This window comes from Taudactylus pleione, unplaced genomic scaffold (assembly GCF_031769625.1).
Source record: "Taudactylus pleione unplaced genomic scaffold, aTauple2 ptg000250l, whole genome shotgun sequence".
Lineage (NCBI taxonomy): Eukaryota > Metazoa > Chordata > Amphibia > Anura > Myobatrachidae > Taudactylus > Taudactylus pleione.
The window spans coordinates 2,408,494-2,480,582 of NW_028284652.1; the positions used below are offsets into that span (position 1 = coordinate 2,408,494).

Sequence of the window (72,089 nt, forward strand, 5' to 3'; positions counted from 1 at the left end):
CTCACTTACAACACTATGATCACACTAGCAGTAACCATAGTTCAGGTCCATGCCCACCTTTATAGCGCTGTTACTAGCATAACCATTTTATTCCCACCAATCTATACCATCCACATACAACCTTGTGCCCTATTGACAGTTCCATACACACTACAGCCCAACGTGCATCAGACTCCTAACCACCACAGGCTACCATCCACCATGTACAGGTCTGTGCCCAGAATTTCAGCCTCATGCCGAAACACAGCCCTTTGCTAGGACTTTGCCTACAGTCCTGTGGCAACCTACTTTACTTGTGTGTCCTAATTTCTCAATTCACTGTACTAGTTAGCATTCTTACTACATTAACAGAGCTGAGTGAGAATGCTCTGTAAATGAGAGGCAATGGAGAGGAACCACCGCAATTTCATCCAATCACATTTGTGAAGCTTGTGTCCAGTGGATCAAAAGGTGGCTTTAGCCAATGAACCACTGTGATCTTGTGTGGTGAAAGCGAAGCTGTTTTATACCAAAACATTTTGGAATCTATATGAATTTAACATCAATTAAAGCAAGAATGGAGACAGAACAGTCAGTGCAATGATGGAATGTAGGGACAGCGTGGTCTGCAGGCCACCAGTTGGACAGTGCTTAAAGCTGGACTACATGTTTTGGACATCAAGAGACCTTGTATCAATGCCCTTGGTTGTCAGTCCCTGAGGCTTAAAATGAGCAAAGTGACATGATGAACCACCTACTAATATTATATACACATTTATATTGAATTCCACTAATTGTATAGTGCATGGTTCCAGCAATTTATACTTCATCTGTATGCTCATTCATGACTTATTCAACTGAAACATGCCTCTCGAAAACTGAAATAAAAGATGGACAAATGCTCTGGGTGCATACATGAAATCACGGTGATCCTCAAAATACATTCAACTCTTAATTTTTTTCCAGGTAATTTTCATTTAAGTCAGTAAAATATCAATAAAAATGTTCAGATAAAACAAGGTTTACAATTAAAATTAAATTTCATAAAACTAAAATAGAGCGGTCCAATGTTTAATTTTACTGTAACAAGTCCAACACAATTAATGAGGTCACCAATTTTCCCTCATTTAACAAGTATTTGCATGAAGAGCTCATATTGTGTCCTTAAAAAATATATATATATTTAAGAAGTCCAGCTTAACTTTTGCCTGGCTTTTAATAGTCCAATAGAAGCTCATTTTCCTTCCCATACACATTTATTTCTGTGCAAGTCTGGCCAGGAATGAAGCCTCAGTGAGCTTCGGGGGATCCAGTTTCAAGTTTTTGTAGTCTACGTCTTCGCAGCTCTGCGGCGTTTGGTTCTTCTGACAGAGCGCCACCTTCAGCGCCATTTACAATCTCTTCATTTGTAGATATGGGGGAAACTGTTGGGGACCAAAACACAAATCAATATATGTCCTGTTTAAATTGTAATTTTGGATTGTGTCAAAATCAGATAAAATACAAATCAGTTTAACATGAGGGATGTACCTGACTGGAGTGAAGACCCAGCATCAGCATCAGTCTGAGCTTCTTCTGGTTGATCAGGGGAAGGGTCATCTGTGGTAACTAATGGGGACTGTGTGGTGGGTACGGAAGGGCGGGGGGGTCTGTTGAATGGAAGAAAAACAAATATTATAAAATAAAAAGGGAATGCAAAGATACAGTATGACTTGTTTTTATTTTTATATATATCTGTAATCAATACCTTACTCTTTCAAAGTATATGAAGTAATAATAGTGCTGGAAAGTTAAGCAGGAGCCTGCAACTGATGCCCTTTGTACCATTTTTTTTTGAGAATTACTGGCATTCTGGGAATTCTCCCGATACCCCCAGTCTGTTATTTCATTTGTTGGCATTTTACCGGTCACAAAAAGGGTTAAAAGGAACTTCATATGTGATAGCCAGGGACTGGATGGCATTGGCTGAAATCTAATCTATAACATTTATCAAGAGTTATTATGTTCAAATAGAGAACTTGCAGAGGGCAAGGAGACCAGACTATTTCTGGAAGACAGAAAAGTGACAGAGCGACTGCTCTATAATTATGACCATATTTGGTCTGAAAGTTACATAAAAATGATGGACATATCCTATACAAAAAGACTCTGCTACTAGTGTATTCTGTATCTCCTCTGTATGTGCTTCAGGGGAAGAGTCACACTAATGAAAGCCATCTTCAGTGGTGGGGGACAGTCCTGAAGTCACTGCAGCAGGCTAGACATACTGTAGTTGCATATGAAAGGATCATATGCTCATTCTTTCCGATCCCTTGGATGGCAGAAAGGAGAGCAATCCTCTATAGGAATGGTGCATTTACAGGAATAGTGCTAAATTAGCCAAATTCACTCAGGGGTAATAATATAGTATATGCATTAGCTTGTTCTACTGGTACCAAGTAAATATTATGACTTCTAATCTGCAACTCCACAAATCTATCAACCTTGGAAGCTAAGCATGGGTCACTGATAGGGTAAGGGAAGAGTTTAGAAGTATTTAGCATGTCCATCAGTGCTTTTAACATATCAGGAAAAGTAGTAGGGACGTATAGAGTATCAGCAGGATGTGCAGGGAAAAAAATTGACACAAAAGTCAATATATTTGAAATGTTGGAACAGAAGACTGACATCTTCAATTAGCGAGGAGATAAACACCCACATTTGTGATGGTCTAACCTTGCATGACGTTCATGAGAACAGGGACCTTGACTACGGCGTAGACCCACAAGCCCATGATTGCGAAAGTTTTTTGCAACAAAATTTCACCATCAGGCCAGACATAACTCTGTACACTGATGGCAGTTCCTTGAGGTGGCCAGATACAGGTGAACTATGCTCAGGGTACGCTGTGGTCTCAGATACGGAAGTTTTGGAGGCTAAACCACTGGGTCCTCCACATTCAGCTCAAGTAGTGGAGCTAGTAGCATATGTTTTTACGCGCTACAGGCAGTGAGCGACCTAGTTTTCAAAAAATTACCAGTTTCTGCAGGACGAGCTGTGTGTGTGCCACAGCAGCCAATAACATTCTCAGCGTCTCCCCAACCAACCAGCGCCGGCAGAGCCTCCCCAACCAACCGCCGCCGGCAGCGTCTCCTCATCCAATCGCTGCCCGAGGCGCAAGTTCTTCCCTCCCTGCCCGCGAGCGTGCCACTCTGCAATTTAAATTTAGCCAGCACACTCTCGCCTTTGCATCGGGCTGCAGCAGCAGTGTTGGTGGTGGCCCCTCCAGCAGCCTGCGCTTCATCCTCAACTCCTTCAGCCAGCTCTCTGTATGCAGGAGGCAGGGGATGTGGACACTGCCCGAGACAGAAAGGAGCTAGAGGTCTATATCTGGCTGCTGATGGACAAGCTGGTGATGCAGCTCAAGCTAGACGTGGACAACAGTGACCTTGCAGGAATGAGGTAACCACTGCCCCAACTGCTATCTACCCTTACCCCCTCCCTACCTCCAGTACTGCCCCAGCTGCTATCCTGACCCTAACAGTTTCCTTTCCCCTAGTACTATCCCAGCTGCTATCTAGCTTTAGCCCCACACCTAGTACTGCCTTCCCCCACCCCGCTCCTCATCCCCTGTACTGCTATCTACCCTTACCGCCGCCCTACCCCTAGTACTGCCTGCCCCTAACCCCCTCCTTGCTCCCCAGTACTGCCCCAGCTGCCATCTACCCTTACCTCCAACCTACCCCAGTGCAGCCTGCCCTAGCTCCCTCCTTGCCCCCCAGCTCTGTCTCAACTGCTCTCTGCACTTACCCTCTTCCTAACCTCAGCACTGCATGCCCTTACCCCCCTCTACTCCAACTTCTCCCTACCTCAACCTCTACCCCAACTGTTGCCCGTTTTCAGCACTGCCCTAGCTGCCACCTGCCCCCACCACTGTCCCAACTGCTGCCTGCCCTTAGCCCCATCTCTGCCCCCAGCACTGCACCTGTTGGCTATGTGAGATCAAGGCAATATATTTATATGCATTACCTGGAGTTAAAACATCACTGACTTTCCATAGTTCTCAAACTCAGTCCTCAGGACCCCACACAGGTCATGTTTTCCAGGTCACCCAGCAGGTGCACAGGTGTATTCATTACTCACTGACACATTTTAAAAGATCCACAGGTGGAGCTAAGTATTTTGCTTGTGATTCTGTGAGGAGATCTGGAAAACATGCACTGTTTGCTGTCCTGAGGACAGAGTTTGAGAACCTGTGGTGTAGAGGATGTGTAGGTGGGGTGTGATCTGATGGCATTTGGGGAGCTGCAAAACATAAATTGTGATGGGACCCAGAAACTATAGAGTAGGAATCCAATTTTGTAAAGTGAGGGGTCCATGGGACCCACATTTGTTTTTTGCTCAGCGTGATCACTGGAGACAGTTAAGCTAGGATAACACAACAAGCACTACTCACATATTGTAAATGGTCATAGTAGTGCATTCACACTAACAAATTGCTAGTAGTGAAGTGATTGCTTGCTGCTAATCTATGATACATATAGGGCACAGATACTTCCTTAAAATTGTAGCTAGCCACAGGACAGTAGCTACTGCAGCTAAGGTAACAGCTGAAAAGAATGAAGGGGTTGATTTTTGGAAGCTACAAGAAAACACAGGAAGATGCAGCCTCCACATTGATAAATACTTTGTGAAGAATGGACAAATATTCAAAGCCACTGCCCCCCCTCCATATGCTGTCTAATGATCCTCGCATGCCAAATCACAAGAGGAACTGCTGGGACGATGACAGACTCACACTGGAGGCAATGAAAAATGCCAGCAATATTCTCAGGCAAGGAGAGGGGTTGTAGGTCCATATACGAGAACAGGGATTGGGAGAATACATCAAAACTCTGAGGCAACCCAGAGAGAGTGAAAGCAGCTCTTCAACAAAGCAAACCTCAAAACCCCCAGAGTGGGAAGAGTCTGTATACATATACACACACACACAGGCCATCAAAAGAAATAGATTTAAAATGTTAATACACAATGGTAAGTAAAGTAAATCTCTCTTTAGTAACAATTTCATGATGTTGCCACCCATGTATACCATAATCACTTTCACACAAGTGAACCTGCATCATACTTCAGGCAAAGTGTACAATGGAGCACAGTGGAAAAGGCTTTAAAGGAACTCTCACCCAATGTTCGCCAACACGGTCAGGTACTGGTTAATCTGTAACATGGCAGCGTCTAAAAGAGTATGGATATTTTGAAGACATTGTAGCCTGGCTTCCAGATTCTGTCTCTCATGACCTTCCATTGCTCTTAGCTCCTCATCTGTTAAACCGGCAAAGCCGGCAGGAGGCATCGGCATCGGTGGCAAGCCTAAGGACAAATATAATGTAAGACAAAAGCCATCAATGTTCGTGAATATTTGCAACTGCTCCGTTACCAAGAAGGAAGCCTAGGAGGTTGGTATCACAGGCTGTTCAGGCCATTATAACTTACCAAATGGTGGGAAAATTGGCATTCCCAAAAATGGAGGTGGAAAAGGAAAGCCTGGTAGAGATGTTCCGGCAGATGAATCTGTACCACCAGCACTGGAACCATCGCCAGGTCTTGGTGCAGATGCTGGAAAAATCGTATTATGATAATAGACGTTATCAATTACCATGGAATGTAATTAAAGGGAATGTAGATGTTTATGAATGAATGCAATTGTTACTTATCACACATAATACAAGCTTTCACGTGTTTCCAGAAAGAAACTATGTTGTAGTCAGCAGCTTCCACTATGTTAAGTATCCAGTCGCATTTTAAATAAAGTATAAATTCATATTCTGTTCATTCAATATAAACCAAACCACTACGTTTAATAACTAGAGAAACATTATTAAATACTTCTAAATAAATATATGTTTATTTAAATACACTTCCTGCCTATGTCCACATTGGAAAGGAGGATATACAAGGAAGATTCTTACCAGTGGAGGGTCCTGCATTGGCTTCTTCAGGAGCATTGGCTCCAGGAGCCCCAGGAACAGGAGGAAAAGGACCCAAGGGAGGCCAAAGTGGAAACATCCCAGGAGGAAAAGGAGGAAGAATCCCAGGAGGAACTAAATGGGAGCGAACAGGGAATCAGAGTGAAAATCACTGATATAGCTACAGTATTTCATTAATATGTAGTCTATTCGTAGCAAGACCTAAAATAAATGCCGAATATACATAGTATACGAACACATGGTGGTTTAACTTACAGTTGGGCTGTGGAGGAATAATTGGAGTCTGTTGTGCGGGAGCCACATGTGGCTGCTGGGCAGGATCAGGCTGATCTGCATGCACCTGTGTCTGGGTGGGGAGAGAGGCTCTGAGTACATCCATACGGCAAGTGGGACATGTCTGTTGTCTTTGAAACCAGGAACGCAGGCAGCTTGGAAGAGGAATAATTGTATTGGAATCAGTATTATGTAAAGAGACCAGAAACCAGCCATATAACAAGTCAGCCTGTTCGAGATGGCCCACCCAGACCCTCAAATTAATCCACCACCACAACACAACCCCCCCCCCCCCAAAAAAAAAGAAACACACAGTATCTTTCTAAAGGCATGTAATAGAGACTTACATAGATATCAGTGCAGATATCCCGCATTTGGTTTTCCTCACATAGGGGCTCACGATGAGTAGTTTGCTCTAAAAAGCTGCACTTAAAAATAGCTCATACTGTATACGGAGACAGAGGTATCTAAAGATACATCTAGCTTTGCCCCAGTAGACTATGCGCCAGGTTTACATCAGTCATACATCAGATACACTTACCCATCCACATCAAAGAAAATCAAAGTTATTTTCTTTAGTTTGATAGCAATAAACGTATTGGCCTTTAGGTTATATTTAAATAAAAACCCTTTATAATATAGCAGGTTTAGTCTTTCTTCTCGTGTACAAATAAAAGTAGCAAAAATTAATTCTAAAATACGCCCAGATTTATATAAAGGCATGTATGAGCAATAATGAAAGGTTCTGGAGGTAACTCCGCAATCAGCAGCAACTAGCTAGTGCTGGTGACAGTTGTCATTGTCATTATTATCATCACCACCACCACTAGTGCGTATTCCCACAAGCGGATACCGCTACTGACACTAGCATATGCAGCGCTGTGCTTGTTTGCCTCAGTTCGTAACTATGCAGATACAGCCTTAGTGTGTTATCTATGTGTTTTCATGCCCATTCCCTCCCCAGCTCTCTCTCTGCAAGCATCAGATCTGCAAACAGACATAAGGGTGCACTGTGCATGTGCAGGACAAATTTAATACATTTGGTATCCCAACTACAGACAGTTAAAAGATCAACAGCGTCTAGATAGACTCCAGATGTTAAACAGGCAATAGGTCGACAGGTGCAAAAGGTTGAAACATGATTGTTAAGTTTTTTTGAGGGTCAGGCACTTACCCGACGGCTAGGGTTAGGCACTTACTGGAGGGTTAGGCACTAGAAGGGACGGTTAGGGTCAGGCACCTACCTTGACGATTAGGGTTAGGCACCAAGGGGAGGTTAAGGGTGAAGATTAGGGTTAGAAAACAAACAAACAAAAAAAAAAGTGTCAACCACTTGTGTGTTGACTATTTTCAGGTCAACCATTGCCCATGTCGACCTAGTCTTCATCGACCTATTGCCTATCTAACATCTGGTGTCTATCTAGACATTGTCAACCTTTTAACTGTCTATGGGTCCTATTTACTAAGCAGTGTTAGGAGACAGAGTGAAAAGTGGTAAGAAAGTGATAAGGTGCCAGCCAATCAGCTCCCAACTGTCATTTCTCAAACACAGCCTGTGAGGTGACAGTTGGGAGCCGATTGACTGCCACCTTATCACTTTTCACTCTGTCTCCTAACACTGCTTAGTAAATAGACCCCTATGTTTTATACCACACCCAAAGAATTTTACAGTAAGCCCAGCACAGCATGAGCCCCATAGGACCCTGCACTTCACTGGTGTAATGTCAGGAGACAATTACATGTTTTTCAATCACAGGAAGGAAAATTATTGCTGCTTGAGATAGTTGGTTCTTTTACAATTAGAGAAGCTGCCAATGTGTACTGACAGCATGTTTTCCATAATGATTATTGACTTTAAATGCTAAGTTATACATAATACAATGCTGAATGGGATGGAACTTCAACCAAAATGACTGCAGGGAGCAACAGATTCATAAACCATGTACATAATACGTAGTGCACACCATATAGCAGGGCTGCCATCAGAAATTGTGGGGCCCGGGACTGACAAAATAGGCAGTGTCCTCCTGGGCATGGAGCTGTGGATAACGTTGGTGGAGCTACAATGGGGATGGGGCATCAATTGGTACGTAAACTAGTTTTTTTAAAAAGAAAAAAATTGTCAAAGTATGGGCTGTGGGAGTGGGTGTTAGAACATATCAATCTATTATATAAACTATATTATACCCTAACCTTGCCTCAGCTACCTCACTATGATCCACCTCACACACACATATACCCCAACCACCTCCCTCTCACACACATATTCCCAGCCCTGCCCCAACCACCTCCCTCTCATACGCATATACCAGCCTTGCCCCAGCCACCTCCCTCTCACACACATATACCCAGCCCTGCCCCAACCACCTCCCTCTCACACACATATACCCAGCCCTGCCCCAACCACCTCCCTCTCACACACATATACCAGCCCTGCCCCAACCACCTCCCTCTCACACACATATATACCCTAGCTCTGCCCCAACCACCTACCTCTCACACACATATATACCCTAGCCCTGCCCCAACCACCTCCCTCTCACACACATATACCCTGCCCTGCCCCAGCCACCTCCCTCTCACACACATATACTCCAGCCATCTCCCTTTCATACAACTATACCCAGCCCTGCCCCAACCATCTCCCTCTCATACACACACATATACCCAGCCCTGCCCCAACCACCTCCCTCTCACACACATATATACCCTATCCCTGCCCCAACCACCTACCTCTCACACACATATACCCTGCCCTGCCCAGCCACCTACCTCTCACACACATATACCAGCCCTGCCCCAGCCACCTCCCTCTCACACACATATACCCCAGCCATCTCCCTTTCATACAACTATACCCAGCCCTGCCCCAACCATCTCCCTCTCATTTACATATACCAGCCCTGCCCCAGCCACCTCCCTCTCACACACATATACCCCAACCACCTCCCTCTCATACACATATACCAGCCCTGCCCCAGCCACCTACCTCTCACACACATATACCCCAACCACCTCCCTCTCACACACATATACCCCTGCAATCTCCCTTTCATACAACTATACCCAGCCCTGCCCCAGCCACCTACCTCTCACACACATATACCCAGCCCTGCCCCAACCATCTCCCTCTCACACACATATATACCAGCCCTGCCCCAGCCACCTCCCTCTCACACACACACACATATATACCCTAGCCCTGCCCAACCACCTACCTCATACACATATACCAACCCTGTCCCAGCCACCTTCCTCTCACACACACATACCCTGCCCTGCCCCAGCCACCTACCTCTCACACACATATACCCTAGCCCTGCCCAACCACCTACCTCATACACATATACCAACCCTGCCCCAGCCACCTTCCTCTCACACACACACATACCCTGCCCTGCCCCAGCCACCTACCTCTCACACACATACCCAGCCACCTACCTCTCACACACATATACCCAGCCCTGCCCCAACCATCTCCCTCTCATACGCAGTAATTATTGCTCTGTCGGGCATGAGAAACTTTCATCATGCCACAAAGATGTGATAAATGCTCCTTGGGTCTGACCGTGGATATACTCACCAAGGAACACAGACCAATTATATGACAGTGGCAATGTCAGATATTTGGTCTGCCTGTCTGATGGCAAGTTTTATTTCAAGGTGTATGGAAAGCATAAGGATTAATGACCATGCTAAGGATCTCAGCATTAAAAGCCATGATGTATGAGGAGATGCCAGCATAGGAGAGAAACATCATATATTACACTACCCAAAGGAATTGTTTTTTAAACATGTACACTTCTTGTTAACTCTCAATTATTCTATACTGAACAAGTAAAAGGAAAGGCATTTTATATAACTGCATGGTAATAGCTTTTATTTGGAGTAATATAAAACCTTATTCTTTGAACAGCTCTCCAGCTGTTGTATAATTGCCAGCCAGTGAGTTCATGCTCAGCTATGTAGTCTCAACAACTGCAGTGTTTACAGCTTAGCAAAGAAACCTGTACTGTTTACCAAGATATCCGGCAAATGAGGATTACACATTTAACCCATTAATGAAAGGAGCTAATTTCACAATTTTGGGAGGTATTGGTTAAACTGAAAATAACTCTTTAAAGTAGTTGTGTGCCAAAATACACTTTACATAGTTGTTTCAGGACAAATAGGAATTTCTTTTTTTAGTCCTGTAGGAGTGTTCTTTGTTATGAGATTTATGTAACAATATAACAGTACTTCCACAAGGTGAACAAGCTTCCGAAAATTCCCAGTGTACTAGCAGGAGGACAGGTCACCATTTAGATGATACAGAAGGGACTTCTGTGTCACCTACTAGATGGTATACTGATTAATCAGTGGGAATGCAGGATCTCCAGAAGAAAAGAGCCAGTGACTTTACGTATTATTATAAAGAAGACCTAATCGTATTATTATAAGAAGACCTAATATAAGGGTATTATGGGTGGTCAAGTGCATCACCTGACATGCCTCCAGCAACTGACCAATGGAGATATAGGACACAGGAAAGCAGTGCCATCTTGCCTTCAGTTTATAAATCAGATGATATGACAGATACTAGATGTTGAGTCTCTGACCCAAGCATATTTCCTTAAAGGTTGTCAAGAGTTGGTAAAAAGAGGTATTTGTTTGTTTTCCAGATTTAACGACCCCTTTCCTAAAGTCATTAATGATGAGTACTCTGCCTGCAATAGGGTTCCACAGAAAAGGTTGACAATGAAATCTCAATGATTTGGTCGACATCAAAATGGACTTGGAAGAAAGTCGATATGACAAAGGTCCCCACATAAATTATCGCCACGGTTTTCTTTTTATTATTATTTTTAGGGTTAGGCACTAACTTGATGGTTAGGTTTAGGCAATAGGAGGGACGATTAGGAACCAAGGGATGGGTGAGGGTGAAGATTAGGGTTAGAAAAAAAAAAAAAAACAACAACACATGTATCGGCTATTTCTTTGTCGATGTTTTTTTTTACTTCGACCTGTTTATTGTTAGCCTTTTGTATCACACACCTGCAATAAGGTGGTGAGCTCTCAGTAGGTCTGCTGGACACCATCAGAAGAGGAAGGTTTTGGGATAGAGTTTTTTTCTAAACGGAAGAAAGCGTGGGATGGACGCAGTGTCAGTTTTCCACTATGACTATAAACACATGCTTTAAAAAAAAAAAAAAGGAAGGAGGATATGACACTTTTTTGGTATTCATGACAAAAATAGTGAAAATTAAAACATTATTTTACCCCATCCCAACATGAAATAGCTTGCATATATAAATCTGTATATGGACAGCAGGCAGGTGAATTATTATATGAGGGAAACCACCTAATATGTCGCTGGATCAACATCTAGGACAAGATCTAGGACAAATAGAAAATGCTATTACCACTGGGGCAGTTGCCACGCATAAAAAGAGAAACTGTTGTGCTTTGGGCACGTTGGGAACAAATAAAGTTAATGTAACATAAGAAAAGAGGTTATAAAAATGACACATTGATAATGGAGAAAGTTAGTAAATAAAATGAAAATCAACTGGTAGAGAATAGGACTGGATGTATTGTTGATTATGGGAAGGAATCAGAATGTAAATTAACCATTCACTGCACAATTATCGTTCCAACTAAACGCAAGTTGCAGTGTATCGTAGCAAATGATAATCGATAGCATAAGTATGTTCCTGTTGCTTAAAGCCCTATACTTAAAATGGAGCCTTCTGACAGCTACTTGCTGTCAAGACATGGGAAAGCACCATGGTAAGAATAGGCACACTGTTAATTACATGGAAATAGTCCCAGCTTCACTATTCTCATTATTTTGGGTACTCTTAAAGTAGTCATGTTGCGTTTTCTTTTAAATATCCCCATGGACTACTTCAGGACAAATGAGAAGGTAGGTGTATAATAAAAGATGACTGAAAGACTGTATGGGGTCAATCTGATTAGGTGAAAGTTGGCTTGTGCGAGCGGTTTTCACATCAAACGATCACTGAAAATTGCAGATGCAATCCAATCCCAAGCTCACATTGCTTTTCCAGAAAAAAGGTGAGATTTTTGTGCGCAGCCCCGAGGGTGGGAAAAATCTTTACTTTGGAGGGAAAAATTTGGGGACACAGTGCAGAACCCCTTGGTCATCCCCCTAATGACTAATTAGGCATTTGGAAGTTTTCAATTAGTTTAATTGGCTCAATAATTACGTAATTTTTTGGGTGTTAAAAAAAATAGCCTCAAAATTACCCCATACCCTTGTGTTAGTTTAGGCACCCAAATTTAATTAAATTTCAAATGAAAAATATTGCAATTTTTTTAAAAGAGGTTTAAAGTGGCCTCAAATAACCACAAAATCACCTTTTTTCTATTTTTTTTTTGCATGTTTTGTTTAATTCGTTTGCGATTAAAAGGAAAAAAAGTTCTCTTTAAAAAAACAAAAAAAAACAAAATGCAAAACAATCAGCCATTTGACACTGTTTAAAAACCTCCAGTACTTTCCTTATGCCAACTAACAGCCTTCTATATCATTCTGCTAACAAAGTTGTTGCTTTTTTGGGTTCCAGGATGGTTTTCCCACTTTTTCGTGTCCTTCTCCAAAGTCACATGTAGAAAATTAGCACACCCTCGCCATGAGTATCGAGAATAGGCATTTCTTATTGGATATCGCATTTCTCAGCAGTGCACATTCGTGCGATGTTTGCGAGTTTCATAAAACAAACTTGCACCTAACTGGATTGACCCATGTGTGTTTATTTATAAAACGTTTTGCTTATGGCTATTTTAAAAATAAAACTGGGGTCCATTCTTTCTTTATATGTTTACTTGGTTAACTACAGTTCCCATGGAAAACTGACCCTTATAGTCCTCCAAATGACAGCATCCATTTTTGGTTCCTGGCCATGCAGTGACTTGTAGCTCGCCAAGGACAAGGGTTATAATATTTTATTTGTATACACTATCATCCCGAACCCACTGGCATGGTATGCAGGTAGACACCCTAGTGCGATTGGCATTAGGAGGAGGGTGGCCTGCATCCAATTTTGCATTTTACCATAGGGAAACCAAGCCCTGGTGCTCACTGGCCAAAGGCTGGTTGTAAATCTTGGCGTCGGGACCCCAATAGTGAGGGTCTCCCCTCGATTGTTCAACTGCACATTTTAGGCCAGCTGATCCTACTGTGAATACAATGGGCGGACAGTGAAGCAGAAAGGCTGGCAGAGCAGTAGATAGAGAGGGAACAGGGCAGGAGAGAGCAGGGTGAGATGAGCAGGCATATGCCGGATCTATTTACTAGTAAAGTAATAAAAAAAATAAAAAAAAAGAGTCAATTACATTTAGTGGGTACAGGGAAAAAAAACCCCACAAAAAACAAAACCCATTTTAAAAGTCCTATGTTAATCAGTGTGAAATTAAGAAATTTTGTGTGAAAAAAAAAAAAAAAAAAAAAAGATCCTATTTCAATAAACTAATATGCTGCTGTGATTTCATGGTATAACTGAAATGGTAACAATTGGCAGCTGACAGATCTACACAGCACTATTCAAAGCTGCAAAACTAAAAACCGATACAAAAGATCTGTCAAAGTCACTGCAGTATATGAAGCTAATTACATCCCACCAAGGCCACCAAGAAACTGATGGGGCACAGGTATTAGAGGGGGCGTGACAAAGCATGGGGGTGTGGCCATGTCATGTAGTGACTACTGGGATCCTCTTTGAAGAATAAAATAAACATACATTGTTACTGTAGATGTATAAAAGAAAACTTAATAATTGTAACAATTAAAAACTAAATACAAGTAACCCAAGATAAAAAGGTCTAAAAATCCCTCCATTCTAATAACTAAAGTAAACAAATGGAAAATATACAAATTCAAAAAATAAAAATAGGGAGAGAAGACGCAAGAGAATATAAAAATGTATCACAGTTTTAAAGCTATTCTGTCGCTCAAGAACGGTATGTACCAATATATCTATGGGGTTTGGCGGAAGCAGTTATTTTATATATTGTTTCCACACTCTACAGATGCTAAGAAACAAAAACAATATATATCCCTCTTGTTTACTCCAAGCAAAAATGGCTTTGAAGAAGAATCAGCATGGAGAGTGGTCACATGACTGTCACTCTGGAGACCAGCTGAATAGTCTGATCACAGAGCTCTCATTATAAGAAAATACACTGAGGGGTATATTTACTACAGTGCAAATATTTAGAAGTTAACTTTTTGCCCATTGCAACCAGTTAGATTCTACCTATTATCTTGTAGATCAGGGGTGGGGAACCTTTTTTCTGCCGAGGGCCATTTTGATGTACAGTATATAACATTATTTGCGGGCCCGGTGCAGGCCACGCCCCCTCCGTGTGACGTCATGTGGGGACGGGGCCACAATTACATGTGATTACAGCAATGCCTGGAGCATCCTGTGGATGCTCTAGGGAGCTGTAAGGGCAGCGGTGTGACCATCTGAAGCATCCTAAGGACGCTCCAGGCGGCACTGCTGCATAGATTCTAGCTGCAGGGTGCCATTCTAGGGAAGTGGGGAGCCTCAGGCCTGGGGGCCGACTAAGGCACCCGGAATCATTTGGTCAGGCCCTCAGCTTTATTCTGCTATAGAGATGAGGCTAGCAGAATAAAGCTCTGAGAGCCTGACCAAATGATTCCGGGTGCCTTATATGGCCCCCAGGCTTGAGGCTCCCCACTTCCCTGTTGTAGATGGTGCTAAATTATTCACTTCTAAAAACCCGCACGTAAGTAAATATACCCCTTATGCTGCCCATCCACTAGCAGACTTGTCCCTGTAAGATCAAAAGATCTTCACAAATCGTTCATCAATTCCTGATGATCGTTATCGTTCATGTGCTTTAACGATTTGTGAACGATTGCACAAAACGACCAAAGACCACAGACCAACGATTTTCAAAGCAGTTGTTAATAAAAGAGGGCTGAAATATTTAAATCTATATATGTCGTTGGGGTTTTGAAAATGTGCACCGATGCATGAACGATGGAACGATAACTGATGTCCAATAACGACTAATTGACGGGCAAAACAGCACGACGCAAACGACCGGCGGGATCGCGCATCACTGGTCATTTAGGGCATTTTACTGCACAATTTGTGGATGATTTCTAAGCGATAGAACAATAATGACGGTTATCACGCAATCGCTAGGTTTAATCGCCTAGTGGATGGGCAGCTTAAGTGTGGTCACTGAGCTCTCTGCACCTGCTCAGCTATCCTGTGTGTTATGGTTTCATTTTCAGTTATGATGTCATGTAGCCATATATAGCTGCCCCTTTGAACCATAAAAAAGCAACTGGATTGACATGACTACATGGCTGATGATGATAAGGATATACACTCATGTGCTAGAGACAGTCGCTTCCATTCCCAGTACATGCCACCAGACCCATGCATTAAATGGTATCTTCCACAATTGAAGTATCAGGGGCGTTTTAAGAGAGGAGGGGGCCCGTGTGCAGACTCAGTGCGGGCCCCCTCCTCTCTCTAGCGGTGCCACTGCAATGGACCCAGCATGCCAACAAAGGACAGTGGCTCTGTAATGGTGTGGGGTGTTTTTAGGTGACAAGCATTAGGACCCCTGATACATCTGCAGACAGAGCTGACCGGTGGACTCTACATAACTATCCTCATGGGTCATTTGTACCTGTTCAAGTCATGCATTCACTCAGACGGGAGGGGGCTCTTTCAGCACAACACTGCGCCACCCTCACCCTTCCATAGGCACCAGATTATGGCTGGAGGAGCATTCCTCCGAGTTTGGCATCATGATTTGGCCCCCCCTCGTTCGCCAGAACTGAACACAGAACACAAGTGGGATGCAGTTAAACATGCCATCAATGGTAAGATTCCACGGCCGGCAAATATTGGGAATTGTGGACCATTATTTTAGAAGCATGGTGTACACTATACACACACAATTTCAGTGAGCTCTTGGAGTTCATGCCCCATCGTGATTCTTCTGTAATCATATGGAAAAGAGGACCTACACGTTACTAGACCGCTGTTTTTCTGGCACATAAGTGTATTACCATTGTATTTAGACAATGTTCGCACACTACCATAGCAATGTGATTTCATTGTCTAACTTACACGAAACAGATAAAAGGTTATTGCGCAGCCAAATGAATATAAGTCCTAACAGATATGAAATGTATGACATTGCTTTTTATCATATAGTGAAGGAAACTAACCTAGTGTGGAATATGTGGTTACATGGCAGTCTCTTGGCTCCTGTCACCATCTCCTCTCTGCAGATGATACACACATTGTCCATGGCCTGGAGTTCCTCTGGTGTGGCATCTGGATACCTAGGGGTGGCATATGAAGAGGTTAGATTGTGCTTTATGTTTTAGTAAATAGCAACCATATAATCTACATCCACAAATACAGAACTATAATTGGCAAAGAGACAAGAACATAATGTCTTTGGGGTAATGGTTTCTTCACCAGTCAATATGGGACATCAGAATTTGGGTTTATGGTTTAGATTTTATGGTCATCTAGGGAACTCTCTGTAGCCATAAGGATTCATAGATAATATACAGAATTAGACACATTACTGATGAAATTGGGAGTTCCCTGTAAAGGGTTCTATCTTTCCATAATACAATGAACCTTTTTCCTGCTTGTCGTCGTTCATCCGGGCATCACATGTATTTTAAATATTCTACATAGATATAGATTTATATTTTTATAGCAAGTGTTTGGCAGAGAGAACTTGGGGTAACTTTACTTTGGGAAGTGGTTACATTTTGCATATCCAGTGCTTAAAGTGTTAAATAACAGATTTTGATTTAATTTTAGAAATGTAAAATATTTCCTTTAATAGTAGATCGGTCACCTAGTAACAGTGGAGGTGCCTGTTATAATTTAAAGATATTACGAGAATGAGCCACAGAGCTAATACCTAGTGCAGTGCTAGACTGCATGCTGCTGAATATTGCCCCAGCACACAGAATAACAGCTTCTGCCTGCCATGAGGAAGCAACGGTTACACATCACAAAACAGCCATCTGCAAGATTTCATGTATTTGTGATGATTGACATGTGTTTCCTTCTCCTGTAGTGTTTATTTTATTTCACCATCCTCACAACCATTACTTACAGTGTGTTCATATTGCGGATTGCCCTCCTCGACATGATCGCATCGGTCACTGCCTTCTTGAACTGCCTGGAAGAGAGAAAAAAAAATCTAATTATAATGGAGCACCTTCCCAATGATTTCTTGTGTATACATAAAAAAATGTAAGTATTAGCTCATATTCTGATCAAAACATTTATGCTTGTAGGTCACATCCTTAATTCCTGCAATAATAAAGGCAACAGCTGTCTTGTTTTATATTCATATAGGGTATTTATACGGGATCTAGTTAATATCCCAACGATCGGGATGCAGGCTGCTGAAATCCCAGCGCCGGAATTCCTATCCCTAACACTGGCACCTGAATTCTGACATGACTGGGAATGCAGATGCCGAAATCCCGGCAGCCCTATCGTATGAAGACTGGGGCAAGGTAAGCATCAGTCGTGGGGTGGGGGGTTAGGTTAGGCTGCGGGAGGGGGGAGGTTAGGGGTTAGGCTCCAAACAGGTGGGGTTAGGTTCAGGCACTAATTGGTTTGGTTTAGGCACTTACAGGGAGGGTAAGGGTGTGGGTTAGTGGGGTTAGTAAGATGGTACCAAAAAGGAGGGTTAAGGGTAAATAGGACAAGGGAACATTACTTACTGTTCTCCTGTTGGAATTTGAACCATCGGGTTGCCGCTGTCAGTGTATTGACAGGCGGCATCTCTTCTGCCGGCATTTCATACCAATTCCATTTATACGGCCATGCAGTTGGTACCATGTATAAAATGGGATTTATAGAGCGTGGGCTTATTTCTATTCTGTTATAGTAATTTAGTAAGCCTCCTAAAGAAAGTAGTTAGTACATTTTGGCTAGCACAGACTGAAAACACTAACTGTAAAAACAGGATTTTGGTACTTACCGATAAATCCCTTTCTCCGATTCCACAGGGGACACTGGAGTTCAAGACAGTGGGGTATAGACGGTGGTAGAGCAGAGCCTGGCACTTTAAATAATCTAGAAGTGTGACTGGTTCCTCCCCCTCTATGCCCCATCAGCCCCAGTTTAAGAACTGAGCCCAAGAGGAGACGGAGGACAACAGAAAAACGAGGAAAAGGAGAAGACCACAGAACGGAACAAGACCGACTGAAGGAGAACAGAGGAACCCACTGCAGGGAACACATGCAGTCACACAACTATAGAAACCAAACAAAACGGCAGGTACGCAGCGCTGGGCGGGCGTCCAGTGTCCCCTGTGGAATCGGAGAAAGGGATTTATCGGTAAGTACCAAAATCCTGTTTTCTCCTTCATCCACTAGGGGACACTGGAGTTCAAGACAGTGGGGACGTCCCAAAGCCAACCTCCTGGGTGGGAGCGCGGAGAACTTGCTGATCCCTTGGCCAAACCGAAACAGGGACCGCCAAGAACCTGAGGCCCAGCGTAAGCTGAGGAGCAAGTGTTGTAGCACAGGAGACAAACACTACTCCTCACTAAACAGTCACAGAAAATTCCACAACTACAGCTCAAGTCAAAAGGAACAGAACAGCCGTTGAGCGAACAAACACAGGTGAGAAACTTAAGAATCTGTAATCTCAGCTGAAATAGACCAAACCAGACTGTTGGTGGCAGAGAGACCCACAAGAATCTATAGGAGAAGGGCAGTAAACGAGCACAAACTCGAGAACCTTATTAGAGTCTAAACAGGCAGCTGCAGACAGCAGAATCCCAGCACTGCTGGACATAATCGCATATGTAAAAGTATAACAATACCAAACCACAGATACAGAGCTGATCCTGTCCACAGACTCCCAACAAGAGTATGCAGGGAGGCAAAAGACAAGACTGAACAGTCGCCCCGAACCTTCCTTGAGGTCCAACTACAACAAAGTTGTTAACCAGTGAAAGGGTTAGACCATAGAAGTCTCCAACGAGTGAAGATCCCACTGGGCATGAGACCGAGGCGAAAGAGAGAGAGAGGATTGAGACTACAATACCTTTCAGAGGGTCAGACGGAAGTACAACCCAGTATGAAAACAGGGATAAAACAGGAACGGAAATGCTGCCGCTAAAAAGAAAACAACAGACAACTTCCAACATGATAGAAGTGCGTAGTCAGTACCAACTGCTGGCCCGAACATAGTATGAAAACAACCAGGAACCTAGCAGTAAAGCAGCCCTAATGCAAAGGCCACCCAGGAAGAGCTACCAATATAGGGAAGCATCCCATACAACAAGGCCAGAGCACTAGGACAACCATATGAGTGTGATAAAAATATCAACCGATACTGAACAGGAACCCAACCAGGTCCCCTGCGTGGATCACACTTATGTTCTAGTAGAATAGTGCCGCCAATCCAATGTTGTAATTATGCCCCCACACTCTAGGAAAACTCTAAAGTGTAGAGCCAACTGATTAAAAGAGCGGATGGCTGCTAGGACAGCAGCTAGGGTGCGTAAGGGAGAATAAAGCTATGAATGTCAGGTTGCATGAAATAGGAGCATCATCCGAGGTATTAGTAAGCTCTTACCTTTGAGCGACCAGAAGCCCTGTGGACGCTATGTAGAATGTCACTGACCTTTACGATCACACAGCAACCTGCCACGACAGGTATAGAGAGTAGCTTCAGTGGGCTAAGACCAATTGCTCTACAGCACGTACTTCAGTCTGGAGATGTGCAGTAGAAAATACTGTGGAAACTAGCAAAATTTTTAGTTGAGACAAGAAGGTCGTAGAGCAGGACTCTATACCTGAGCTTGTTCCATTAGAGACGTGTATCTGTATAGCCGTATTATACCTACACCCCAAAAACAGTCTGCTAGTTTAAGTATCCTTACAGAAATATTTATAATGGTGAAGTGCGTATTATGCCCACCAGTCTAATATAACCCAGGTCTGACCCTGCCTATATCGGCAGGTGGTCCTAGGCCTTCCAGATATGAATTGTACCTAAGGGCCCTTTAGGCTCATATTATTGAGATATGCTACAATAATATGGAGTACCGGAATCGATACTGAGAAGATTACCTGTACTTAGACATAGAACGAGTTGGTCATCCCAAGTAAAGAAGGGAGATATCAATAGAGATAACCCCAGTAGTTTAAACAAAACACAGGTTTTTGTTTCCCAATTATTAGGAAATATTCATACCAGGAATGGGCGTCTTACAAGTTTGCTACCAAGTGCACCACTGTAATGATAATAGGTCCCCCGAAACGGGGCGCTGTAGACTGGCAGGAATGGAACTATAACTCCAGGAGGGTGTAAATATATTATATATACATATATATATACACATATATACACACACACACACATACACATGTGACATGTCTAGGATCCATACTAGAAGCAATGCCTTAGAGAATTGTGACTATCACCATGTAAGCTGCAGCACATGACTCTAGTTTTTAGAGCCACCATATAATATTAATATGTATTTATGTAGCTTACAGCTTCTGGTAATCCCAGGCGGCTTCCCTTGTACGGATTATAGGTAAACCTAATGATTGTGGAGGTATAGGCATTCTACACATATACATAAATATATATATATGTATATGCACACACAACCCAATCCCCAGGGAGAGAGAGTGTAAAGCGTAGTCATCATACCAACTACCGCATCAGGAGAGCCAGCCTCCAATCGCAGCCTCCTTCTATCAATATGCTAGGTATTAGACATAAATTGATAAGAACAGATCCTACCCCTGCTCCTACGGTAAGGATAAGAAGCGATATCCACATATGGATACGCGTACCTACATCAAATTTAGTAGGTGACGTAACATTTTAAAATTAGAACATGAGCAATAATTAAAGCCATGGAATGAACTGAGCCCAAGGACAAATTTTACTCCATCATGTGTGTTATACAGCAGGGCTAGTATAAAATACAATATACATACAAAGACTGTTCATGTGCCACGTGTGGCCATCATTCTGCTACGGCGTAGGGGCAGGATATTTGAGCAGTGTGCTGTCCCAGACTGGTATTGATCCTGGGACCCTTCTGTTACTGGCGTACTCGCCTTATCAGGTGAGCCATCTTAGCGCCAGATGAATCTGTTCTTCAAAGTGGGAATCAACAGGAAGACCCCAGCGTTGTGAGGCAGCAACGCCAAGCACCACACCAGCCGCGTGTCAATAACCTCTTCCTGTATGTGCTGCCAAAGGGAACACATGATATAAAAAGATGCAGCTATGCATACCTTCTAAGGTAAACACAGAAAGCTGGTGAGAAAGGTTTTAAGACCAGCCTAAAATGGTATCCACATATGCATTGGAAGCCAATGTGAGGCATAAACCTGGGGATGGGACGCAAAAATGTGCTAACCCTGGGTGAAGGGTATGCTATGACCATAAGTTCTGGCAGCAGCACCGGAACAGTGGAGCCAATACACCATGAGGCTATAATATTTAACAGGCTAAGATATCAGGCCCTTAGATTAATCTAGGCGCCCTATGTTACAGAACGAAGGGGAGCCTGACGGGGTAAACCAAGCGGCGCTGCAATTGGCAGGACTGCGTTTGTGCACCGGTCCTGGAAGTAATGTCAGCACATCGTCTGTAGCCGTGATGCATCGGCTGAACAACTGGCCCCTTTCAGAACCGCTTAACGCGGTGTTATAGTGGAAAAGCGGGATTGGGCTAGTTCCCCTACCACTAGCAACCAGCTATCCACTGTAGCTAGCACTAAAACTCCTGTCATACAAGGACAGGCATCCCTTGCTGAAGCACTCACAGCGTGGTGGGCGTAAGAGATCTGCGCTAAAGCACTTCTGGCTGCAAGTAGTGCACTGAGCTATACTGCTTGTGTGCAGTAGTAATTACGGTCCTTAAAAGGGAAGCAGGGGACGCTGTTTGATTATGAAATACCGCGCTGTGTGTGCGCAAACTGTTACACTTCTCAGCATAGAGCTGCTAGCCCCCTTAGTCGTATAAGCGGAGTAGGCTGAAAGTCCGGTCAGTGCAGGGAATTCGGGGAGCAATCAAGGCTCTTGAAACAAAACTGCGCATAAATCAATGTCTCTCCTGCAAGACAGGAGAGGGGCTAACTCACGGGAACACTGAAGTTGTGTTGCTGTGGCAGCAGCGTGACATCAAACAGCGCTGCTTTGTATAACATAAGGCTATTAGCTCTATGCTATAGAGTAGCTAATAGGGAAGCCTGCTCAGCCCAGCCAGGAGTTGCGGGACGCGGCGTCTCCTCCTGATATTTAGATGAGGAGAGATGGTAATAGCTAAGGCAGTGCTGCCAGCACATGGAGAACATACAAACACCACACAGAAAGGGCCGCTGCGGGATCAGAGCCTTGCGCTGGTACTTAAAGGCTATTAGCCTGTTACTATAGACTAGTTATAACAGGGAAGCCTGCTCTGAGGCGAGCTGCTAATTCGCCAAGGCAGTGCTTGTGCTTCCTCCCTTGCAGTGTACATGCTATGCTGGTACCTGTAGTACTTCTGCAGTGGATGCTTCCATGTGCTGCAGAACAAGCTGTAGCATAGGGACACCAGCCCCAGGACTGGCCGGCTGCACAGGACAGGCAGCTGCTGTGTGTAATATCTCCCTGATGGGGCACGCATGTGCCTGCCTACCTCGTAAGCTGGAGATACCCTAGTGTATAGCGGGCGTACAGGGTGGGAGGGTGCGCGGTGCAACGGGGATCTAAACGCTGCCATTGCGCCACACGCTGCCATCGCACCACTCCCCATAATCAGAGACCCGGACACTGAGCTTAAGGTGAAGTTTAGTGGGGGAATTGAACCCCAGACCTTTTGGACGCTGTGCTGGAGCTCCTATTTGGCGTCCGCACGCGGCGGCCGCTCAACGCGCCTACCACAGCACTACATATGTACTCTATAGCGAGGAGGTCCCGGACCCAGCCGGTTTCAACTGCTAAGGGCCTTATATATGGCAGAAAAGGGAGAGCCTGACTAAGACGGCGCCGCTAGATAAGCAGGACGCGCCATTCGGAATGGGCGGCTGATGCTATGGCCGCCGGTGATAAGCTCCGCCCCCGGTAGCCACTGCGCTGTCCTGTCAGCGTTACATGAGTAACTGGCCGACTAGGGATAAGCCCGAGACCCGGACGCTGCCTGTCAGGGCCGCGGCGGGTGCTGGAAGGGGCCATTAAGTAGCGACAGCCACTGCAGCGCGTTCTTTAGGACCACTTAGCACCTGCTGTTACCCGATAAGGGACTCGGGTGCGTGCGGGGGCATGGTCGGGTCTCCTAACAGTGACATGTTATGTCACTGAGCCCAGCTATGCATCCACTGCTCCTGCTATTAGCAGCAGTGGTTATACTTACAACTGCTGCGGCCGGGATGCTGGGCTGAGGGGGCGGCGTGGAACCCGGACACATGCCGGTGTCAGCAGTGGCGGGTCCTTGCAGGGTCGGATGACTCCAGTATGTGTGCCCCCTCCTTAGGGTCACCGGACACAGGCTGCAGTAGCCGTGTGGTGCCCTTCCCGGCGGCTCCCACGTAGCAGGCAGACTGCCACAGTAAGCAGCCTGCCTGTCCTCAGTGCTTGTAATAATTAATTATATGAGAAAGGCTGGAGACAGCCTGATGTGCGACCGGCTCTCTCGGGCACATTCTAAAAACTGGGGCTGATGGGGCATAGAGGGGGAGGAGCCAGTCACACTTCTAAATTATTTAAAGTGCCAGGCTCTGCTCTACCACCGTCTATACCCCACTGTCTTGAACTCCAGTGTCCCCTAGTGGATGAAGGAGAAAGATCAGGATCCAAAAACAAGGGTCATGGAGAATGGTTTTATAGGAGTCATCCTCACGGGTTCAACAGGAATTTCCTATTATTTATTTTAGACTTACTTTGGTGGTAGTACACATCTGCTTTGGTCTAGATCGATAGGAGAGGGCAGAGTGGTGCAGGAATAATTCCAGGTCAGCAACAGACAGCTTAATATATCTTTATCCACAGAGGTCACAAATGATTGCATTATTGACCCATGTAAGGCTACCTAAACTAAATGCTTCAACTTATGGTCAGGCATATCGCCTCTTTATACTATGTACAATGCTGCGTGCTGTACAACAGATGCCACCTCTAGAATGATCATGATGGGAGAGTCTCTGGCAGTTACACCAACCATTTGGTTACCAGTTCTCTTACCTCATTGCAAGGTACATCGGACGAATGGCAAAGAGAGGAAATGTGTGGAATTTCACCATGATTGCCATGAAAGTAACATATAGCAGAACTTTTATAAACCCTGCAACACAGGAAAAGGGAAAAGATTAAAGATTAAAAAATAAATAAATCCCACTCCAAAGAGTAAAACTGTTTCTTAGAAAAACAACATGCCCTCTCATGCTACACAGCAAACACCATACAATTAAAGCAATATCAATTACAAACCACAAAAGTGTAAAACTGCAGTACAAAGTGACACATGCATACTTCTGTGCCACTGACGTAGATTCCACATAAAACTGAATTCAGAAACAAGGTTACATTACTTAGAAGGATATTAAAGGCAAATGGGGTGCAGTCTTTCTCCCCATGTAAAAGGACTTTAAACCCTTGCCACTTCTGGGGGAATCAGGGCTTGTTTCTATATACTTAGGAAATACATTTTACACATTCCAGTTGCTCTTCTATAAGACAGTGCACTAGTAGGTGCACCAACACTAATGCAATTAAAAACATGGAAATGTTTGCTTCTATTTGGCCCTTAAAGTCTTCCCTTAAGAGGGGACTGGTCTGTCGACAGGAAAAAAATGCAAGTCTTGTGCTAACACTAGACTCTGACATAAAGTAGAAGTATCTACACTGCTGCACTTACATTTAGAATTGTTTCCCATAAGTATGGCTGTAAACAAAATGTTTTTGTAAAGCAAAATGCTGCTTACCAGTCAGGAGCTCAGTGTATAACATGTATACAGCCTTATTATCCCATGGATTCTCGCTCTGCAGATCCACTGAGTGCAGGATATACTTTATGAACACAGTAAGGATCATGGTCATGAGTATGGCATACTGAGAAAGCAAGAAAAATTCATGCCAATCAGTAACAGAGAATAAAATTAATAATAAAACAAATCAGGAAATCTCATATAGAGACCAGTGATACAAGTATATACTTATCTATTACACTGGAGAATAATATGCATTTGCACTATGTGGGTAGAGCTTGCATTTGTATTACACAAAATAGATTTTTGGTATTCTCCATTAAATCGGTTTGTCTTAATCCATTTGGGGGACACTAGAGGGCGCTGTTCAAGAAGTAGGCACAAGTGCAAACTAAACTTGATTGAGGGCTACCTTCTTCCCCTCTACATCCCATATTGCCTTAGTTTGGACTTTAATAAGCACATAGGAGCTAGAGATAAACACATCTAACAAGACCACCACTCAAACAAGATAGAGTGAAAAAGTGTAACACAGAAAGGGAGGTAATGGAGTGTCCCCCAGATGGATTAATAGAAACAGATTTAATGGCGTATACCAAAAATCCTATTTTTTTTGTCATCCTATCTGGGGGACAATGGATACCATTGGAATGTTCCAATGGGTATGCGGTCAGGAAGCCCGGTGGTCGAAATGCCAACCGCCGGCTTCCCGACTGTGAAATCCCGGCATGGGACTAATGATAGGCGTCGAAATCCCGACGCCTTTTCTCTCCACGCTCGGGATACCGAACCGAGGTAAGCTAGGCGTCGGGAGCAGATAGCTGCGGTTGGGGAGGGTTATGTTTAGGGGCTCCCGGGGGGAATTCGGGTTAAGCACCCCCCCCAAAGGGTTAGGCTAGGGGAAGGGTTGGTTAGGGTTAGGCACCCCTAAGAGAGTGTTAGTGTTAGGGGGGTGGGGGGGAAGAGTTAGGATAGCTTAAATACTTACCCTGTCGGGATCTCCATTCTTCTGCCTTCCGGCGTTGGTATTATATCCGCCGGGCTTTAGTCCGGCAGTAGGTCATACCGGTTCCGTTCCAAAGATGCTATGGCTGCACTCAATACTTTTCGTCCAAAACTGCCATCTCTAGCTACAAAAACATTCAATTTTAGAAATTCGTAAAAAGTATGGTTTGAGGACCAGGAGGCCACCTTGCATAATTGCCCCACAGGGGCACAGTGTTGCACCGGCCAAGAAGTGCTCACCGATCTGATAGAATGGGTAGTCAGGTGATATGGCATTGAGGACCCCTCCGAAACATACGCTTGATGGGATGGTCGCCGTGATCCATTTAGCCACTAACTGTTTAGTTACTGGCTGACCTCTCTTGTGCACATCATAGAGCGTTAGTAGGCGGTCCGTTTTATGGTATACAGCAGATCTCTCCACATAGATCCACAAGGCTCTGAAAACATCAAGAATGCCCAGAGCATTCTTGCTGCCAGAGGACGTCATCACAATAACTATGAAATCGGGAGACATTTGGCTGAAAAGAAAAACTGGTACACAGAACCTCCCTGTCATCTGATAGATGAGATGGCCAGCAAAAATGAAACAATCCTGGTCAGAAAGTTGAGATCCAATATATCCAGAGCTTTTGAAGTGCGGACATGGCCAAATTGAGATCCAACAGAGCAGCCATGGGAGAAAAAATAAAGACAGTTGGACATGAAAGAACATAGTAAAGAAAGGTTTGAACTTTAGGGATGGCTGGCCAACTCACGTTGGAAAAATAATGAAATAGTCAAACCTGAACCAAACTGAATGATGTAGTATGTGCCCGCTTATGTTCACGCCAGGAGATGTAAATCCTTCAAATGTCATGGCTTTTTGGCCTTTATCATGATCTGAATGACCTGATCAGAGAGGACCTTAGCGTTGAGGATCATGGCTTCAACAGCCATACCATCAAAGCAAACAAAGTCAAGTCTTGATGGAAAAACAGGCCCTGATTAAGTGGATCTGGTCGGATGCGCAGTGGCCAAGGATGATCCACCGCCATGCTGAGGATGACTGTGTACCAAAACCACTTTGGTCAGTTTGGAGCCACCAGGGTGACGGGAACTTCCTCGGATTTTGACGTTTTCAGCATGCAAGGGAGCAGAATCAACGGAAATAGATTCACTAAGCAGAACTTCTAGGAGACAGTCATTGTATCCACCAAGAATGCGCTCGGATACCTCGGGCGCTTGACAGAGTGGTACCTTCTGGTTTTGTCAAGAAGCCATCAAGTCCACCTCTGATACACCCCACCCCATCAGTCTAGGAGTTGGTCGAAGATCTCCCGATAAAATGACCATTCTCTGGGATGAACCTCGTGCAAGGTTCCACTTCCCATTCTATACCTGTGATGAACGCTGCCGATATCACTGGCACATGGCCTTTCCACCCATCAAAACATGATCACCGTTTCCACCATTGCCACAAAGCTGCGTATTCCGCCTTGATGGATGATGTAAGCCACGTGTCCAACTAGATCTTGAGCAGCCTTCCTCAAAGATGAGACTTGAAGGAGAGCCATATGAATGATCCATAACGCCAAGATGTTTATTCGAAGTCTTGCCTTTGCCAAAGTCCAAACTTCTTGGAAATGAATACTAAGCGTCGCTACACCAAAACCCTGCAAACTGGCATCTGTGGTCCCTAAGGTCCACTTCCAGATCAACCCTGTTCCAGGATGCACAGGAAGATAATGCACTGTGATGGGATGGGGTAAGACTTCGGGGAAGCTGATCACCCAACCATGCCATTCCATTGTTTTCATGGTCAGCTATAGATGAGAGCAGAGCAGAGTTACAGAGCTGGCATTGATGAGAAGATTGTCCAGATATTTGGTGATAGTCACTCCCTTGGACATCAGGTGCGCCACTATGACAGCCATGACCTGTGTGAATACCCGCAGAGCTGTGGCCAAACCACAAAGCCCTTTCCAGATTGGGATATGTGAAAACACATCTTTTATATCCATGTCAGTAATAAACTCGTTCTGCTCCATAGAACTGATGGCTGTATGGATGGACTCCATCTTGAACTAGGAAACTCTCCAACTCCAATAAAGATTTACAAAGTTCCCAAGATGGTGCCCACTCTTTGGGCACAACAAAATAAAATAACACACTATGAGATGTAGAGAGGGGAGGAGGCAGCCCAAAAAACAAGTTCAGTTTACATTTGTGTCTTCTCCTTGAACAACATCCTCTACACTCCATGGTATCCAGTGCCCCCCAGATAGGATGACAAAGAAAACAGGTTATAAGGATATCGAAAGAAAAACAAAATGACAAACATACAAGTGTCCAGCTAAATGAAAATCAGACACGTTGGCATTCTAGAGTACAACTAAGAGACAGACCAGCTCGGCCAGTGCCAAAACTGTGTATTATTGATATCTAATAGAAATGAGTGAATTATGGAACAGTCTGAATTAGCAGAGTGTGTCAAATACTCCATGTTGGTCTGTTTTGCTCTGTGCCGGTGTAAGCTGTATACTGTCCACATAACGTACACAGGGGAATATAAAATGTGTGCATCAGAGAGGAAAGTCGAATGCAGCTGCAAAGGTTCTGTTCCATTTCAATCCATTTCCTTGCAGGCTTCAAAGACAAACTTCCTCTTACATGATCCTCAGTATGCACAATTGTACGGAGCTAAAAATTAGGATATTGGCTATACAGATCTATGTAAGAAGCAAAGGAACGGCACTGACTTCGACAATATGAAGTGGAAGGGTGTGGCACTTTTCCTTTTATTATAAATTATTAATCATAGGCTTGTTATTCTAAGGTCACTAACATAGCAGTTGTAAAAAGATTTATTTAAAACCAAAAAACAAATGTATTACTCAGCAGTGATGTGATCTGTGAGCTTCAAACTGACGTAACAAATACAGATTTATGATATTCATTGTACAATGCAGCAATGTTTTTGTTGAATATCTAATAGAATAAAAGGTCTGTATTTAACAAGAAATACACGCTGCCTCCATATTCATTGAGAAGCCCCCAAACAAAACTTTATTAATTAGGTTTAAGCCGACCAACAGCCTCACATTTTACACATACAAATTTGTTTGTGACTATCAGACTTCATTACTTACCTCAAACCCAAATACTAGCTGTACTGAGGCTCCTCGGGTGACCAAACTGTGATAAGCATGGGACACAAACAGAACATCCAGCACACCCAGCAGGAGCATCAGAGCTGGAGCAAATGGAAAGAATGACATACATATTAAGGATACAGAGTAGACACAGAACATTTTACATTCAGTAATTCACCCATACATATACATTGGGATAATATAATACTGTACATCTATAACCACTGCAACAAGTATCGTTTGTCAGTAACGTGATGTAATATTGGTGTAAGAATAGTGTGACAGTAACATACAGAATGCAGACACTATACAGAGGAAAGGCAGCATCAGAGTAGTTAGACCTCTAGGGCATATTTATAGTCAGTGCAGGTGTATGCAAAACATATAGCGGCCAGCACAAGAGAGGAAGTGAGACTGAACAGCTCAAACAGGCTGCAAGCAGTCACTCATGAAGGACTTCTGATAACCTTCATTTGTGCAGACCTCAAATACTCTGTAAGCTTATTGCTTGTCAAGTGAGGGGAATTTCTGCAGAGTGATGAAGTGTAAAAGTTTGTGTGTAAATGATGTTTATATGGCACCTACCAAGGATACGGAAATGGAAGAGCCAGGAAATGTTCGGACTGCGCTCCATCTGTGTAATATTTAAAAAAAAAAAAAAAAAAGGGTATAAAGATGAGACAAAAGCAGTAGGTAAACAACGAGACAAGCCGTCCCCTCAGGTCCTTTCAATTCACTCTCAGAGTAAATTCCAGATCACAATTGTGAAGCAAATAAAGGAACGGGAATTAAAATCTAATGCTGCTTTACCACCCAGAGCTCAACAATTCCTCCCGCTCCCAAGAGCCACAATAGCTGCTTCATGCCGTATTCTCCGTTGATCCATTGTTCAAAAATCTCCCTCAAAACCTGTAGCTGTGTGATGCTGTATAGGTGTGAATGGAAACCACAACAATGGACACTGCAGCTACTGCTTGGTCCTTCCCCCTTACACCCACTTCCTGCAGTACATTGTACATCGCTTTAGGAGGTATTTTGGGACCGTTTATTGGCCGTGGCCTATTGAGCATCTATGAATTCGGTCGCAGCTGGAGAATCCCCAGCATCTTAGGTGAAATGACCATTCTGAGACAGCCTATGCTTGCTCAGAGGTTCAATGGGCGACCAATGTTTCCGCTTTTGTATGCAAGAGCTGTAAAAAGGTGTGAATGGGGGGTACACAGAAAGCACAATAATGGACACTGCAACTCTGCTGGATCTTTCCGCTTACATCAAATTCCTAAAGTAAATTATACATCATTTTAGGTAGTAACGCAGCTTTATACATTTTAAAATGGATATACGTACAAAATGATGTATCATTTATTTCTAAACAGAGCCCTAAGATATCACCCAGAGATTTCCCTGATCACCTTCCAAATGTCACATAATGTGAGAAAAGCACAGGACACAATAAAGCTCTCGTGATCTCCATGCAGAGCTACATATACCAGTCACACAGGCATAGATGTTACACCAAGACAGTCATATAGATCCTACTATACTGCTGTATATATCATTACAGCAATAAATCTCATAATATTTATATTATAAATACTTCTCACTGGTTTTAAATTATACCTCACACTGGAGAATGAAGAATTGTAAATGGTCTTATTATTTTCATATATTGCCTATAAAGGAGCCACAAAGTGTCCGCAATTCCTTATAGCCGTTCCAGACTAAAGAGCAGTAATAATGGCCTCCCTGGTCTCATTAGCAGCAACCAAATCAAATAACCATCATTAACCATATGGAAGTAGGAAGGGAGAACTTACCGTTTCATGTTGGCCTATCCTACCGCCATCTAATGCTCCCTCTCTAGATACTGCCAACTACTTCCATATCCTACTTGCTTGCCCCTCTTCCTCCAAGTATTGATGTCTGACACCATAGGAGACCATCTATCTTATGTCTGCTTCTTTTCTGTACACCTCATTATGTAGGATATGTTTGTTATGCTACTTGTTATAATGACTGATTGCTATAATTACACTGCGTTTTGTGGCATCTTACAAGAAATGACGATTACTATGTTTGTGTGAAGCATATGCGGCACGGCGTAGCGGTCAGTAGATCTCTATCCTGCCCTTATTCCCCTTACAGTATCCTCCCATTCTGTTTCTAATGCCACACGTGAAAGTTTTCAGTTAGAAGAGCACTAAAGTTTTAGTTGTTTTCCATTATGCAAAACGTTTACACATAAGAATTAAGCTTCAGGGTATATTTATGAAGTCGCGGCTTTTGTCTCAAAATTTAAACCAGCATTAATAAGTGAGACACACCCCGGGCTTTGCACCTAATATTAGGACCACATTCAATTTTGAGGTCAAATCCACCAAGAAGAGGTAGCTTGAAATAGCCGTTGCTTTGTAAACATAACCTCTTCAGATTGCCCCTATGAAGGGTATCATTGTGACTCTCCTCCTCTAGCACCAATGGCTTTAAAATAATAAACTGTCAGTAAAAACTTAATAAGAATTAGCTGATGATCTTTCCTATAGCCATATAGCTTGCATAACAACTGAAAATTGAGCACTGTGCACGACAGCAATGAAACACTAATTTATTTAAACAATAATGGCACAACCCTTCATTTAAAATAGCCATTGGTTTTGATGACACGGTTCCTTTACTTTGGGAAAACAGTGTGTATAACTTACAAAATCAACACGATCCTCAGCCAGCCAGTGGAAACATTTGAGGAACAGCAAAAGAGTGAAGAGAGCCACGAATCGTGGACTGAAATCATCCCGGAATACTGTGAAAGCGAGGCATGTTTCTGTGACGGCATACCAGGAACGCTCCAGGAGATGCTGAGACCGGTGTGACAACATGGCAGCAACAAGGAACAAACAAGAGAGGAAAGGAATGTGTTACATAACTTACTAAGTAAACAGTATTTATCTGAATACTTGAACTATGTATATACGCTACAGGTACAGTGCTTGCAACATTAACACACACATATTTGCTACATACCACATGAGAAATGTATTCAGGATTTCCAGGTACTTTTAACATGAGTAGACTTAAATGAATACACGGCTACTAAGATTGTGAAGCATACAAAAATGACATTAAACATCAGAGATTCTAAAAGGACACCATTCACCAGAACTGGGTATTATTTCATAGATCAGGTCAGTGGTAGCTATACAATAAGTGTTGTCACGAGCATCTGCTCAGGCACATTTACAGGATTAGCAGGGAACGCAGATGTATATATCAGCTTATCACTAACAATATATGGCACACTAGCAGGAGCAGAAACTAAAGCTGGGCACACACTGTAACGGTTGGTGCCGCCGTTCCGACAAACCCGGAGATCCAATAGAGCGATAATAAGATCGGTGCGCACCTGCTCACACTGAGCAATTTCTTGCTCAGTGTGTATCTTCCCATCATCTTTTGAACAGGTTCGGGAGATTGCGTGTTGTTCCCCCGATTTGTTTGAACATTCCTGCATACACGCTTTACAATTATTAGGCCAATTAGTCTATTATTGATTGATTGGCCCGATAAATAGATAGTGAGTACTTAGCATTAGGCTTTTAAGAGGTCTTTACCATTCCCAGTAAATGGAAAACAAATATAAAGCAGAAAGTTATTTGTGAAATCGCCGCGGTCAGACACGTGGGTGCCACAAGCCGGTTACCTGATATTATTCAGTACGAGATAAATGAAGGTCAGTATCCGGTCCTACAATAATATATATATGCTGTAAAAACAAAAACACTTAAGGGCTGATTCTGACTTGGGAGCAAAGCAAAAAACAAAACAAAAAAAGGAACATAACTTTGCACCTTGGCAAAACCATGTTGCACTGCAGAGGTAAAATGGGCAGAGAGATTTAGAGGTGAGAGGGTCATGACCAAAATCAAATCCAAATTGCAGTGTAAAAAAAGAGCTGTCCAGTATTTGCAGGCTACATGTAAAAGCAGCCAGTATTTACTCTGCATGCAAAAATATAAATGTATTTGAACCCCATGTTTGTCAAGGTGCAAAGTAGCTTGCTTTTTATTTGCTCCAAACTCAGGATCAGCCTCTCTTCAGTAACAAACGATCTATAGAAGAATCATAGTTTGTACAGGGAAGATTATAGATGTGTAAGTTTACACTAATTTTTTTTTTTTCTTTTACAAAGTACTTAAAATATTCCCTGTACCGTCCCCCAGCCTGATCCAAACTGCTCCCCAATCCCCTCAGCAAATCCTCTATGATGGCAATAAATGGGTATGTTTCTATTTGTTGGAATCAATGGTTACTTATAACAGCTGGACAGACACACAGCCCAGACAGCCAACACAAGGCAGCATTACATTGACATAAAACAGGCACATGGCATGTGAACGGAGTACTATGTACATAACAGCATGCAATCTCCCCATATCACTCACCTCCATCTCAGCTGCTCTCAGCTGACCAAAAAAGACTTTGCCCATGAACTTTCCTAAGAGGAACACCAGGACAAATGCTTGTATATAAAGAACCTACGGGTGAAGCAACATTGCAGTTAATACATCTACCATCTATTTCCTAACCACACTGTATTACAATAAACAAAATCAACAGACATAGCCATCTAGTAACATTATCATTGTTAATTCTATTATCTGATTCTTAAGTGAAAATTTGCTTTAATATGGCACAGATCTCAGTTTCTGATCATTGGCACATACTGGTATGTATCAATGTAGACATTTAATCCCATGAGCATCGTATAAAGGGATTCTATACAAGAAAAATGATACATTTGGAAGAGATATTAATGTAATATGAGCACCTTGTGTAGTCATTTACCTAGTGGTGATAACTATGCAGCCTATTATTAACTCCCACAAGTCAGATCTATTACGAATATGATACTAATAAATTAATGTGCACATTAGAAGAGGCAGCATCCAAAACATATTATATACTGAAGGGGAAACAAGCACTGCTTATAAAGAGCATCTGGAAGTTGCCTCGCCTGACGACAGAGACTTAAGATATCTGCGGGAGATATAATTGAATCTTAACGTCCAAGTACTTCTAATGAGTGCACCACTGTTATCACTCACAGCCATGCTTGGGCTTGATTTGGTCAGGTACACAACTGTGGGGTAGAACTGGTGCTTGAGAAGATAAGCATGGGTCACCACCGCAGCTGTAAGGGCCAGACTGGCACCCGTCATCATTGCTGTCCTCATCATGGTAGCAATGGGAGGGACAGCACCCTGCAGAAAGTCAAGGAAGAATGTTAATACTTATTCCCTATGGATTACCTAGAATGGTCTCATTTATAAAAAGAAAATAAATACATTTAGGAATTCCATATTATATGCTGTAGCAGGTTTAAACACAGGTCATACTCAGCAAGCAACAACTATCATACTGCTCAATTGCAATATTTTCAAAAACGAAACTTAGATTTTTGTACACCTGCATAAGTATGTTATTCTGCATTACGTCACGTAGCCCAATTACGTAATTTGCCACACCATGCACAAATAAGATATAATTACTATATACATCAAAGCCCTATAAATGACAGCACATATAGAGGAGAGCGTAATAAAAACTGCCACATTACTGCACGCGTATAGTACACAACTGCACACTTCCCTGACTGACATGTAAGACAGAGTAACTAATTCAGAGTTACACGCAAGTCAGCTGCAATTTCACGTGCACTGTTTGCATGGATCCAAATTCATATAGAGTATCTGCCAGTAAGCCTAGTCGCATGCATCTATGTTTTCTCACATCCGTAATACCTTGCAGTCTTGCGTATACATCGGTACCATTGAAGCACATCGGCCTGTCATGCACAATTACAATCGGTCTGACCCGTCACAGAAATTTTGTATTTGTTACATTTTCACACATTTATTTTTCACTTAACATTCTAACACTAAGCAGCTACTTTCACTTACCTAACACTTCACTGCTATTCTGCATTTGTGTTGTGCCCTGGGGTGGTTTGGCTGGGTTTGTTTGGGGGTGTCCCTACGCCCCAAACATAAACCCCTATAATGTTGGGGACTTACCCGATGAGGTTACCTTGACATTGGTGGGTAAGATAATTACTTTGGCCAAATATATGCCAAAAACCTTGTATATGATGAATAATTATTAAATGGTTGTATGGTGCATCCGCTCTCCACTTTTTTCTATGCCGTCGCAGAAATTGCAAGTCTTATCGCATGCAGTGAGTACTCAAGCTGCGTATGCAATCGCAGCGATTAATTTATGCACGCCCATGAAATGGCATTCAAATGGGCAGGCACGCCTGCGTTTTTCCAACCACTCCCCCATCACCCGCCTGTCAATCACTCTGCGATGGATTCCTCTCTGCGTCTGTAATTGCAGTGAGGCTTATGCGCAATGGCTAACAATCACTCGATCTGCGTACACAGTTGTAATTGCGATCCGTGCTGAGTCAGGCCCAGAGATACACTGAATTGCCCATAGATGATGTACTCTCCGCCGTGGAGCATGCACAGTACAGAAAATCACTAGGTCTGTCTGCAAAATGGACTTGCATGCAACTCTGCATTGTCCCCATTATCTTGTTAAGTCAGAGCATACATTAAACAATCAATGCCAGTGTTACACCTACCGGCAGCGTATACTCTGAAGGTTTCAAATACATATTACAGGAACACAGAGATCTGCTCCAGACATCAATAGACATATGATGTCAAATTCATCAATAGTAATGTTATCACATAGTATTATACCTTAATGTATAAAGACTGAAGAATAGCTACAAAATACAATAATTTATTGGCATACATAATCTGCAGGTTTCACCATCACATCACACGTGATCTCTGCACCTGCAGGAAACATCTGGTAACAGAAAGCCATCATATCTATCCCCAATTCTCTGCATGATTTCACACAGCTAGTGAGATATAAACACACACACTGCATAGAATACACCACCAAAAGGTGGTCTAATACTATCCAGCATTATGAGTGCCGGCATTCCAACAGCTGGGATAATAACTACATCCCCTATATCCATATTATGTCATCAAATTGTATTTGCATAGTGAAGACAAAAATAAATCAATAAATGTTATGCAATCATTATAGAATGTCTTCGGAGCAGACAGTATGGACACAAAGGATGTAACCAATCTTCCATGATGTCCACAGTCTTAAATCCAAAACATGCAGTAACCATATAGTTTAGGGTAACACATTTCAACAGCATGGTCAGTGTGGACTGAGGTTAATATAAAGGAGCCATAAATGCATTGCACAGCGATGGAGTAATCCACTGCTCTAAACTTAACCTGCTTGGGAAAGAGAAATGTCATCTGATTGTCATTAGTAGCAAAGCATGCACAGAGCCACAGACTCCCAGCTGTATGCAGCAACTACACTGACTATGTGTATTATTCTCTCATTATGTATTTATCAGCAGCAGCATTACAGAGCACTTACCTCATTCCCAGCCCCAGGTATCCTCCTCTATACTGACATTGCCCCTCTGCCCTGACTCCCAGCACTCTGCCAGGGCTGAGGCATGTCCCCCTAGTATGACATTACTGTGTATAGCCAGTACCCTCAGCCCTGTACTGTGTGCAGCACAGCCTGGTTCCCTGCTGCCCTCACCCAGCCACACCAGCCTTACCCCAGCCAGTGACAGCTCCTGCCCGCTCCTCGGGTTCCTTCCCAGCTGTTGCTGCTGCTGTCATTAACAGCCCAAAACAGGAAGCAGAGGCTCATACACCAGACACCTCACTTCCGGGCGGCTGGGTGCATCCAAAGAGCAGGAGATAAAAGGGTGGCAACGTACACCTTTACCTCGGCCCATTATCCGCATGCATGACGTGAAGAAAATATTATTTACCACATCACACTGACACCGGCGGTTACCGGACAGAGCGCTTATAACCGGTTAAAAAGGGGCATGAGACAGCGAGCGTTTACGTACAAGTAATTCACCCCGTTTTTGTAAAGTGGTACCGACCACTGCAGTGTTACAGGAGAGGAATGTACCACAAGTAACGCTGGCGGTGGGGGAGTGCAAAGGGTGACAGTGTTGTGGCAGGGAGAGATGATATAGTAACTGAGCACTTTATTGCCACAGGCTGGGACATGTACAGGGAACCCTGTTACACACTGTCATGCCGAGCTCCCTGCCAGCGTCCTCCTGTACTGTGACCGTGGCTGCACCTGATTGGCTGCCTGCTGCGTGGCTCCACCAATGAGACTGCGCAGGAGGACTTGGGGAGCTGACGCGGCCCAATAGGGAAGGGAGATTTATGACAAATTGATTTGCTACTAGATAGTGCTCGTTGACGTTGGGTTTGTGTAGCTGTGGTGCGGTCCCCAAGCCTTAAAGAGGACAAGTAGAGTGGTGTTGTCCATAGCAACCAATCAGATTGTAGCTATCATTTTATAGAATGTACTAGATACATTATAGCTAGAATCTGATTAGTTGTTATGGAAAGACCTTGATTGTCCTCCTTAGAAGATTTGATAAATCAGATTAAAAAAGAAAATGAATAAGAGACAGCGCAAAAACAGAAAAAAGCAGCCTGTGAGTACAAAGGAAGAAGTGTCACTTCTTGGACAAACAATTTATATTTTAGAGGTTTTTTCGTAACAACATTTCTGTTGGTCCTGTGGAGATGTTTCCTCACAACACAGATGTAATGTAATATATGAGAAAAAAGTACATAACAACATAGTGTTGTGTTATCAATGCTCTAAATTGTATTCACCATCAGTTAATGCAGAGTTCCCTTGACCATAGGTGATAGTTTAGATGATCACTAACATTTCCCTTATGAGTACAAATAAAGAAGTAAAATATCGACTACTATATAACACAACCACTTACAGACAGTTGCCTGTATAAAAAACTGATAAGGAAAAAGAGATAGAAGACGTGTAAAATATATTGATTATTATAATTAATATTAGCATACCACTGTATGTCATCCAATGTTATGAAACATTAAATAAACACAAATGATAAAATATATAAACATGAAAATGTCACAAAGAATGTGTAGATTTCACATGTAACAAGAATGCAAACAATGTAAAAAAATGTCAGCAAGAAAAGTTTAGAGTATGTAAGCCTTCTAATAATGGGACGTCTCTAAGCAAAGCAGTAAAGGTGCCCATACACGGTGCAATAGGCACCGTGCTAGGCGACGGGGGATCCGACGTCCGACATATCGGGCGGTCCCCACACATAGTGCAATCAGGTGGCCGACCGCCCGATATGCCGGCTCCCCCCTCCTCCTTCCGCATAGTGCTGCATGGGATCGCACATCGCATCCCCTGATCGACTGAACCTGCAGTAAGATCAGGGGGTGCGATGTACGACCCCACAGGTGCGCGCTCTGTCCGATATTATGCCCATACACGGTACGATATAGCAGCCAAATCGTACCAATCAGTCGAATCGGCTGCTTTATCACACCGTGTATGGGCACCTTTAATGTCCATAAGCTGGGTACACACTATCCGATAAATGCTGTCGGTCCAATAAGTGTTCCGATCCGACAGAGCGATTATTAGATCGGTGTGCACCTGTACACACTAAGCAATTTCCCGCTCAATGTGTACTTCAGATCTTTCCAACGTGATCTGGAGGTTGGGAACGAGTGTACAGCACAGCAGATCACGACCTCCCGAGGAGCGTTTGAAGCCGTTTATCTGCCAACACCAGTACTGTCAAGAGCAGTGTCGGGCCTGTGTACTAGGGGTACATGGTTAAATTGAGGAGGCGTGGTCACACTGGGAAGGGGGGCGGATTTGCCACCCTCTCGGGGGGGGGGGGGGTGCTGCTCCTGGGCAATCACCCACCTCTCTTCCAATAACACTTGCACAGAGAGCGGAGACTGCTGCAGCAGCTGTTTTCTCTCTTTGCCTCCCCCGTGTGCTACTGACCCAAGCCCCTCCAGCTGGCCCATGCCCGGGTGAGTAATACCCGCTCTGCTGTCCTCTTGGAGCCCCTGCCTAACTCAACTTATTTATATTGCACCAGAGTCTTTTCACTTCTCCTCCATACTTATGAGACCTTGTCACAAGGGAATAAAAAGTAGGAAAAGGCTCTTAATCCAAAGGGATTCAGTATGAAACACCGCCGGCCGCAAATCCCGACAGCGCCAGCCCGACCCAGAAGGAAATCTCGATCTTCTACAAGGTAAGTAAATACTAACCTAACTGAACCCCCTAACCCTAACCCTCCTTTAGGATGCCTAACCCTAACCCCCCCCCTTTGCCTAACCCTAATCCCCCCTCTAAGTGCCTAAACCTAACCCCCCCTTTCCCCGCCGCCTAAACCTAAGTCCCCCGGGGGGTTGCCTAACCCTAACCTTCCCCCGGGAGTGCCTAACCCTCCCTCCCCCTAGCCTAACCCTAACCTCCCGGGGTGGGGTGCCTAACCCTAAGTTCCCCCCGGGAACCCTAAACCTAACCCTGCCCCCCCCCCCCCCGCAGCTGAACGCGCTCGGTGCCCGGCATCCCTTCGATCGGGATGCTGGGCGCAGGTCTCCCGGTGTAGGTTAGTTAACCCTCGCCGGGATTATGTAGTCTAGATGTAGGCGGTCGGCATTGTGACCGCCGGCATCATAAATGCATACCATCCATAGGTGGTGTCTCAAGCCGAATGAGGAGTAAAAGTGCTGTATATTGGATTACAGGCCTTTCATTTGTTTATTTCTAGAAATGATTAGTCCATAAGGAGAGTGTTGGTGATCACCTAAACTTATCTCCTATGGTCAAGAGAACTCTGGGCCTGATTCAGACCCGGTCGCAAGCGCTGAGCGCTCGCAACTGGGTCGATGGTGGGCCAGTGCGCATGCGTACGACGGGGATAGCAACGGGCAATCCGTTGCTCCGGGTCTCGCACCAAAGGGGGCGTGCTGTCGATGTTGAGTGACAGCACGCCCTCTTTGGTGGGCGGGCCGGGGGGGTGGCTGCCCAGACGGAGGCGTTCCCATGGGAACGCCTACCGTTTAGGGGCGGCCCCACTGACATCACAAGTGAGCTTTCGGCTCTGTTACCCTACCACAAGGGTCTCGTTGCAAGCCCGATGGTCGCGATGGTCTTGACCATTGCGACCATCACCCTGGCCGCTCGCATTAGCTGTGGGTAGCAACCCACAGCAATGCGAGCGGCCAGGGGGCCGCTTCATAAAAGAAAAAAAAGACGCCCTGATTCAGAGCGAGCGCTCTGTCAGAGCGTCCGGCTCTGAATCAGGGCCTCTATTCCGACTCTCTCTGAGATACAGATGGTGTGGACAATTTAGAGAGTCAATAATACTACACTATGGGCCTGATTCAGAGCCGTTCGCTATTTGTGGTCGTTCGTTCAAAAACAAGGGGTGGCTATTCAAATGATCCGTTCGCAAATTGCAGTCTGTTCCCACCTCTAAGTCTGAACGAGCGAGCAAAACATACGCTCGTTTTTTTGATAAAAACGCCCCCTGGCCGCACGCACCATACGTCATGTCCGCTATTTATTAGATTAATCGAGTACATCGTACAGCGTATGAACTGCTCGCTATTCTTGTGGTTGGTGTTTTCAACCGCTATATTGCGAGCAGTTCTGAGTTAAAAAAAACCAAGTGACGTGGTCAATGACGCTGCTGTATTAATTATGCACTCCCTTAAAACGCCCGTTTTGACCTTTAAGCACGCCTGCGTTCGGATCTCCACTCCCCGTTTTCAAGCACCTTCCCCTGTTACCACCCACATACGCCTCATTCTGTCACTCAAAATAGCAGGCCCTCGCTATATTGCGTACCAACGATTTTCGGCCGCACTGACTGGTTCGCGCATGCGTACTAAAAACCGTACGCATGCGCAGATGTGCGAACATCGCTCGGAACGAGCGTACTGCCGCTAGCGAGTGGCTCTGAATGAGGGCCTATGTTTTGTACTTTTTTCTCTTATGTTACATCTGTCTGATTGTGAGGAAACCACCACAGAAATAGCGCCATTATGGTTACGGGAAACTTCTAAAGTTAAAGACTGCCAGCGGCATCTCGATGCTCAGAATCCCGTCAGGGTCTCCGTAAGTATTCTAACCCTCCCCCCTTCACTCCCTAACCATCCCTTCCTGCTTCCTAACCCTCCCCCATTAGGTGTAAATTTACTAAGTATCGAGTCTGATCGATTTGTTTTTTTTTTTAACTCGATTTGCATCGCCGAAATTCAAGTGATTTGATGCTTCTGAAACTCACAAATTTACTAAGAAGTGAGTTTAGCTGTGATTGAGTTGGGCGATGGTGAAGCAGATCGAGATTTTTCCCCCGAGATTGCAGCATCTTCTCGCAGCTAAACTGTCCAGAACAAGCAGCCTGCACATATCAGTGAGATATGTGAAGGCTGCTTGTGTATTATACCTGTCAAAAAGGGTTAAATGTGGAAATGGAAATAAAATACCTAGGTCCCCCCCAAAAGCATAACCAGCCCCAGACTGCTTAGCCAGTCCTGGTTTTCAAAAATATGGGGGGAAAAAGAGTAGGGTTATCCCGTATTTTAGGAACCAGCACTGGGCTGCTGAGCATGTCCTGGTTTTAAAAATAGGGGGGGAAATTGCGTATTGGTCCTCCTATTTTAAAACCAGAACCGGACTTAAATCTGGCCGGGGTGTAATGTCACAGCAAGGGGACCCCATCACTGGATCTCCCCGGCCAAAGTATCACCCCAAGCCAGGGATCTCAGGCTTGGGGTGATCCCCCCAATAAAGGGTCCCCCTTCTCCCGTGCACCCCGCTACCCGGCTTATGACTGGAGACTCCCACATGTGAACTGTCAGAAGCCGGACCCGCTAGCCAATTTGCGGCCGGTGATTGGCTGGCTGGCTCCGGCTCCTGACAGTTCACACATGGGCGTCTCCAGTCATTAGCCGGGTAGCGGTGTATGTGCTACCCGGCTAATGCTATGGAGACCAGCGCCAGGACGGAGGTGATTATAGGATCTTTTTTCTACGCTGTGTGTGTCTTGTGGTTTTTTAACTTACAGCGGGGGTATGGGTGCCAACCGCCTGCAGGCACTTGTAGTTCCACAAGTGCCAAATGGCAGGCATGCTGGCACCTGTAGTTCCATAGTAAAAAACAATAATTACTATTTTTTTACACCACTATTACCCCTGCACCCACCGCTCTAGGGGTGCGGGGAAGAGCCCTGGGCTTCAGACTAAGCCTGGGGTGCTTGGTATAGTGGGTCCCCTTTATTGGGGGGTCCCCACCTCCCCTGAGATCCCTGACCTGGGCTAACTGGCTTGAGGTGATAATGCTTTGGCCGCGGAGACCCGGTGATGGGGTTTCCTGGCTGTGGCATTACACCCCGGCTGGATTTGAGTCCGGTGCTGGTTTTAAAAATAGGGGGACCCCTACACAATTTTTTTCCCCCTATTTTTAAAACCAGGACTTGTTAGCAGCCCAGTGCTGGTTCCTAAAATACGGGGTAACCCTACTTGTTTTTTTCCCCATAATTTTAGGAACCAGGACAGGCTCAGGAGCCCGGGGCTGGTTATGCTTTTTTTTGGGGAGGGAACCCTACATTGTTTTTTTAATTATATTAACCCTTTAAATAGTGTTTACATGCAGAAACATACACAAATCACACTGATCTGTGTATGTTTGTGCCAAACTCACAGCTCCGGAGGTGGTCTATTTGAAATTTCTAATTAGCTGCAAGCTTGCTACAATTACACCCGAGATTGTAATCCATACTTGTCGACATTCAGCTCCCTCCTTCCGAGAGGGAGCTGAATGCCCTCATACAGCGCGTGGCGTGGCCAGTCTATGATGCTGTTTTGGGGCGGGGCCATGGGCGTGATCGCACAATCACGTCATCTGGGCCCCGCCCCCTCTTCACAATCCCGAAAATAAAGGCATTGTGAAGCAGGGGGCGGAGCCACGATGACGCAATTCAGCGAGAATCGCGTCATCGGGCCCCCCGCTGCGGGGGTTTCTAGTATTAGTCCGGGGGGCAGGCGGCAGCCGGGATGCTTGCCTGCCTTTCTGGGGGGTCGGGAGCGGAACCAGATTTTCGGGAGGCTCCCTACCGAATCGGGAGGATAGGCAAGCCTGTTGTAATCTCGTTTATTAGTAAATTCCAGAGATGTATCTTTTTCATGAAAAGTACTTCAGAGTTTGGCCGATGGTGAGTTTATTCGAGTTTGCAATGTCACCCGAGTTTATCAGTGAAAAGAGAGAATCTCACCCGAGTTTGCCTTTAGTAAATTTGCGAGTTGAAAAAAATGCCTAAACTCACCCGAGATTGCAATCTCGACCCAAATCTTGGTAAATTTACCCCTTAGTGCCTAAACCTAACCCTCCCGCCTTAGTGCCTAAACCTAACCCTCCCGCCTTAGTGCCTAAACCTAATCCTTCCCCCTTAGTGCCGAACCCTAACCGCCCCCGGTGGTACCTAAACCTACCCCCTCTGCCCGCAGCCTAACCCTAATCTCCCCCCTCCCACAGCCTAACCCCCCTCGTTGTGCCTAAACCTAACCCTGCCCCCGTGGCTACAAGCTTACCCGGCCATCTATACTTACGTTCGGGATGCCGGCGTCGGCATCTCAACTGATTTCGGGATTCCAGGGCCGGTGTTCTGGTCGCTGGTCGGGATTCCGGCGCCGGGAGTTCGACTTCTGGGATCCCGTGAGGAGGTAAACTTACTACATACTGTATAACAATACATATAAATATAAAATGCACAAGGTATAAATAAAGGTAATATGCAAAACAAATGAAATCCCCTTGCGCAGAAGAGGAGCAGCTAAGAGATCAGTGGGTGTTATCAAGGCCCAAAACAATAAGGAAACATACAAAATAGAACACTGTGCTCCACTGATGGAATAATAAAAACAATATACTTATGTATGATTCACAATGTCTGTGTCCCTTTCTCAGGTCTGTGACCTCCTCCTTATGTATTATTCCGATTTGTTCCTCCGACCATATAAGGGAAAAAAAGGAGAACGAAAACTGATAGTGTGGTATGTTCCAAACTGTTATTGATATGTCCACACACTTTATATAGGACTCCAATGTACCAATCCTAGATTATGGTATACGTGTAGGTCTACTGGTAACAGGTCACCCGTGAAGAAATGAATGTAACAGGATGCTCACAATAATGGTTACATCCGTCAATATTCACCATACATATAACGGTATCCCTTCTGTTCCCTGGTGTTCAGGCCGGTAAGTGTCTGTATCTCTAAACACGTGATATTCACACTTTCACAACATAAATAAATGTAATGTTGCCTATTGGCTTTGTATCAGATATATCTAGCAACTCATACTAGCTGAATTGAAGCACAGCAGGCTTCCTTTAGGCATCCCTTATGTGTAATAGTAACTTAGTAAGTAAAACAGGGTGATTCTGCACAAGATCTCAAATAAATTCTGATGGAATTAGTTCAGCATTTTATACAAACCAACAATATGTGGGCAGTAGGTCCCAGTGGTGTCCCTCCCCGCGGTGTCACCCGTTGCGGGGAGGGACATTTTGAGTGCGGCGTAGCCGCGCGTGCCCAGAAAAGGGTCATGGGTGAGAAGGGGCGTGGTTTTGAGGGAAGGGGGCGTAGCCTCACAGCCCGGTCCCGATCCCCCGTGGTCCCATTATTAATATTACTGGGGAGGGGGGTGCTCACTGCTTGAGCTGCAGTGCCGGCTCCCTCACAGTGTCAGGAGCCGGGTGCTGCACTTAGTACTACAGTGCAGCACCCGGCTCCTGTCACTGTGGGGGAGTCTGCACTTTTGTGTAACCCCTCGGCGGATGACACCTGGGTGCGGCCTGCACCCCCCTTGTGACGCCACTGGTAGGTCCTTAGAATAGGAACAAAGCATATCTCTAGGGTTGGCGGTGCACCCATATTCAAACTTGTACAAGTGGGTCCAAGAGGAAGATAAGAAAGGCTCCTTTGAACTTTGATCCATGTGTCATTAAGGGATCTATGTACTAATAATCGCAGAACTGACGCAATTATTATGTATCCATATCGCAGGGAATATTTTAATTTTAAATGAAAATATCCCTGGTATGTACAAAAGAGAACTCTCAGAGACAGCAGTTGCGGTAACCGCTGTCCCTGCAAGTTATATCAAAAGCAAATTGTAGAATTCTTTCACATTTGTGAAAGACTTCTCCTGTGGATGCTGACACTGACTGCACATATGCAGTGTCAGCTACCGAAGCCGGCCGGAGGCTGCGAGAGAGAGATCGATATATCATTCTCCTACACCTGGAGCATCCATCTATCTGTAGATGGTGTGAATTACAGGGGCCACACTTTGAAAAGCTTTTCTTTTTGGAGTTTGCTGCATAGGGGTGAGATTGTAGTCCCCAATGGTAATAATGAGAACTGCGATCTGCAGTGCTACTTAGCACTCTGCAAGAGATTACTGTGAAATCTCCTGCATTGTGCCATTAGTACATAGGTATAATACATAAAATTACACAGGAACTGCAGTTTCTACATAATTTTATGTAAAAAACAGCTTGATACTAAGCACCTAAACCTGGCTCTATGTCGTGTTGCCCATTTGCACCTACTGATACGTATCTATGGCCCTCATTCAGAGCCGTTCGCTATTTGCGTTCGTTCGTTCAAAAACAAGGGGTGGCTATGCAAATGATCCGTTCGCACATTGCAGTCTGTTCACACCTCTAAGTCTGAACGAGCGAGCAAAACATACGCTCTTTTATTTCTTAAAAACGCCCCCTGGCCGCTCGCACCATACGTCATGTCCGCTATTTATTAGATTAATCGAGTACATCGAACAAGATATGAACTGCTCGCTATTCTTGTGGTTGGTTTTTTCAACCGCTATTTTGCGAGCAGTTCTGACTATAAAATAACCCAGTGACGTGGTCATTGACGCTGCTATATTAATTATGCACACCCATAAAACGCCCGTTTTGACCTTTAAGCACGCCTGCGAACGGATCTCCACTCCCCGTTTTCAAGCACCTTCCCCTGTTACCACCCACATACGCCTCATTCTGTCACTCAAAATAGCAGGCACTCGCTATATTGCGTACAAATGTTTTTCGGCCGCACTGACTGGTTCGCGCATGCGTACTAAAAACCGTACGCATGCGCAGATGTGCGAACATCGCTCAGAAAGAGCGTACTGCCGCTAGCGAGTGGCTCTGAATGAGGGCCTATGTTCCATCATCTTGAAGAGATAACAGCGCTATCAGTGGTAATAATTAGTTCTCTATTATGCTGTCTACTTACTTTCTCTGTTTAATGCTTGGTGCAAACAAAATATGTGAGCATTTGCTGTTTGCAGAACATAAACAGTTCCTTCTGATTTCATAACACACTGTTATTTGTAAACGAGCAACTCACAGCATTTGTGTTACACTGTCCTGACAGGGGGAACACTTTGCAGATGTCGCTCTCATGATTGCAAAGGCAGATAGATCCCAGCTAATAAAGGCATAAATATGGGTTTTCTGTACAAATATGTATTCACTATATTAGGTAGGTTAAAAAACACAAGTACATTTAATTAATACCACAGATAGCCCAGGGAATTACTGCAATTTTTTCTCTCTACAAACTTTATTACATCAGGCACAACACATATAAGGGGCCAAATGTAATAGGGAGAGAGTTTAAAAAATGTGAGAGTTTAGCAGTAAACGCTCACATTGGGGCAATTCAATTCAGCGACAAGTGAATTGCGCCGAATGATTTCTTCTCACATCCTTCTCATTGTGCAAGGAGAAATCCATAAGTGCCAGCCATGAGGCTGATTTCCGGCATAGGGCCATATTCAATTTGATGGCGAAAAGTCCGAGGTCGGACTTTTCGTCATCATCGCAGGTTTTTCAGGGATAAACTATCGGGCGCGTGCCCGCTTTATCCCCGTATTCAATTAGTATCCGGCAAAAACGGGACCCGGCAGAAAGGTAAGTATCGAAAAATCCAGGGAATTTTGGGGAAATGTTCCTGCACACCTCTAAAGTTGTCCAGACATGGGGGATCACTATGGGTACCCCCGTTTTTATCTGCTGATGGGAGATGGGGTTTTTAAATAGCAGCAGGTGCATAAATGCGGCTTTCAAGAAGGGGTGAAGAATAGCACTTTGCTTATTTTTTTGGGCCAAAATAACTATGCCCATCAAATTTGGGGTACATGAAAATGGGTGTAAGCATGTTTTTAATAGGGGTGTGCACCGGCCACTTTTCGTGTTTTGTGTTTTGGTTTTGGATCTGGATCTTTCTTCGTGTTTTGGATCTGGATTGGTTTTGCCAAAACCACCCTTCCGTGTTTTGGGTTCTGGGTTTTGTGTTTTGGATCTGTATTTTTTTTTAAAAAAGCATAAAAACAGCTAAAATCACAGAATTTGTAGGTTTTTCTGCTCCTATGCTATTATTAACCTCAATAACCTTAATTTCCACTCATTTCCAGTCTATTCTGAACACCTCACACCTCACAATAGTGTTTTTATGTCCAAAACGTTGCACCGAGGTAGCTGGATGACTATGCTAAGCGACACGAGTGGGCGGCACAAACACGTGACCCATCTAGGCGTGAAACTGCAGTGGCAGACAGGATGGCAGTTTGAAAAACTAGGCCCCAAACTGTACATAATGCAAAGAAAAAAAAGAGGTGCAAGATGGAATTGTCCTTGGGCCCTCCCACCCACCCTTATGTTGTATAAACAGGACATGCACACTTTAACAAACCAATCATTTCAGCGCCAGGGTCTGCCACACAACTGTGGCTGAAATGATTGGTTCGTTTGGGCCCCCACAAAACAAGCTGGCAATTAATGTGTCCCTGCACAAACTGGCTCTATGGAGGCAAGATGTCATCCTCATCCTCCTCATCCACCGATTCCTCACCCTCTTCAGTGTGTACATCCTCATCCTCACAAAGTATTAACTCGTCCCCACTTGAATCCACCACCACAGGTCCCTCTGTACCTTCTGGAGGCTGGTCTCCCTGGAAGAGCTGATAATTCATTTTGATGAACATCATCTTCTCCACATTCTGTGGAAGCAACCTCCTACGCCTTTCGCTGACAAGGTTCCCGGCTGCACTAAACACTCTTTCGGAGTACACACTGGAGGGGGGGCAACTCAGGTAAAATAGAGCCAGTTTGTACAGGGGCCTCCAAATTGCCTCTTTTTCCTGCCAGTACAGGTATGGACTGTCTGCCATGCCTACTTGGATGCTGTCACCGATGTAATCCTCCACCATTCTGTCAATGGTGACAGTATCATATGCAGTGACAGTAGACATGTCAGAAATTGTTGCCAGGTCCTTCAGTCCGGACCAGATGTCCAAACTTGGTCCTGCCTGCCCTGCATCACCGCCAGCGGGTTGCTTAGGATACCTAAGTTTTTTCCTGGCAGCCCCAGTTGCAGGAGAAAATGAAGAAGGAGCCGTTGACGTGTCACGTTCCGCTTCAGCTGACAGTGTGTTCACCAGCAGGTCTTTGCACCTCTGCAGGCTTGTGTCGGCCGGAAAGAGAGACACCACATAGGCTTTAAACCTAGGATCGAGCACGGTGGCCAAAACGTAGTGGTCTGATTTCAACAGATTGACCACCCTGGAATCCTGGCAAAGCGAATGAAGGGCTTCATCCACAAGTCCCACATGCCGAGCGGAATCGCTCCGTCTTAGCTCCTCCTTCACTTTCTCCAGCTGCTTCTGCAAAAGCCTGATGAAGGGAATGACCTGACTCAAGCTGGCAGTGTCTGAACTGACTTCACGTGTGGCAAGTTCGAAGGGCTGGAGAACCTTGCACAACACGGAAATCATTCTCCACTGCGCTTGAGTCAGGTGCATACCCCCTCCTTTGCCTATGTCATAGGTGGATGTATAGGCTTGTATGGCCTTTTGCTGCTCCTCCATCCTCTGAAGCATATAGAGGGTTGAGTTCCACCGCGTCACAACCTCTTGCTTCAGGTGATGGCGGGGCAGGTTCAAGAGTGTTTGCTGGCGCTCCAGTCTTCGGCACGCAGTCGCTGAATGGCGAAAGTGGCCAGAAATTTTTCGGGCCACCCAAAGCGTCTCCTGCACGCCCCTGTCGCTTTTCAGAAAATTCTGCACCACCAAGTTTATTGTGTGAGCAAAACATGGGACGTGCTGGAATTTGCCCAGATGTAATGCCCGCACAATATTGGTGGCGTTGTCAGATATCACAAATCCCCAGGAGAGTCTAAGTGGGGTAAGCCACTGGGCGATGATTTCCCTCAGTTTCTCTAAGAGGTTGTCGGCGGTGTGCCTCTTACTGAAACCAGTGATACACAGCGTAGCCTGCCTTGTAACGAGCTGGCATTTCTGAGATGCTGCTACTGGTGACGCTGCTGCTGTTGCTGCGTAAGGTGATACATCTACCCAGTGGGCTGTCACAGTCATATAGTCCTTAGTCTGCCCTGTTCCACTTGTCCACATGTCCGTGGTTAAGTGGACATTGTGTACAACGGCATTTTTCAGGACACTGAGGACACTTTTTCTGACGTTTCTGTACAGTCTCGGTATCGCCTGCCTAGTGAAGTGGAATCTAGACGGGATTTGGAACCGGGGACACACTACCTCCATCAATTGTCTAAATCCCACTGCACTAATGGCGGATACCGGACGCACGTCTAACACCAACATAGCAGTCAAGGCCTCAGTTATACGTTTTGCTTCAGGATGACTGCTGTCGTACTTCATCCTCCTCGCTAAGGACTGTTGGAGGGTCAATTGTTTAGTAAAAGTAGTGGTGTTCCTACTTCCTCTCTGGGATGATGAACGACTCCCAGCAGCAGCAACAGCAGCAGCGGCAGCAGTAGGCGTAGCAATGCAGGATCCTCCGGAGGAATCCCGGATAGGAGAGTCAGTCATGCCAGTGACATGGCCTGCAGGACTACTTCCGATCCTAACTAAGGAGGAAATTGACGAGGAGGGAGTTGACGGTGTGGTTTGCAGGCGCTTGGATACAACAGGACAACGGGATTTAGGTGTCCCTGGACTGCTTACGGTCTTAGCCAAAGTTTCTGAACTTGACAGTAACTTTTTATGAACGCGCTGCAGGTGCCGTATAAGGGAGGATGTTCCTAGGTGGTTGACGTCCCTACCCCTACTTATTTCACCTTTACATATGGTACATATGGCAAGACAGTTGTTGTCCGGATTTGGATAGAAATATTGCCAGACCAAAGAGGTGGAATGTTTGGTCTTCTGCCCAGGCATGACCGTGATGGGCTTTTTCATCCCACGGACAACAACTGTCTCCCCCGGAGCCTGATTTAAACAAACCACATCACCATCAGAATCCTCCTCGCCAACTTCCTCCTCAGCGCCAGCTACACCAGTATCCTCATCCTGTTGTACTTCAACAGTGACATCTTCAATTTGCATATCAGCAAGTGGACTGTGGGTGCTCCTTTCAGCACTTGCAGGGGGCGTGCAAATGGTGGAAAGAGCCACCTCTTCCCGTCCAGTGCTGGGAAGGTCAGGCATCGCAACCACCACCACACTTGGACTCTCCTTGGGGATTTGTGATATCTTCTTAGAAAGCACAGTTCTTCGCTGTGCTTTTGCCAGCTTAACTCTTTTGATTTTTTTAGTGGGAGGAGGGCTTCCATCGTCATGTGAAGCTGAACCACTAGTCATGAACATACTAGGGATCGACCTTAGCCGTTCCTTGCCACTCCGTGTCGTAAATGGCATATTGGCAAGTTTACGTTTCTCTTCAGCTGATTTAAATGTCTTTTTCAAGGTCATTTTCCTGAACTTTGCCATTTGGGATTGTATGTGCCCTCTACTATGACATTGGGCATCGGCCTTGGCAGACGACGTTGATGGCATGTTATCGTCTATGTCATGACTAGTGGCAGCAGCTTCAGCACTAGGAGGAAGTGGTTCTTGATCTTTCTCTATTTTATTTTTATCGGAGAAAGTTTGGTCCTCCATTTATGTTATATCGATTTGATATATACGTGCGGCTAAACACAGAAAATATTTTTTTTTTGGGTTTGGACTGGAGTGTACTTTGTGGGTTACAGCACCCTTTAACGGTCAAGCCAGCCGGCCCTTTACTTATGACACAGGCGCACGCTTGGCACTACTTTGTTGATGCACGTGCGGCTACTGCGCACACAATTCACAAACACAGAAAATAATTTTTTTTGGGTTTGGACTGGAGTGTACTTTCGGGGGTTACAGCACCCTTTAACGGTCAAGCCAGCCAGCCCTTTACTTATGACACAGGCGCACGCTTGGCACTACTTTGTTGATGCACGTGCGGCTACTGCGCACACAATTCACAAACACAGAAAATAATTTTTTTTTGGTTTGGACTGGAGTGTACTTTCGGGGGTTACAGCACCCTTAACGGTCAAGCCAGCCGGCCCTTTACTTATGACACAGGCGCACGCTTGGCACTACTTTGTTGATGCACGTGCGGCTACTGCGCACACAATTCACAAACACAGAAAATAATTTTTTTTTGGTTTGGACTGGAGTGTACTTTCGGGGGTTACAGCACCCTTTAACGGTCAAGCCAGCCGGCCCTTTACTTATGACACAGGCGCACGCTTGGCACTACTTTGTTGATGCACGTGCGGCTACTGCGCACACAATTCACAAACACAGAAAATATTTTTTTTTTGGGTTTGGACTGGAGTGTACTTTGGGGGTTACAGCACCCTTTAACGGTCAAGCCAGCCGGCCCTTTACTTATGACACAGGCGCACGCTTGGCACTACTTTGTTGATGCACGTGCGGCTACTGCGCACACAATTCACAAACACAGAAAATAATTTTTTTTTTGGTTTGGACTGGAGTGTACTTTCGGGGGTTACAGCACCCTTAACGGTCAAGCCAGCCGGCCCTTTACTTATGACACAGGCGCACGCTTGGCACTACTTTGTTGATGCACGTGCGGCTACTGCGCACACAATTCACAAACACAGAAAATAATTTTTTTTTGGTTTGGACTGGAGTGTACTTTCGGGGGTTACAGCACCCTTTAACGGTCAAGCCAGCCGGCCCTTTACTTATGACACAGGCGCACGCTTGGCACTACTTTGTTGATGCACGTGCGGCTACTGCGCACACAATTCACAAACACAGAAAATAATTTTTTTTTTGGTTTGGACTGGAGTGTACTTTCGGGGGTTACAGCACCCTTAACGGTCAAGCCAGCCGGCCCTTTACTTATGACACAGGCGCACGCTTGGCACTACTTTGTTGATGCACGTGCGGCTACTGCGCACACAATTCACAAACACAGAAAATAATTTTTTTTTGGTTTGGACTGGAGTGTACTTTCGGGGGTTACAGCACCCTTTAACGGTCAAGCCAGCCGGCCCTTTACTTATGACACAGGCGCACGCTTGGCACTACTTTGTTGATGCACGTGCGGCTACTGCGCACACAATTCACAAACACAGAAAATAATTTTTTTTTTGGTTTGGACTGGAGTGTACTTTGGGGGTTACAGCACCCTTTAACGGTCAAGCCAGCCGGCCCTTTACTTATGACACAGGCGCACGCTTGGCACTACTTTGTTGATGCACGTGCGGCTACTGCGCACACAATTCACAAACACAGAAAATAATTTTTTTTTTGGTTTGGACTGGAGTGTACTTTCGGGGGTTACAGCACCCTTAACGGTCAAGCCAGCCGGCCCTTTACTTATGACACAGGCGCACGCTTGGCACTACTTTGTTGATGCACGTGCGGCTACTGCGCACACAATTCACAAACACAGAAAATAATTTTTTTTTGGTTTGGACTGGAGTGTACTTTCGGGGGTTACAGCACCCTTTAACGGTCAAGCCAGCCGGCCCTTTACTTATGACACAGGCGCACGCTTGGCACTACTTTGTTGATGCACGTGCGGCTACTGCGCACACAATTCACAAACACAGAAAATAATTTTTTTTTTGGTTTGGACTGGAGTGTACTTTCGGGGGTTACAGCACCCTTAACGGTCAAGCCAGCCGGCCCTTTACTTATGACACAGTCGCACGCTTGGCACTACTTTGTTGATGCACGTGCGGCTACTGCGCACACAATTCACAAACACAGAAAATAATTTTTTTTTGGTTTGGACTGGAGTGTACTTTCGGGGGTTACAGCACCCTTTAACGGTCAAGCCAGCCGGCCCTTTACTTATGACACAGGCGCACGCTTGGCACTACTTTGTTGATGCACGTGCGGCTACTGCGCACACAATTCACAAACACAGAAAATAATTTTTTTTTTGGTTTGGACTGGAGTGTACTTTGGGGGTTACAGCACCCTTTAACGGTCAAGCCAGCCGGCCCTTTACTTATGACACAGGCGCACGCTTGGCACTACTTTGTTGATGCACGTGTGGCTACTGCGCACACAATTCACAAACACAGAAAATAATTTTTTTTTTGGTTTGGACTGGAGTGTACTTTCGGGGGTTACAGCACCCTTAACGGTCAAGCCAGCCGGCCCTTTACTTATGACACAGGTGCACGCTTGGCACTACTTTGTTGATGCACGTGCGGCTACTGCGCACACAATTCACAAACACAGAAAATAATTTTTTTTTTGGTTTGGACTGGAGTGTACTTTCGGGGGTTACAGCACCCTTAACGGTCAAGCCAGCCGGCCCTTTACTTATGACACAGGCGCACGCTTGGCACTACTTTGTTGATGCACGTGCGGCTACTGCGCACACAATTCACAAACACAGAAAATAATTTTTTTTTGGTTTGGACTGGAGTGTACTTTCGGGGGTTACAGCACCCTTAACGGTCAAGCCAGCCGGCCCTTTACTTATGACACAGGCGCACGCTTGGCACTACTTTGTTGATGCACGTGCGGCTACTGCGCACACAATTCACAAACACAGAAAATAATTTTTTTTTGGTTTGGACTGGAGTGTACTTTCGGGGGTTACAGCACCCTTAACGGTCAAGCCAGCCAGCCCTTTACTTATGACACAGGTGCACGCTTGGCACTACTTTGTTGATGCACGTGCGGCTACTGCGCACACAATTCACAAACACAGAAAATAATTTTTTTTTTGGTTTGGACTGGAGTGTACTTTCGGGGGTTACAGCACCCTTAACGGTCAAGCCAGTCGGCCCTTTACTTATGACACAGGCGCACGCTTGGCACTACTTTGTTGATGCACGTGCGGCTACTGCGCACACAATTCACAAACACAGAAAATAATTTTTTTTTTGGTTTGGACTGGAGTGTACTTTCGGGGGTTACAGCACCCTTAACGGTCAAGCCAGCCGGCCCTTTACTTATGACACAGGCGCACGCTTGGCACTACTTTGTTGATGCACGTGCGGCTACTGCGCACACAATTCACAAACACAGAAAATAATTTTTTTTTGGTTTGGACTGGAGTGTACTTTCGGGGGTTACAGCACCCTTTAACGGTCAAGCCAGCCGGCCCTTTACTTATGACACAGGCGCACGCTTGGCACTACTTTGTTGATGCACGTGCGGCTACTGCGCACACAATTCACAAACACAGAAAATAATTTTTTTTTTGGTTTGGACTGGAGTGTACTTTGGGGGTTACAGCACCCTTTAACGGTCAAGCCAGCCGGCCCTTTACTTATGACACAGGCGCACGCTTGGCACTACTTTGTTGATGCACGTGCGGCTACTGCGCACACAATTCACAAACACAGAAAATAATTTTTTTTTGGTTTGGACTGGAGTGTACTTTCGGGGGTTACAGCACCCTTTAACGGTCAAGCCAGCCGGCCCTTTACTTATGACACAGGCGCACGCTTGGCACTACTTTGTTGGTGCACGTGCGGCTACTGCGCACACAATTCACAAACACAGAAAATAATTTTTTTTTTGGTTTGGACTGGAGTGTACTTTGGGGGTTACAGCACCCTTTAACGGTCAAGCCAGCCGGCCCTTTACTTATGACACAGGCGCACGCTTGGCACTACTTTGTTGATGCACGTGCGGCTACTGCGCACACAATTCACAAACACAGAAAATAATTTTTTTTTTGGTTTGGACTGGAGTGTACTTTCGGGGGTTACAGCACCCTTAACGGTCAAGCCAGCCGGCCCTTTACTTATGACACAGGTGCACGCTTGGCACTACTTTGTTGATGCACGTGCGGCTACTGCGCACACAATTCACAAACACAGAAAATAATTTTTTTTTTGGTTTGGACTGGAGTGTACTTTCGGGGGTTACAGCACCCTTAACGGTCAAGCCAGCCGGCCCTTTACTTATGACACAGGCGCACGCTTGGCACTACTTTGTTGATGCACGTGCGGCTACTGCGCACACAATTCACAAACACAGAAAATAATTTTTTTTTGGTTTGGACTGGAGTGTACTTTCGGGGGTTACAGCACCCTTAACGGTCAAGCCAGCCGGCCCTTTACTTATGACACAGGCGCACGCTTGGCACTACTTTGTTGATGCACGTGCGGCTACTGCGCACACAATTCACAAACACAGAAAATAATTTTTTTTTTGGTTTGGACTGGAGTGTACTTTCGGGGGTTACAGCACCCTTAACGGTCAAGCCAGCCGGCCCTTTACTTATGACACAGGTGCACGCTTGGCACTACTTTGTTGATGCACGTGCGGCTACTGCGCACACAATTCACAAACACAGAAAATAATTTTTTTTTGGTTTGGACTGGAGTGTACTTTCGGGGGTTACAGCACCCTTAACGGTCAAGCCAGTCGGCCCTTTACTTATGACACAGGCGCACGCTTGGCACTACTTTGTTGATGCACGTGCGGCTACTGCGCACACAATTCACAAACACAGAAAATAATTTTTTTTTTGGTTTGGACTGGAGTGTACTTTCGGGGGTTACAGCACCCTTAACGGTCAAGCCAGCCGGCCCTTTACTTATGACACAGGCGCACGCTTGGCACTACTTTGTTGATGCACGTGCGGCTACTGCGCACACAATTCACAAACACAGAAAATAATTTTTTTTTGGTTTGGACTGGAGTGTACTTTCGGGGGTTACAGCACCCTTTAACGGTCAAGCCAGCCGGCCCTTTACTTATGACACAGGCGCACGCTTGGCACTACTTTGTTGATGCACGTGCGGCTACTGCGCACACAATTCACAAACACAGAAAATATATTATTTTTTTAGCACTTGGGGGGAGCACCCCTGATGGACAGAGCACCCCCTGGACAACACTACAGCACTCCTTTAGGACTGGGACACTGCACAGGACTTTGGAGTGGACACAGCCCCTATGGAGAACTGACTGCACAACACAGTCCAGCCAGCCCCTATGGACTTTGAAGTAGTGGACACAGCCCCTATTAACAACAGCAGCACAGCACAACACAGCCAGCCCCTATGGACTTTGAAGTAGTGGACAACAGCAGCACTACACTACACTACACTACACTACACTACACAGCCCTAACTCCCACCCTCCCTCTTCACTGTCCACAGCCGAGTGAGAAAATGGCGCCGTCGCGGGTACCTTATATAGGATCCAAAACCCGCGAGACTCGGAAGGCGGGATGATGACGTTTTGCCTCGATTTCAGATCCGAGTCAGGCGGGAAAAGTCGAGCCTGACTCGGATCGGACTCGGATCGGGGGGGCTCGGGGGGGTTCGGATTTCAGAAATCCGAACCCGCTCACCCCTAGTTTTTAAGTGCCTTAAATGATTTTTAAAATTCTTCAAAAATGCACCTGCAATGAAGAAAACACCTGCCGCATACATGGGGACCCCTCAGGAATAAATTGTGCTAGTTTAGAAGTTTGTACCCCAACAGTTTTTTTTCACCCCCAAAATTAAAGTACCTTTTTTGTGGTGTCCTGACAATTTTTGTAATTTTTTTTTTACACAGATAACTTTTAAAGGACACTAGCAGGGCTGCAGGCTATTTTTTTTAAGCCTGCACCCCTAAACCCCAATTCTGCACTTTTTTTCGCCATTTATTATATTTAACAAAGATGCGAAAAGTCTTTGAAATTGAATATGGGGATAATTGAAACATGCAAAAATTATGTTTAACTGACTTTTCACCTCAAATTGAATACCCCCCTTAGTGTGGCACTACCAGCCTCCTGGCCGGCACTTTATTCGGAGAATGACGGTTCTCGTGACTAAACACCAAGTTTAAGTCGTGAGAACTGCCATTCTCTGACTTTACTTGCAGCTGTCGGACTAAACAGCTTGAGGAATTAAATAGCTCTGGGACCAACATCCCTGCGCTATTCACATCGCAGTGAATTGAATTGCCCCCATTGGCTGTCGATGGTGAGGAAACATTGCCCACTGGGCATTAATGTTTATAAATATCAATGCCAATGTCCAATCCCTAGTAGTACATATACATGTATTCTTGTACGAGACAGATTCAAAATCATATGTGTCAGAGAGCTCCTGGGGATGTGCAGACTGCACACCATACAGTATATCTATATGGTGCACCAGAGTTCAGTGGTTTATTATGATTCAGAAGGTACTTATAATGTCTGTAACAAGTAACCATGTGCTTTCTTGTTTGTAGCATGATGATGAAGCCACTTGCTGTGCAATTAGTACTGTTGGGCTTTTTTTATCTACAGTATATATAATATATTGAACATTGGCCCTCATTCAGACCCACTCGCAAGCGGGCGCACGTACGTTAGGCGTACGTACAAAATTATTTAAATTCAATGGCTCGCTCGTATTTTCGTTCGCATCTAAAATTCCTCCCTAAACTCAGGCGACCCCTCCTCTAACTAACGAGCGTGCGAAATAGCGAGCGTACATCCCCGAAATGGCTTGAAGGGAACGCACGCACAAGTGAAACCGGAAGTGGCCTTGTCAGATGTCGATTACCTGCTCCTTTATTCTGCCTACCTCCCTCAATCGTATCATGCCAATCAATGTATCAATTAGCTCATTTTTTTTTTTTTTCAACACAATGCAAGAAACTTTACTCTTGTCCGTGTTTGTGTTTACCCGCAGAATACGTAAGGATGGAACATTCGCTTTTATTGTTCAAAAAACATGTGAACCACAATTAAACAATTGTTCTATTGCTGTGGATCCCCGCATATTTTCCGGGGTTCATTTCTTTATTTAAATTTGCAAACGCATGTCACTGCATCAAGCCTATCATAACTCTCCAGAGATTTCTGGCCCTGTTGAACACATGACTCATACACTAACCAATAAAATTGCTCCTGTTAATTTCCAAAATACATTAGCCAATCAGAAATTTGGGCCACACTTTATCAAAAATGTTTTGTATGAAAAACTCCATTGCCATCATGAGAGCATCCGCATTCACCAGGCGCGAGCTGCTGGTGCTTACGGAGGTGATGGATAGGCGGATCACCAGCCAGCCTCCACCCATCACCAACCGGCAGAAGCGCTCCGCGTATGCGGAGGCACGGTCCCGCCTGCGGTCGATGGGTTCACGCCGCAACATCGGGCAGCTTGAGCGCAGGTGGTCAGACCTGCAACGGCGAACGCCCCGCTTGCTGGCATGCTTTCGCATGCAGATCCTGGAAAGTAAGTGTTATGTATTGTGGTTTTCATGTTTGTGTTTGTGGGGCAAACTGCGTGTGCATGTTTTCCTGTCTGTCCTATTAATTATTTGTCCTCATATCTGCGTGTGCATGTTTTCCTGTCTGTCCTATTAATTATTTGTCCTCATATCTGCGTGTGCATGTTTTCCTGTCTGTCCTATTAATTATTTGTCCTCATATCAGCGTGTGCATGTTTTCCTGTCTGTCCTATTAATTATTTGTCCTCATATCTGCGTGTGCATGTTTTCCTGTCTGTCCTATTAATTATTTGTCCTCATATCTGCGTGTGCATGTTTTCCCTCTATTTCAGTTTTTTTCATTCTACTCCTTTTTGCATGTTTTTTGTTGCTGTTTTTTTTTTTTTAATTTGGGCCCCGGATTTGCCCAGAAACTAACCTCAATTTGTTTGACATATTTTAGGAGGACAGCCAAGACTACGCCGTCACCGTCCGGCCAGACGGCGTTCCCGGCCACTATCCCCAACCCCCAGCCAACACTCCACCCCAAATATTTCCCCTATACCCCACTCCTCCCCAGCCTTCCCAGACCCTCTCCCGGAACTGTCGGGCCTCCTTCCCCTCCGTCCCACTTCCCCCTCTCCTCCACCCACCCCTCTTCCAATTACCCCCTCCCCGGAGTCCATCATTACCCCTCCCCGTTCTTTGGGGAATGAAGGCTTCTCCGAGGAAGAACATGGAGGGACTTCCGGAGCTCCCGTTTTGGCTCCCGGTATGTTTTTCTTTCTCATTTTTTTAAACCACAAACTGTTTGTATGTAATCATGTGTCGTGCCTTTATTCGTGCTTGTTTGGTTTACTTTTGTTGATTTAGCAGTTTGCCTTTACCTCTTCCTGCTGATTTCAACATACACATATCACACCTGTGTGAATTTGTACATAGGCCTTGTATTTTTGCCAGCACCCCCTTTTTGTTTTGGTTTTTTTTTTTCGGTTTAGGAGTGATTTCGTTGTGTTTTGGTTTTTTTAATGTGGATTCCCTATTGTTTTATTAATCCACACACTTTTCTCACCCACAGAGGAACAGAGGCGTCGTCAACAGGTGGAGGATTGTGTTGGCCAGATGCGACAACATGTAATTGGCCTTCTTGTGGCCCTTGACCGGCTGTCTGGCATCCTTCGCCAGTAGTTTGTTTTTTTTTGATTCGTTTTGTAAATAAATTTTGGAGTTCTAATATACGTTCTGGCTCATTCTTTTTTTCTAAAACACAAATAGTTTTCCCTGACATAAGTAGACTGTTCCTGCACGGATTTCCATTTTTTAAAAGTTAGATTGTATTTTGTATTTGTATGTTAAACAGCCACAAGAAACACATAACAGTAACAATGTCATTTCCCTTTTTGGGTGTAGTGTCAATTAGATATTTCGCCATTTTACAGGTTCCTAGTTGGTGTGCAAGCTGCTTAGGCCAATCTTCAAAATCCAAAGGTTTGGACAGGCTTCCTTTTGGTGTGGGTTGGGAACCTGCAAACATATTTCAGTTTACATCAACTGGTGTCAGTCCTGGATTACCCCTTAGTCAATTGTAAGGTGTGTTAACCTGGTTCCACTTGCTGTTAACGTCCAAAAAAAGGAAGACCATTTCACTCTCCAAACATTTATTCACAACTTAAATGAGAAATCAAAGTGGTCAGTCCCAAAACCAAAAAACACTGATAATCTCAAATACAACACATACAAATAAAATATTTAATTTAAAAAAACAATCAAGAACTGGTTGACGAAGGACCATGCCAACATGATTCCACAAACATGGCGTTGCGATATGGGTTCCAGAATATATGGCCAAAATCACCAGATCCAGGTTTGGTAAGGGTAGCAGGAAGTAGTGAGCGTTGGAGTGGCAAAGATTATGTGAACAAACAGAAGATGGTGAAAAAATTAAAATAAATTAGATGTACACAAACACATTAGGTATAAACACTGTTGTTTGGGTCAAACTTACCTAAAAAATCTGGCCACCACATCATCACGTATGGCCCCCCCACATACTGACCTCCGACCAACCTCGGGGGGGCCATCCTCAGGTAAGGCATCCTCTGGCTGCATTGGGACACCACTCCTTATGGCGATGTTGTGAAATATCCCACACAGGACCACAATTTTCGACACCATATCCGGCAAATACATGAGCTCGCCACCAGAGCGGTGGAGGCATCTGAATCGGCCTTTTAAAAGGCCGATACAGCGCTCCACCACTTGCCTGGTGGCTGTAAGTGCGGAATTATACTCACTTTGTGGGCCTGGTGTGGGAGCCAAATAAGGAGTGAGCAGCCAGGACATGCAAGGGTATCCACTGTCTCCTGTGAAAAATAAGAGACAACATCAGGAACACTGTGTATCAAGCTTAACATTGTAATGTACTAAAGGTCTCCACTTACCCAGAAGCCACGCATCACCAGCTTGTAGGTTGGTTAATTTCTGCCATATCCCTGATTGCCGGATGACGAAGGAGTCATGTGCACTTCCTGGTAACTTAGCATTCAGGGACAGGATCTGGAGGGAGGCATCACATACCACCATTACATTCAGGGAGTGATAGTGTTTCCTGTTTCTAAATATTGCCTCCAGCCGTGCTGGAGGCTGAAGTGGTATGTGAGTACCATCCACAACCCCTATGATGTGTGGGAAGCCAGCTATTTGGTAAAAATTGGCCTTGGCCACACTAAGGGCACCCATACCCAAAGGCATTTGAATAAAATGATGGAGGTGCTTGAAAAGTGCCTCCATCACTGCCCTCAGGATCCGGGAAAAGGAGGATTGGGAGATGCCCGCCACTATTCCAACCGTTGTTTGAAACGATCCTGAGGCACAGAAATGTAACACCGCCATAAATTGCGTCAGTGGTGGTATTGCTGTTGGACTGTCAATTTGCCGCTCAAGATCACTTTCTATTAATGAGAGAGTGTCTATGATGATTTTGGGAGGTAGACGGTAGCGTCTTAAAACCTCATCATCGGGCATTCCAAAAAGGGTGACACGTGTTCGAAATATCTGGGGCCTTGCATGCCTACGATGCCTACGCCTGGGATGAGATTGAGGTTGGTCGGCTTCCGGGAGCATGGCCAGAACAATCCTCCCCAGATCAACCTGAAATTCCAAAATTTAAAAGTAAGGCTTTTGACCCACCCCAAAACTATATTAAAACAACTTAGCTTGATGATAGCATCCATTGCTGCTTACATGCCGGGGTATTGTCATGATACGTCCAAACTGAAAATAAACAACAAAATTACTTGACACATTTCACTCTGTGCATTTTTGTGGATACATTTTGTGCTAGACCAAAGTTCAAATATGCCAAACACCCAATTAGCAAAACCGCAAAGCGACATTTAACACAGTACATCAAAACGGGTCGAAATGTTGGCTCAAAAAGCGAAAGCTAAACCATCAAAAAGTTAGAATGATTATTAAGCTGTTTAAAATGTGCTAATTAGTTCGCTAATACAAGTCCCAAGAGTAACTACTAAAAATGCGCTAATTAGTTCGCTAATACAAGTCACAAGAGTAACTACTAAAAATGCGCTAATTAGTTCGCTAATACAAGTCCCAAGAGTAACTACTAAAAATGCGCTAATTAGTTCGCTAATACAAGTCCCAAGAGTAACTACTAAAAATGCGCTAATTAGTTCGCTAATACAAGTCACAAGAGTAACTACTAAAAATGCGCTAATTAGTTCGCTAATACAAGTCACAAGAGTAACTACTAAAAATGCGCTAATTAGTTCGCAAATACAAGTCACAAGAGTAACTACTAAAAATGCGCTAATTAGTTCGCTAATACAAGATAAAAAATGGACTTACCAAGAGCAAATATCTAAGATGCAAAATCAAAAGGTCTTTGGGGTCGAAAAAAAACAAAATCTAAAATAGAATAAATTAGGTATCCAAAAATTACAAAATATACGAAACACAATGAAACAACAATTGAACAAAAGTTAGACTTCACAAAACTTACCAAATCAACAAACGAGGTCCCAAAAATATAAACCAACAAAGATAACGGAAAAAAAAACGCAAATCTAACCAACAAACGATTCTCCAACCTCCAACTCCTTTCTACACAATCAATACACTCCAGCCAAGATAACCTCCAACAATCCAAAAACGCCACCTCGACTTGAGACACACCAAGCCATAAATAGTGTTTCGTTTCCCGCACAAATTAAGGAGGGATCATAGGGCCGCACAATCAATGATGCGGCCGCAAAATAAGGACGCATGTATAAATACGTCACGAAAACACATTCAAATTCTGGTGTATTTCTTGTTTGGACCGCAGACATGGCGACAGACCAGGGAAAAAATGCCCAAGAGTCAGGCGGTAAGTCTTTCATGCATTTTCTATCAACGATTAATTTGAACCATAAGATGAGGCAAGTTGTGATTTTGAGAATTCTGTAAATTTACACAAATAGGTGAGGAGGATGACATGGAAGAGGCTGCTGGGCCCAGTATTCCGGCCAAAGCGGCCAAAAAAAAAAGGCAGCCACATTTCACAAGAAAGGAGATGGAGGTTTTGATCCAGAAGTGTGTGGACATCCTGCCACAGGCAGACAGGAATATGAGTCTAAGCCAGAAGTGGAGAATGTGGGAAGAGGTAGCCGTTGCTGTCAATACGGTGGGTGATTATGTCCGTCTAGCCCGGGATGTCAAACGGCGGTAAGTAAACCCTTGCCCCCCCTAAAAACAAACCCCATTTTAAACCAAAGGATAATGGCTTCCATTTTTCCCCACAGATGGGGCGACTTCAAATATCGCCTAAAGCAAAAACTCGCGGACAGGGCTAGGCATGCAAGGGGGACAGGTGGGGGTCCCACCCCTGTGTCATTGGAGTTGACCGATTTAGAAGAGCTGGCACAGGGGTGTGTGCAGCCTGTGGAGGTGTTTGGCGTGTCCAACATGGATACGGACATGCCAGACTTTGCGGCTCCTCATGTTGGCCCAGGTAAGTATTGTGATGTCACCAACTCTGAAATGCTATTGTGCCAATATGTAGATTCTAATGTGACTCTTTTCTCATTTTTCAAACAGAGACACAGGCGGATGAGTCTGCTCCAGAGGGAAGCCTTGGCCGCAGAATTTCTGCTGGCTCTGCAGGGGAGGAACCAGTACATCCGGCTGAGGACCCTGCAGAAGCCAGTCCAGGGCGTGCCCCCTCGCAGGCAGTGGGCCTCCTCACAGAACTCAATTTCAAATCGGATTTCCATACGGAGATTCTGCAGAGGATGGACGCCAGTCTGCTACGGGTGGCTGAGGCCCTGGAGCAAAATGCTGCGGCCAACGTGACCATTGGTCAGGCCCTGGCGGAAAATACCAGGGCCAACATCCGCATCGCCGATGCCCTGGAGCAGCTCGTTCGCCAGCACATGGTGGAGCCGACCTCCCTTCCTGGCACAACATCAGCCAATCCTCCAAATGTGCCTAGCCCTGTGCCTAGTCCAGAGGCCACAACATCTGCCTCTGGACAGGCCAGCCCGATGGCATCCCGGACCCGGTCTGGCGCCCACCCTCCCCCATCCAAACGGGCGAAAAAACGGTGACAGCAATGGCGACTTTTCCCACACTCCTTCTGTGCTTGGCTCATATTCCTTTCTGGTCAAAACTTCCCTCTCCTTTCTTGTGAAATGTTTTTAAGTTATTTTTGTACGTTTATGTTATCAGTTATTGTTTTTTTTTTTTTTATAAAAAGTATCTTTGGCAGAAAAACGAAAAAAAAAATATTATGCCAATTGGTTTGTGTTTAAACAATACATTTATGAAAAAAAACAGACATTGTATTGTGACATTATTGGACAAATGGGTTACATTTAATCCTGGCCCTAAAGGCAAAAAAGGACACCAAAAACCATTTCATTTGTCTAAAAAAAAGGCCTCTTGAAGGAACGTTTAAAAAAACACATAACGATGCAAATTGCACATTAAAAAAAAAAAGGGGGAGCTAATTAAAACATGATGACATTATTGTCACAATAGGCCATAAACAACAAATTGAGGCCAAAAAAACCCCCAAAAAATGTACGCCAATTGATTGTGTAATCCTGACATTAGCAGGTATGATTTCCACCTGCGTACGGTTTTGTGCTATCCCAATAAACTGCTTTCCAAACACATACCAAGCCGGTTTTCAATACAACACTAATTGCTTTTGGGACCACCCGCGATTAATCGCTGCAACATCGTGGAGTCCCGGGACGGAGGAGAAGGCCATCGCCAATGTGGTCGAGTAATCCAGACCCTAAACTGTGCGAGCATTTTGAAGGGAAAGAGGATGTTCCAGTGACGTATGTGACGGTCCGAACACATTTTACGCTCGCATCTGCTAATGTATGTACGCCCCAAAAACGCCTCGCCACGCCTGCGTTTTTCCATCTCCACCCCCGTCAACACCCAAAAACGCCCTGTTCTGTCAATCACATTTGACATGTCACTTCCTGTACGCTATTTTAGGAACGACAGATAAAAAGCTCGCAATCTGCCGTACGCACATGCGCAGTGTAACACCGACGCATGCGTGGTTAGTCAACATCGGAACGCAACGAGCGTACTGCTGTTTGCGAGTGGCTCTGAATGAGGGCCCTTGTTACGGATAACTTCTAATTATCTTGTTTAAAGTTGCAATATATTTTGATACCACAAGATGGCGCCGGTAACGCCTGAACGGTTGAGAATGAGATTCCACGGAATGTACCTGTGTAACGGTTTATGGACTTAAATGGATCGAGACACAGATGCCGCGTTTGGTAGCTGATGCTCAGAGGTAGGGGAAGTGTGATCTGGGCGAGCTTTGTAGGAACATCAGTAATATTTTATGCCATAGTAGATCATCCCGTCTTCTCTCTGTATCTACCATTATTGCAACTAAAGACTTCAATAGTTTAGATACTTGGGGTATATTTACTATGCTGTGGTTTCTCAAAGCCGCTGATCTTTGCGGGTTTGACCTATTTTAAATCAGCAAAATATATATATATATATATATATATATATATATATGGGAATATATGCTACACAAGTCTAGTTTAGCATTCACTCCCACTGGCATTTTAAAACTTTTGGTCGGTGGCTCTGGCATACCATGGCAGAGTAAATCTACCCCTTGGAGTGTATTGATTTTTTTCCTGGGTGAAGAGGAAACCCAGGAACGTACAACCTTGGACAGATTTATACCATATATATAAATGATAAATTTATTCTCGGAAACACTACATCACATATATATAAATGATAAATGTATTCTGGGACACACTACATCACTACAATCCCCATCATATCTTGTGTATACTGAATGATATGAGTGGTGTGTGTGTTCTGTCACATAAATATTACTCATTTTCTGATTCCCTTAGCCAGAGCTTCAGTTCTGCTATACAAAGCTGGAAAATCTATCTTGTTTCAAGGTGTAGGTGTGAGCAAGAGGACCAATCATGAGATTGTAACTTTTGATTGGCTTCCATACTCATAGCTACCCCCCATCTGGAATGTCACAGAGCCCCATTTTTATGGCCCGGATGTGAGAACTGCGGAGCACCAGGGAAATTACCTGCATGAAGTGGCCCTGGCAGTCCAGCTAGCAAAACCATTAGCTAATAAGATTTAGTTGCTAATTTAAATACTTATTTCAAGTTGTTTTTTTTTACTTATTAAACATACAGTAAGGTGGTAGGAACCCAATATAGGGGAAATAATGATAACAATTTTACTCTTTATATTGGCCAAGTGCGCAATGAGTACATTTCCCTGAATATATGTTTTCTTTGCCATGGCATTAGACCCAGGCCCCTGTAGGCGCTGGCAGCATATTGGCAATATACCCAGGCTACACATTGGGCACTAGAACCTAAAGAGCCCTAAGTAGGAGCCACATCTAGAGCATTAGGCACCCACCAGTGTAGCTATGTGTAGTGGCCTAGAGGCGCCACAGCAAAGGTAGGGCTCATTATCCACCAGTGACTTTGTGTAGTGGGCACTAGGCGTACTACATGTGATCGGCAATTAGACTGGGTTGGTGGGCTGTCTGCTTATATGCATATGCTGAGTGAATTGCAGAGACAACTTTCAAGGGGTGAAGTGATTACATCAGTGAGTATTCTCTGTGTTGTCTATCCCCTGTAGGATAGGTTGTGTCTGAGGCACATAGGTGACCTTGTGCATCTACCAGCATGCTGGTGTAAGCGGTCAGACAAGCGTGACTAACAGCTATCACCTGGGCGTGAAAGTGCCAACTGGATAAAAAGGATACCCTAATCTAATTAATGATGGGTAGTAGGAGGAATCTTGTAGTGTGTAATAGCAGGAGAACCCTTAACATTGAGAAGTGTGAAGAAAATTCAAGCCAAGAGCACTAACAATTTGTGTGTGTGTGTGGGGGGGACATTTGGAGCAATCGCCCCCCAGGCACAGTCTGTCCATGATCCTCACCCCACCCAACACGCTTTTGTAACTTCCATTCTGCTGACTCTTTTCAGCACCCGAATAAGCCCTTCTGCTCGACGGGAGGTTTCTGTCCTCCCTGAGCTCGCCTTAGGACACCTGCGTTACGGTTTGACAGGTGTACCGCCCCAGTCAAACTCCCCACCTGCCACTGTCCCCGGAGCAAAACAAAATCCATCTGAAGGACAAGCTCAGAGACCATCACAGATATACTACAGGGACTGGTTGCCGACCAGGGACCTGATTCATTAAGGATCACTATTGCGATCGCAGCTCCGTAATCGCACGCAGGTCTCCTGTGAACATATGCTAATGAATACTATCGCAATGCCGTCGGACTGCCAGCATAGAGACGCCCACTGCCTCCCACTATCTCACATCCGTAATACCTTGCACACCTCCATAAACATCGGTAACATCGAGTACCATCGGCCCATCACACAGAATTACAGCAGCCCTGACCATACAGCTAACCTCGTTGCACACAGTAAGTACACAAGCTGCGTATGCAATCGCACTGGCTAATTTATGCACGCCCATGCAACGGCGTTCAAATGGACAGACACGCCTGCGTTTCGCCAACCACCCATCACCATCCCCAAACGCTCACTGCCTGTCAATAACTTTGCGATGACTCTGTGTGGTCTCCGTGATCGCAGTGATGCCTTTGCGCACTGCGATGCATACGCATGTGCAGTACGCAACAATCGCCCATCTGCGTATGCTTTAGCAATAGTGATCTTAATGAATCAGGCCCCAGGTGTCCAGCTTCAATTAACTGCATTAGAGCAGTGAGCAGTGGTATTTATCAATACTGAGCAGATTCAGGGATTGGTGGATGAATAGGGAGAAGCCACCCTCTGCCCAGCAACCCAGCTTCATGTAAATATTTACAAATATTTAATTTACCTCTTATACTGGCCATACATGCTGCAATTATCTGGACGATCCGGCCTATATTGGCGGATCGCCGCGATATTTGTAGCGTGGGGGGGGCGACCGAGGGTTAAATATTGCTCGGTCGGGCATGCTGAATTGTCCAGCATGCCCGTCCAATGCGATATTTACCCGGTAACTGTCGACCGCATCGGGCAGTGTATGCCCAGCGCGGCCGACAGACAGACATTTCCTAAGGAAGGAACAGGGAAATGTCTCCTCCCCCGGGGGCGGAGCGCGGATGTCGGGCTATACACTGTGAGATTTCTCTCACAGTGTATGCCGCGGACATCTGCGGCTGGCAGCCGGCCAGATAAAATGTCTGTCGGTCTGACAGACATTTTATCTGGCCGTGTATGCCCAGCATTAGTATCGGGGCCCCAATCTTACATGTTACTGACTATGCTGTCTGTTATAACTTTCAATGGCTCCACAGGCCCTACCTGTGTTGGGTTTTATATCAGATGCACGTCTTATGTACAACATTGGTAGTCTGGTAGTCTCTACAGATGAATTGTAGCATCAGGAAGGTTCATGATTTCTGCTCTCTTATATTATATGCTAGTGTGCATTTCTAAAATGCCAATTTTGCTTTTATGTAATTCGTGACAAATTGTATTTGACTTTTATCACAGCTATCACCATGTAGGAAGTGTTACACTTGTAACAAATTATTTTTATAAGGTTTTCTTGATGATCAAAATGTCTACAGTTTTTGATGAACAGTTCCACCCCCACCAATACCACCACCCCAACCACCAACACCAATACAACCACCATACCCATTCCCACCAGAAACAATTTTATTTTTATGTGTCTTCACATTCGTTTCAGAGCTAGACATCACTGCACGATATAATACATAGGGTATTGTGTACATGTAGATCTTTAAAAATGTCCTTTCAAGATTTGGTGGTAAACTATGTTATTTTGCAGGGTACAAAATGTGTGGGGTTCTTAAAAATATTTGACTGTGGGTTGTTGTAAGGCTATGTTGTAAACCAGGGGTTGGCAACCCTCATCACACATGCCAGACATGGCACACTGAACTGTGTTGAATGGCACCGACGGGCGATGGTGACTGTCTAGTCCACAGCTGCACATACTTATCGGCTTTGAGACAGGAAGAGGATTCTCCATCTCCCCTCTGATCAGAGCGGCTGTGCAGTGTCTTCTCCTTCTCTTCCAGCCACCTATCGCATACCATTCACAGTTTACATCTGTGCTAGGGATAGCCATCGACCATCGATGGTGGAGGGCCGATAGTTCTCTGCCACCGATGGCAGAGATGTGGCTCCTCCTGGTACAGTGATACAGGGGGCATGGTGATTAGCACTACAACTCATTGCACCACCTAGCCCCACCTCCTTTCCTTATTGTCCCACCACTTAGCTCCACCCCATCCCAGTATGCAGATTTCCCACAAATGGTTAAGCTGAGGGAAGTTTCTTTGTAAACTTGGGAGGATGACGTATGATAAACCCTTTAATGTATTCACTATGACATCAAATAAGAGGTGCAGAGGATTTGTAGGCTACGTTCCTGACATGCTCATTAACTAATATAGCATTGATAAACTCTGCATTACAAATTCCACAATGGTCTCAAAATAGAAGTCTGTGTGATAAAGTGGTAAGCACACCCATATTGGATGCACCAAATGAACCATAAGGTACAAATCTACATATATTAATTCCTCCATTCATCTTGTGTGAGTGCAGTACACAACAATGCAGAGGTACTTCCTGGGTGCCCATTCTTATGGGGGGTATCCACTTAGCGATATACAAATGAGAGCACGATTGCGACATTGCAATAGTGCTGTCATTTGTATAGCTAGTGATGTGCCTAGACTGAACGTTCACTCATTCAGTCCCGACACATCCGTCATCCCCGCACATGCAGAACCTGACGAGATCGTCAGGTTGACCTGCATGTATGGGCGATGTCGGCTTGTTTTGGCCGGCATCGGGCATGTTTTGGACGGAAGCGATCCGCGATGCGCGTGCCCGCGGGTCGCTTCCGTCCAAAACATGCCCGATGCATGCGCGATTTGCAAGCGATTGCATGATAACGACATCGTTATCGTGCAATCGCTTGTTTAAATCGCTAAGTGGATACCCCCCTTTATACTGTGAGTGTTTGCCTTACCACACCCTTAATGAACGACCATTTTCATCTGTTTTTTGGCATTTAGGAGCAAATTACTGATCATCATTTACTCCCATACGTTACCAGATTTTCATTTCAACCAATCAACTTGTTGTCGGTCTAGTGTGTGGCCAGCTTTAGTATCCCATGTGAGCGCACACACCTGATATAGTCACTACAACTAATGAATGGAGAACTATCAGCTGTAGAGGGCAAATGACAATCAGGCAATAATAAAGTAGCCAAAGAGAAGTGTCTAGGTAATGCAGGTGGTCATTGTCATCAAGGTGTACTGTTGCACCATCCATCTAGCAGGCGCAAGCGATAAAGCTCCTGGCAGGTGCGTCTTCAATCTGTGTCCTGGTGAGACTTTGTTGCATTTAGTGAACACTTCCATACTGTACTTGGGTTATGTTTTCCCTCCCCGTGTCTTCCTCTGTAAACCGAAGTGTAAGGTACGTCTGCCTCTGTATAAGAAGCACCTGATACACAGCTTTTGTGGGCATGTGCAGTACACAAAGGTGCGATTTTTACCCAAAAACTGTACCTATCCCCCAATTCTGCAACAGCCCAAAATTCACTCTGGAAGGGAATAGTTGCTTGAGCTACACAAAGGTTGTACTTCAGCCAGTTCTTAGCATTCAAGCTAAACTTTAAAAGTAATTCTGCTTTAGCTCAGGTGAGTGAGCTGCTGGGTTGCCTCCTTGTAGTTCTATACGTATTTGTAGTTTACATGGGACTGACCTGAAACAACTCATTTTATAGGTATTGCCATTTTTGCAGTGTGTTAGCCATTCTACCAATTTGCTTTCTTATATTTTTTTGTAATGGATAATGGTAGACTTTGTAACGTTTATTAATGTCCATTCCAGGCATGTCATAGGGCCTAATGTGTATAATTTAAAGTGCAGTTTATGTGAATTCCAGCAGACAAATTCCTTCTTGGTGCAATATTATTACCACCTGTTCCTTCCTCAATAAGTAAGGGCAAACTTTTTCTCTGGACAAAACTGCATGCTTTCAGGATGTCACAGGCTGAACTGCTGCAAACAAGCCGGTCTGTGCTTTTACATGTATATATTATAATATTGGGCTTTTAATGCACTGTTATGGGAATACTCATGAAAGTAGTTGTCTTTTGTGGCCTGAAATTAACACCACCTTTCATTTTCAGATCAGTTCTCAGGACTGGTTCCCCCTTTATCTCACACAATGAGGCATGTGCACTCTGCTCCTTGGGCCGCAGCGACTGTTGGCAGCGAGATGAAGCAGAGCACTGCAAAGGGAAAGCTGGAGGCTAGGGCTGGTGGAGTGCGCAAACTGCGAACTGCTGGGAGAGAGGTCTCAGCAGCAAGATCAAAGGTTACAAGCACCATTAACCTCCAGCCTCAAGAGCGCCTTGCTTTCTACAGGCTCCTAGGTAAGAACCTATTCAGCTATTATCACCATGTCGACCTAATTGTATGCCAACATATTGGTGGCCAATCTATTGTCCATGTTGGCATTCAGAACCTGTCAACATCCTGACTGTCTACATTCTGTATGTCAACAAGTCATATTACACCCTGGCCTGTTATATTGCAGTTCTTTCACTCATGTGGAAAGCGCCCATATGAATAAAAAGTTATGTAGAGTGATAAAGCCAAGAGGTAATGTACTGTAGTAGGTGACTGCAGTGGTGTCACGAGGGGAGGGGGTGGGT

At 44.8% G+C, this 72,089-nt stretch overlaps 2 protein-coding genes across 6 annotated transcripts in view; one reads left to right on the forward strand and one right to left on the reverse strand.

The window, feature by feature from the left end:
* Nucleotides 1-348: 348 nt before the first annotated feature.
* Nucleotides 349-37,149, reverse strand: SYVN1 (synoviolin 1). The gene is made up of 16 exons (XM_088480021.1): nucleotides 36,999-37,149; nucleotides 34,432-34,587; nucleotides 33,769-33,861; nucleotides 32,032-32,184; nucleotides 29,915-29,963; nucleotides 29,327-29,430; nucleotides 25,188-25,314; nucleotides 24,448-24,547; nucleotides 17,352-17,417; nucleotides 16,438-16,554; nucleotides 6,201-6,373; nucleotides 5,928-6,059; nucleotides 5,452-5,574; nucleotides 5,142-5,328; nucleotides 1,510-1,628; nucleotides 349-1,403 (listed from the first exon to the last, which is right to left on the reverse strand). Exons 2-16 carry the CDS (start codon nucleotides 34,561-34,563, stop codon nucleotides 1,270-1,272), a joined length of 1,809 nt encoding a protein of 602 aa, XP_088336147.1. The 5' UTR covers nucleotides 34,564-34,587; nucleotides 36,999-37,149; the 3' UTR covers nucleotides 349-1,269.
* Nucleotides 37,150-70,600: 33,451 nt separating this feature from the next.
* The window catches only part of SPDYC (speedy/RINGO cell cycle regulator family member C), an 11,904-nt gene continuing 10,415 nt past the window's right edge, over nucleotides 70,601-72,089 (forward strand). Inside the window, exons 1-2 of one of the 5 annotated variants that reach the window (XM_088480022.1) lie at nucleotides 70,601-70,750; nucleotides 71,562-71,807. In XM_088480022.1, coding sequence (XP_088336148.1) covers nucleotides 70,651-70,750; nucleotides 71,562-71,807 — 346 coding nt within the window. In that variant the 5' untranslated portion in view covers nucleotides 70,601-70,650. Of the gene's footprint in view, nucleotides 70,751-70,776; nucleotides 70,843-70,981; nucleotides 71,067-71,421; nucleotides 71,445-71,561; nucleotides 71,808-72,089 lie in introns of those variants that run through there. The other 4 variants (XM_088480024.1, XM_088480025.1, XM_088480026.1 and 1 more) reach the window with 4 other exon arrangements.

Coding starts and splice junctions, on each gene's coding strand:
- SYVN1 (XM_088480021.1), bottom strand. CDS start 34,563: ATGATGAGGACAGCAATGATGACGGGTGCCAGTCTGGCCCTTACAGCT. Junction 29,964..32,031: donor CTGAGGATCGTGTTGATTTT/GTAAGTTATACA, acceptor AATATTACACAG/ATGGAGCGCAGTCCGAACAT. Junction 24,548..25,187: donor ATACACTGAGCTCCTGACTG/GTAAGCAGCATT, acceptor CCTGTGTTGCAG/GGTTTATAAAAGTTCTGCTA.